We start from the raw sequence: 72,089 nt of genomic DNA, 5'->3' as shown, positions 1-72,089 counted from the left end.
GGCATTGTCGAACATATTTAGGGGTTGTGGAGCATTTTCAGGGGTTGTCAGGCATTGTAGAGTAGATACTTTTAGGCATTGTTGTGAATTTCCAAGCATTGTCTAGGATTTCCAGGCATTGTCTAGGATTTCCAGGCATTGCCGATCATTATCAGTGGTTGACGGGTTTTTTAGGCATTATAGAACATTTTCAGGCATTGTCGAACATTTTCAGGGATTGTCGAGCATTTTCAGGGGTTGTCAAGCATTGTAGAGTAGCTACTTTCAGGCATTGTTTGGAATTTCCAGGCATTGTCTATTCCAGGCATTGTCAATCATTATTAGTGGTTGACGGGTTTGTTAGGCATTATAGAACATTTTCAGGCATTGTCGAACATATTTAGGGGTTGTGGAGCATTTTCAGGGGTTGTCAGGCATTGTAGAGTAGATACTTTTAGGCATTGTTGTGAATTTCCAAGCATTGTCTAGGATTTCCAGGCATTGTCTAGGATTTCCAGGCATTGCCGATCATTATCAGTGGTTGACGGGTTTTTTAGGCATTATAGAACATTTTCAGGCATTGTCGAACATTTTCAGGGATTGTCGAGCATTTTCAGGGGTTGTCAAGCATTGTAGAGTAGCTACTTTCAGGCATTGTTTGGAATTTCCAGGCATTGTCTAGGATTTCCAGGCATTGTCAATCATTATTAGTGGTTGACGGGTTTGTTAGGCATTATAGAACATTTTCAGGCATTGTCGAACATTTTCAGGGCTTGTCGAGCATTTTCAGAGTTTTTCAGGCATTGTAGAGTAGCTACTTTCAGGCACTGTTTGGAATTTCCAAGCATTGTCTAGGATTTCCAGGCATTGTCTAGGATTTCCAGGCATTGTCGATCATTATTAGTGGTTGACGGGCTTGTTAGGCAATATAGAACATTTTCAGGCATTGTCGAACATGTTCAGGGGTTGTGGGGCATTTGCAGGGGTTGTCAGGCATTGTAGAGTAGATACTTTTAGGCACTGTTGTGAATTTCCAGGCATTGTCTAGGATTTCCAGGCATTGTCTAGGATTTCCAGGCATTGTCGATCATTATCAGTGGTTGACGGGTTTATTAGGCATTGTAGAACATTTTCAGGCATTGTCGAACATTTTCAGGCATTGTCGAGCATTTTCAGGGGTTGTCAGGCATTGTAGAGTAGCTACTTTCAGGCATTGTTTGGAACTTCCAGGCATTGTCTAGGATTTCCAGGCATTGTCTAGGATTTCCAGGCATTGTCGATCATTATTAGTGGTTGACGGGTTTGTTAGGCATTATAGAACATTTTAAGGCATTGTCGAACATTTTCAGGCCTTGTAGAGCATTTTCAGGGGTTGTCAGGCATTGTAGAGTACCGTAGCTACTTTCAGGCATTGTTGTGAATTTCCAAGCATTGTCTAGGATTTCCAGGCATTGTCGATCATTATTAGTGGTTGACGGGTTTGTTAGGCATTATAGAACATTTTCAGGCATTGTCGAACATTTTCAGGGCTTGTCGAGCATTTTCAGGAGTTGTCAGGCATTGTAGAGTAGCTACTTTCAGGCATTGTTGGGAATTTCCAAGCATTGTTTTGAATTTCCAGGCATTGTCTTGGATTTCCAGGCATTGTCGCATTGTCGATCATTATTAGTGGTTGACGGGTTTGTTAGGCATTATAGAACATTTTCAGGCATTGTCGAGCATTTTCAGGCGTTGTCGAGCATTTTCAGGGGTTGTCAGGCATTGTAGAGTAGCTACTTTCAGGCATTGTTGTGAATTTCCAGGCATTGTCTAGGATTTCCAGGCATTGTCGATCATTATTAGTGGTTGACGGGTTTGTTAGGCATTATAGAACATTTTCAGGCATTGTCGAGCATTTTCAGGGGTTGTCAGTCATTGTAGAGTAGCTACTTTCAGGCATTGTTTGGAATTTCCAAGCATTGTCTAGGATTTCCAGGCATTGTCGATCACTATTAGTGGTTGACGGGTTTGTTAGGCATTATAGAACATTTTCAGGCATTGTCGAACATTTTTAGGGCTTGTCGAGCATTTTCAGGGGTTGTCAGGCATTGTAGAGTAGCTACTTTCAGGCACTGTTTGGAATTTCCAAGCATTGTCTAGGATTTCCAGGCATTGTCTAGGATTTCCAGGCATTGTCGATCATTATTAGTGGTTGACGGGCTTGTTAGGCAATATAGAACATTTTCAGGCATTGTCGAACATGTTCAGGGGTTGTGGAGCATTTGCAGGGGTTGTCAGGCATTGTAGAGTAGCTACTTTCAAGCATTGTAGGGAATTTCCAAGCATTGTCTAGGATTTCCAAGCATTGAGATCGACGTGAGATCGACAACACGGCGCCAGCCTTCTTCTTAGCCGAGAAGCTGTCCTCAATGTCTTGGGTCATAAGTGTGACCTGATCTACGGTTGATTGTCCGTGTCGGAAGCCAGCTTGTTCACGGGGGAGCTGCGGATCTTTTATTGGTTCGACACGGGCGTAGATGAGTCTCTCGAGGATCTTGAAGGGGATGCAGAGCATTGACTTTGGGCGGTAGCTGTTCGGGTCCCCTGGGGGCTTCTTTGGCTTAGGAACTGCAACCAAAAGGGCTCTTCTCCAGATCCTGGGAAATCTCAGGTGGCGCAAGCAGCAGGAAAGGAAGTTTTTTAACCAGGACTTTGAGGAGGCAGCAGCATGGAGTATCAACTCCGGGCATAGGTGGTCAGGGTCCGGGGCTTTACCTGGCTTTATGTGCTGGAGGGCGGCGGAAAATTCGTCCGTGGTGAACTCACCCGAGATGTTGTCTCCGTCTGGGGTTGTTACCCTCCAGAGGTCCGTCATTTTTTGTAAGACGAATCTGTCTGATTCACGGTCTCTCGGTTTGTATTTCCCGTTCTCCACAAGTTGTGAGGCGATGGAATTTGCTGAAACGGGACGTTGTTGACGAGAGGCATGTGATCTGCCAGTTAGGTTGTTCAATGTACTCCATGCTATGCGACTGGAGTGCGTGAAGTTGATTGATTCAACGGCTTCTGTTCAGCGCTCCTTCCTCTTTGAGTCCAGCTTTGCCAACAGGGCTGTGGCTAAACTGTTGGTGTCATTGCCCTGAGGGGCATGGAGGAAGTCGGAGAAGAGGCTTCGCACTCCTTGTCCCAGCACGGCATGTAGTTCTTTCGTCGGCCGCGGGGGATAGAGTGTTTTGCCGCTGATGTTATTGCATCACAAAAGTCCTAGTTAGCTTCTTCCACGTTCTTGGTGTGTGGTGATGGAAGATACTGCCTGGCTTCGTTGGTGCGGAGGCTATAGTACTCCCAGTTAGCCATTCTGAAGTTCCATCGCTTATCAGGCTTGCTCGGGACAGGCATTGTGAGCGTTGGAGCCGTGATAAGCGAGGGTCGGTGTTGGGACTTGGGGAACTTCTAAGCTAGCACACGTTTGTCCGGTTGGCCATTATCGGGGTCATCACTCACGATGCCAGGTCGGGGTTTGTACCAGTGTTCCAGCGCCCGGAGAAGAAGCTCGCTGCAACCTTGGGATCGTGCAGTAGGGTGAGGTTATTATTGGCTGACCATGAGGCCAGGCTTTTTCCGTCTGTGTTGGTGGTGTTGTAGCCCCAGTGAACGTGGTGGCAATTAAAATCGCCAGCATAGAGGCTGGGTTGGAGGAACTTTGTTTTAATTCTCAATTGATTGATTTTAATGCATTGCCATAGGCTACTTCATTATTACATTGTTATAGGCCTACCCTAAATAGTCGAAGATGAGCTGCCATACTGTATTTTCTGGTTATAGGCTACCATAGAAGCTGACTTTTCTCACCCTGTGGTATTTCACCCCCATCCAAAGTAGGACTTGAGTATGGTATCAGCACCATACGCATGATAATCTAAATAGCCTACTGCAGCGGTCCCCAACCTTTTTGCTCTCACGAACCGTTTTTAAATAAAAATAGCCTTGCGGACCGGCGATAGGAAAAACAAAGTTTGACATCTACGTCTAGCCCAGGTCCAATTTTTTATTGCGGTTTAAACACACTTTGAGCAATATTTGTAAAATATAATAGACAATGTAACAGTTGAGGTCGAAAAATGAAGCTAGTTTAGCAGGGAGTCTGTGAGGATTGCTCCCCAGAAAATTTTGACTAAATTTACGTTGTTTTGATCGCATTTTGATGCACTTTTAGGCCCAATAATGATTTATTTATGAAGTCGCACACCTCGTAATTGATCAACATCATTAAATTAAAAATAGATTTTTAGAAGTTTGAGTGACAAATTTTGATTTAAAATTAAAGTTACTTTTTAAATATATTTTCTTTCTCGACTACAGAAGGATTTCAATAATTTATTTGTTAAAAGTTTGTATAGTAGTATATTGTATGAGCTTAAAGTAAAATTTCGAAAATCCATTTCAGGTGCCCCCACCTTTCGTATATAGCTTATACAATGCACATTTCACCTTATACTTCAATTTTATTGTTGGGTAGTTGATTGATTGATCTTTATCCTCGGACTGGAAAAGCTTCTTTGAGAGCTTAATCCTGACAGTTTCGCGTAGCCTACTTGTAGAGGCTTTGAACCAGCCGGTCACTGAGATTGACGGAGTGGAATTTTCGCTTGTGTTCTTGTCGGTGTTGAAGTGTTCTTGTCGGTGAATTATTCCATCTACTTGGTGCCACTAAATGGAGAGCTAAACTGAAATGCGTTGCTCAGTCAAATACACACCCCGAGAGCCGAACCAGCGCCGCTTGATCTTGTTTAACTGTAATTAGTTTATTCTATGGCTATAAGGACATACTGGGTCGCGACCCGGTTATTGGGAACCCCTGGCCTACTGTACAGCATAGCCTACCCGCGATCTTCATATTTCAAGCTGCATCGAAGAAATAAAAACAAACTGAATCTCACAATGAAGATAGAGTGGAAAGTCTAACTTTTATAAGCTAATGTCTTTCTTATTCCAATTTTGCAGTTCGCAATTTGAAAAAATTGCATCTCGAGTTGGCCCATGTTTAGTCAAAACACCAAGTAAAATGCAGAACTTTTTATGATTAGCCTATATGACGATTCAAGATAATGGAAATAAAAAACACGATAATCGTGGATGCGCAGTGTGAAACATGGCTTTGGAGTCGGAATCTGGCGTATTCAGACAATGCCTGGAAATCCTAGACAATGCTTGGAAATTCCCAACAATGCCTGAAAGTAGCTACTCTACAATGCCTGACAACCCCTGAAAATGCTCGACAATGCCTGAAAATGTTCTATAATGCCTAACAAACCCGTCAACCACTGATAATGATCGACAATGCCTGGAAATCCTAGACAATGCCTAGAAATCCTAGACAATGCCTAGAAATTCCCAACAATGCCTGAAAGTAGCTACTCTACAATGTCTGACAACCCCTGAAAATGCTCGACAATGCCTGAAAATGTTCGACAATGCCTGAAAATGTTCTATAATGCCTAACAAACCCGTCAACTACTGATACAGTATAATGATCGACAATGCCTGGAAATCCTAGACAATGCTTGGAAATTCCCAACAATGCCTGGAAGTAGCTACTCTACAATGCTTGACAACCCCTGAAAATGCTCGACAAGCCCTGAAAATGTTCGACAATGCCTGAAAATGTTCAATAATGCCCAACAAACCCGTCAACCACTGATAATGATCGACAATGCCTGGAAATCCTAGACAATGCCTGGAAATCCTAGACAATGCCTGGAAATCCTAGACAATGCTTGGAAATTCCCAACAATGCCTGAAAGTAGCTACTCTACAATGCCTGACAATCCCTGAAAATGCTCCACAACCCCTGAAAATGTTCGACAATGCCTGAAAATGTTCTATAATGCCTAACAAACCCGTCAACCACTGATAATGATCGACAATGCCTGGAAATCCTAGACAATGCCTGGAAATCCTAGACAATGCCTAGAAATTCCCAACAATGCCTGAAAGTAGCTACTCTACAATGCCTGACAACCCCTGCAAATGCTCGACAACCCCTGAAAATGTTCGGCAATGCCTGAAAATGTTCTATAATGCCTAACAAACCCGTCAACCACTGATCATGATCGACAATGCCTGGAAATCTTAGACAATGCCTGGAAATTCCCAACAATGCCTGAAAGTAGCTACTCTACAATGCCTGACAACCCCTGAAAATGCTCGACAACCCCTAGAAATGCTCCACAACCCCCCGAGAAGCCGACAATGCCTGACAATGCCTGACAATGCCCGACAATGCCCGACAATGCCCGACAATGCCTGACAATGGGTATTTAGAGGTACCCCTTGTTTTGCGCACTTTTAGCGAGGCGAGCAGTTTCCTCAGAATATTCCTCTGCAAGCAAGAGTGGTGTTGTCACTTCGCTTCGCAAAAGATATCTTGCTATTAACAGTTTCAGTAAACAAGAAAATGTTTGACGCATCGTAATACAGCCAACAATAGTGACGTGCAAACACATCAGCGAAAAATAGGTTTGAAAAAGAAACCAGGCACCATGAAACAAACGCTTGTGGAAATCACTGAAAAAACGTTTCTATAATAACTCATGAACAGTCAGAACAGTGTTTCCTCTAAAAAAGCAATGAATTGGTTTTTCATCTTTTTTGTGAGAGTCTATAAAACCGTCTTTCTTTGATTATTAAACAGCTGTCACTTGCGGTGCTTCTCAGCATGGCAGGAATTGTTGATTAACAACATTTTGCAGTAGACTACTAAGCTAAATATTTTCATAATAGGCTACAACCAGAAAAAGTTTTTAAATTTATATATAATATTTTGCCAATTTATTACCGACAACCGACAACAAGCCTTCAACAATCGGAAACTTTACTCTGTCAATCTCGGTGACCGGGCCTGCGTCAGTGATTCAAAGCCTCTACAAGTATGCGAAACTGCCAGGATTAAGCTCTCCAAGAAGCTTTCCCAGTCCGAGGATAAAGATTCAATCAATCAATTATAAATTGAGTTGGCACACCAATCTATTTTGCCAACAAAACTTGCATAAAGGGAACATTGTTCGTGAAACACAATAACGGTGAAACGCACACTAGTGTTTACATGTCATTTACAAACTTAAAATAAGCAACCCTATGCACACAGACAATTTCGAAATTCGAAAACAGACGTTTCAATCAACCACTGGAACAGTGTGGCTGGACATCGCATTGGAAATATTTAAGCGACTCCCACCTAGAACTACAATCTGATTGGTTGGTCGGTGGAATCGCATGCAAATCGAAAACATGCTTCCCAGAAAGTATTTTTTGCCTTCATGCTCTTTAACTTCTCAAGAAAAGTATTTTTGGTTATAGCCTACTTGTATGCTGATAGCCTACCTTCCGCGGGCCGCACATAACAGCGTGGCGGGCCGCATGCAATCCGCGGGCCGCCAGTTGGTGACCCCTGCGCTACACAAACAGTGTTAAATGACTGTTTGATAGAAGTCAGTTTTATGAATGCGATAGCTTAAAAGCATGTTTATGAAAACTGTAAATGGCTCGCAACCATGAATTATGTTAATTGTTGTAATGCTGCAACACATTAATGATTGCTGTTTTCCACTATTTTTGTAATGTTGCACAGATATTAATGTTGCATACCCAGAGATGTACGTATATATACGCCGCAAATTCTACGACGTAGACTTGCGGCGTAGAATTTTTGTTTACGCTAGCGCTTAGGGCCGCATTTTTTTTAATAGTCGCTTGAGGCTACGCCATAAAGTTTTCGCGGTTTTTTTAGCGTATCATAGCGTCAACGTATCCTTTCAAATGTCTTTTTTTCGCTACAACACGTCAATACCTTGCAGCGCTGCAGTTGAAAGAATGTTTTCAATGGGCAAAGACATATTGAAACCAAAACGCAGAAAAATGTCAGATGAACACTTTCAGATGCTTGTGTTTCATCGTGGAAATTCAAAATAAAACTTGTTTGTTTCGAGTGGTTTATACCGTGTGAATGTTTGGCACCTAGCAAAAAAAATGAGTTTACGCTAGTGTATGCTGCTGACGCTGACGCAGCCAACTTTTTTTACAAGTTACGTTGACGCATACGGCGTATGGTTTTTCGAACGTTTGCGTTTACGCTGACGGCGTCAATATTTTTTGTATGCGCGTACATCACTGTACACTTTATCCTATCTTTAGTAGCCTATCCCTATACCTACATCACTGTTGCGGATGATGCTTTTAATAAAAGTTGTGATAATAGTGAATAGATGTTCTGTACCAGGATACAAACTTAGTCACAAATATGCGAAGGAAAAAAATTAGGTATCTGATGCTTAAGTTTCCTAAAAATGTATCTTTAAAAAGAAAATGGGTTCTAGCAGTTCCTCGTCAAGTTTGGACATTTAATGTTATTTTGAAAAGCATTTTCATTGAAATGACATGGAATTAGTTTTTAGTAATTATCAAACAAAGCAACGTGAAGCACTTAAATCTAAGCATAAGAGATTATTGCCAAATGTTGTTTCTTCTATATTTCTTGCTTTACCCAAACACTGGCCGATTGCCCCCTGCCCCCCCCCCCGCGCTTCCGGCGCCCCTGCGTGAAACATAGTTTTAGAACATTTTGGTTGTTGCTTTGATCAAATAATTGCTCATTTTAGTCGTACATTTTGTACTAAAAGTAGGCTACTTTATTGACTGAGTATTACAACTAAGATCTACTAAAAAAAAATTGAATTTACCATAGGGCCATGGCCCATGGGCCTAGCTAACTAGGCTACCACCGACACAGCACTATAGCCTACTTTATAGGGCCACAGAACAAAAAGACCTCGCATTAATAAATTTTATTTTAAAATATTTATCAGGTTTATATTATAAAATATTTATGATGAAAAGAAAATAGATCTTGAAAAGAAATGAAGAATAATTAGAAGAATTAATGAAAAATATTATTATTAGAATTATTGAAAATTATTTATTGTTATTATTGAAAAATATTATTATTAATAATATTTACTAGAATTAATGAAAAATAATAAGATATTCAATCAATCGTTTATTTATCAAAAAACAAAACACAAAAGTGACATAAAACAATAATACATACAATGTTTAGGTTTTGTTATTGATAGGGAGACAACGAAACGACCATACGGTCAACTAGTCAGTTGCCACCTTGAAAAGAATAATTTGGGTTATGAAACTAATCAACAATTTAACCAAATCGGTTACAATCAAAAAAGAAAACACAAACAAGGCTAATACTTCGATTAGTAGCTTACAATTAATTGTCAGCTTCATAAAATTGTATGCGAGATTTTCCAACAAATAGTAATCATGAAAATCAGTGGACACTGGACACCATGACAGTAGACATTGTTGAATGTAAGAGCTTAGGCCAAATGAAGACCCACTTATCAAGTATCATAACTTTGCAAAGCTGATGCTTAGCTATGTTTTTTGAAATCATAAAAATATAACTTTTTGAGATTGCTTGGAACCTCTGACCACACCACTGGTCCAAATAGCCTACTTGTATGGATTTTTTGCCAATTTCTGTATTAGTGCGATTAACAAAATAATTATTGTTTGATTGATATCTAGTGTTATGGTTGTGGATGAGTGAAGAACTTGTGAACAATGCCCAGTAGGCAGAAGGTAGGGATAGTAGAAGTAGGGGATTGCTCACTCAAAAAGGAGGTGGACAACTGGAGGGTCATAGTATTATGACAAAATTTGGTGAAACTGCAGCTTAAGGTCTACCGCCATATGTCGCATACCCAGGTGCAGAGTATGTGATGCCTGCATGTGTACAAAATGTGTATTGCCAAAATAATAATGCAGCAATAGTGTGGTATTCGTGTGTGACGTAACAATGACCCACTGTTGCCGTCTTGTTATCGTATGCGCTATGATCAGCTAGTAGGGTAGTTCTCGCTTAGTGGTTGCTAATTGTAAACTGTTGCTTGATTGTACATAGTATTGATAAGCTGTAGTTCTTTCACAATTCAGATATACAACATGGCGTCGCCGGTATTTTAAAGCCGAGCCAAGAGAAAGCTAGAAGGACATTAAATTTGCTTATAGCCTAGATTTACTGTCAGCTGAGTTTAGCAAAATTTTGGGTTAGCCTAGGCTACCTAGTATTTCTAATCATGCCAAAGTCGCGCAAAGAATTAGAAGCTGAACTTCAAGCAGCTAAAAAGAAATTATCTGAATTAATTGCAGCGCAACCCACAGACACTGAAGCTGATGAAATGGCCGCAAGCTCAGCCACCCCAGCATGGCTTCAACAATTTTTAAAATCGCAATTAGAAATGCAACATCGCGCTCAAGTGCAGACAGCTGAAAGTCAGCAACAAATGCAAAATCTAATTGCCCAAATGCGTCAGCCGCAAACGCCTGCAGAAGATAGCCCACCGACTAGGCACAGTGAGGCCGGGAATCATAGACCCTCAAAAGCAGATGCGCAGAAGCCGCCTGTACTTAATGTAGGAGTCTCGTTAGGCGAATTTTCAAGATGGCGGAAGTCGTACAACGATTACGTCACAGTCTCGCAAGCAGCACAGCTATCTCGGAACAGCCGATTAGCGTTAATGAGAAGTTTTTTCTCTGTAGAAATGCGAGAAGCTCTCGAACATGTCTTACTCATACCTGATGACACCGAGCTTCAACCGGAAGAAGTTCTCGATAAAGTAAAGGGTTACATTCGAAGCCAACGCAACATAGCCTTGGATTGTGTAGCTTTCGAAGAAAGAAGACAGCTCGAAGGGGAATCTTTTGATTCGTTTCTTATTGCTATTAAAACGTTAGCTAGAGAAGCCGATCTTTGTGTGAATTGCTTAGATCGCCGCTTAGTTACAAAAGTTATGTCTGGAATTTCAAACAAGGAACTTCGACAGAAATTGTTAGCTATCACGCCGCTTCCAACTCTTCAGAAAGTAACTGATGTTTGTAGATCAGAAGAAGCTGCAAAATCAGACGAAGCTGCCATGGAAAGGACGCGGAGCAGGTTTATTAACCGAAATAAACTTCCGCGACGTCCATATAGGCCTAAATCTAGAGAGAGAGATGTGAAATCATGCAGACGATGTGGAAAACCGAACTGCCCACCCAGAGGACAAACCCAGTGTCCTGCTAAAGACAAGGTATGTCTAAAATGTCGCAAAAGTGGACATTTTGCTTCTGTATGCCACTCTAAGATGTCAAATTCTGTCAGTCGCGTAACTAACAAGAAACACACAGGTCAAGTTAAACGAAGTGCTATTAATTCATTGCAAAAGGATAGCCTACCAGCTCCGAAAATTTTAGTTACATTGCGATCAGCAAAATCTAGAAGTGTTATTGGTTCCAGTCAAGCCACGCCGGATACCGGTGCTGAAGCCACCCTTATAGGAACAGGCAAGCTTAAACAGTTAGGATACGATCTTAGCATGTTAAAACCACCAACTAACGACCCTTTGATGACCGCGAATGGACAGTCACTTACATGCATTGGCACTTTGCACTGCGAAATAGAGTATGGAGAAATGTCTTCAAAAGAAACCATCTATGTGTGTAACGAAGTTGAAGATTTTCTACTCGCATGGTATGTTTGCAAGCAACTTAGTATTTTGCCACCAGACTATCCTAAGCCTCTAACCTTGCATCAATTGCATACTGCAAAGCAAATTTCAAGTGTAAAAGAAAGCAAGTTTCATATTTCAAATCAACCTACTCTAGAAGAAGTCGATCAGATGAAGCATACACTTTTGAATGAATTTCAAGATGTATTTGCTAACGATGGCGAACTTCGTCAAATGAATGTCAAGCCGATGAAAATCTCTTTGAAGATAGAAGCACAACCATATGCTGTATCTACGCCTCGTCAAATTCCTTTGGCGTACAGAAACCTTCTTAAAGAAGAACTTGAAAAACAAGTTGCAGCTGGTGTTATAGAACCAGTTACAGAAGCAACTGATTGGGTTCATCCTATCGTTGTGGTGCCAAAGCCAAAAGGAGGTATTCGATTATGTGTTGATCTTCAAAAATTAAACCAATACGTTCGACGCCCTTACTATCCATCAAAGACGCCGCATGAAGCAGTCACAAATATCCCATCTGGGACAAAATATTTTACTACATTGGATGCGGCAAAAGGATATTGGCAAGTCCCTTTAGCTTCTGAAAGCCAGGACCTCACTACTTTTATTACTCCACACAGAAGATTTAAGTTTCTAAGAGCACCTATGGGATTAACTTCCTCCCAAGATGAGTACTGTGCCAGAGGTGATGAAGCAATCTACGGCATTGACTTTGTCGAAAAAGTTGTTGATGATATTCTAGTTTACAGCAAAACAGCGCAACAAAGTCTCGACACCGTTGTCGAAGTGCTCAATCGATGCAGAAAGTATGGAATCACACTCAATCCTTGTAAGTTTAACTTCATGTGCACCACCGTTGACTACGTTGGTTATGTGGTGAGTGAGGATGGAATAACAGCAGATCCTAAACAAATACGAGCTATTTCCGATTTTCCCACCCCCAGTAACCTTAAAGGTCTTCGCTCCTTCATGGGTATGGCAAATCAGCTAGGAGGATTCACGTGCAGACTGAGTGAAGTCGCTTCTCCTCTTAGAGATTTGTTGAAACCCAAAAACGCTTTTGTTTGGACCCCAATTCACGATGAAGCATTCAAGAAGACAAAAGCAATCCTTTGCAGTCCTCCCATCCTAGCTTCCTTTGATCCGAAGCTACCTACTATGCTTCAAACTGATGCGTCCCGACTCAAGGGATTAGGGTATGCTCTTTTACAGAAGCATCATGACAAATGGAAACTCACAAAGGCAGGATCTCGTTTTACGACTGAAACAGAATCCAGGTATGCCATGGTTGAACTAGAATTACTCGCAGTGGTATGGGCAATAAATAAATGTCAAATTTACCTCAAAGGTTTGCCTACATTTGACATAGTCGTGGATCATAAGCCATTAGAGTCAATCCTGGACAATCAAACTTTGGATATGGTGGACAATCCCAGAATTCAACGGCTGAAAGAAAAGCTAGGGGGTTACATATTCAAAACTGTCTGGAGAAAAGGCAAAAACCATGAAATCCCTGATGCCCTCTCCCGAGCTCCATGCAGAGACCCAGAAAAAGACGATTTACTTACTGACGAAGTCGTCAGTACGACAATACACAAGGTGTTTGCAATCCTCAGAAATGAAGAAGATGCCATCCGTGCTGATCCTATATTGGAAGAACTCAAAGAAGCCACTCGCACAGATCAACAAAGTCAAGAGCTTATAGCATCAATCCAAAACAATTTTCAAGACAAGCAGCCGAATTCTGCTTCTCAAGTTTTTAATAAACTAAAAGATCAGTTGTCGATCGAAGATGGATTGATTCTCTTGGACAGTCATCGCATCGTTGTGCCTCAGGCTAAAAGAAAAGAAATCCTGACCAAGCTGCATTCTTCACATCAAGGTATTGACAGAACCAAACGTCGTGCCCGACAAACTGTTTATTGGCCAGCTATCAACAATGACATAAAGACTACAGTTGAATCTTGTAGCAAGTGTCAAGAGCACTCATCCAGCCAACAGCAAGAGCCAATGAAGTTTGATCCTCCTCCAACTCGCCCTTTTGAAGAAGTATCAATGGATCTTTTCAGTTACGCGGGAAAGTGTTATCTCGTGTATGTTGATCGTTTGTCTGGATGGATAAAGATTACAGAGTTTAACCACGATCCAACTTCACAACAGGTGATCAGTGTTATCAGGAAATACTTTGTAGATACAGGTGTACCAGTCCGCGTAAGAACAGACGGAGGACCTCAGTTCACTTCCAGTAGATTTCGACAGTTTCTAAAAAGATGGGGTGCTACCTCTGTGCGCAGCACACCTCATTATCCTCAGTCGAACGGACACGCTGAAGCCGCTGTTAAGGCTATGAAGAACCTCCTTGCTAAAACGTCTGAAAGAGGCAGCATTGACAGCGAAGAATTTTGTGAAGGCTTTCTAGAATGGCTAAATACTCCGAAAGCTCATGGTTTATCACCCGCTGAAATTTTATATGGATCTCCCATACGATCGATCGTACCGGCCCGGATCCAGTCGTTTAGTGAAGCGTGGAAAAATAAATTTGAAAATTGGGATAAAGCTGCAGCAAGCATAAAGAAATATGCAGAACAAAATTACAACAAACATTCTAAAGTTCTCAATCCCCTTCTTATCGGTCAAAGTGTACGGATACAAAACCCAGTTTCACATAAATGGGATCGTATCGGTCAAGTTGTTGGCATAGGTAAAAACCGTGATTACAACATCAAACTACCCAGTGGTCGAATCTGCTGGCGTAATCGACGATTTCTGCGACCAGAGATAGATGATGCCACCGCGACTCACAGGACAACCGAAGGAGAGGATGAGATACCTTCGCCGAATCGAAAAGTTTGTTTTAATGACAATGTTAATGTGCGACAGATACCTCCACGACGGAGCAGGCGACGTGCCAAAGGACCGTCAAAGTTAAATGACTATGTTCGTACGTAAAGCTCCGGACGTTGAGAAACAAACTGTTGCTCACAACTTCCTTGTAGAAAAAGGGGGGTTGTGGTATTCGTGTGTGACGTAACAATGACCCACTGTTGCCGTCTTGTTATCGTATGCGCTATGATCAGCTAGTAGGGTAGTTCTCGCTTAGTGGTTGCTAATTGTAAACTGTTGCTTGATTGTACATAGTATTGATAAGCTGTAGTTCTTTCACAATTCAGATATACAACAAATAGATTTCACACTGCAGTAGTAGCAGTAGTTAGCCTCACACTGCAGTAGCAAGGTTCTGCCGATGTTCTAGCATCCTAAACCTCACGCAAAATTTAGCACTTCATTTGATAAAAATGAATTTACCCAAAAGCAAAGAAAACTTTTTGCAGTTCTGCCAATTTTTAAATTTTGCTATGACCCTCCAGTTGTCCATACCGTAAGAAAAATCAATAAAGCGAGTTGTCCCGGTATTCCACTGTCCCTAGCAGAAGGGTACAGGTTCATGCAAACTCTGAACATGTGTTTTTTTATTTCTAGTGTACATATGTCTTCCAGCTTTAAGATATTCGTTTAAAAAAATAATGGACTGGTATGGGCTCTATAATCGCTTTTTGTGATTATTCTTATTATTCTTTTTTGCATTTTTCTGAGAGAGTCTAGAACTTTGTTGCAAGCTTTACCTCAGCTAGTAATGCAATATTGAAGGTGGAAGTAAATTAAAGTATAATAAACGGTTGTCAATGTGTCTGAATTTACATAATCTCTCAGTTTTAATAGTGCCCAAGAACCCTTTGCAACTTTCCCACAGACTTGTTCTATGTGGTGTTTTCACGTTAACTTATTATCAATGTAGACACCAAGGTACTTGATGTGATCTTTTTGCTGAATTGGTTTACTCCCAATCTTAATGTTAACATCTCTTATTTGTTTTTTGTTTGTAATAAGCATGTATTCTGTTTTTGTAAAATTTATTGATGACCTGTTAAGTTTCATCTAAGTGAGAACCTTTTCAAGTTCTGTGTTCACATTTTGTTGTAAGTCATTCTCACATTTGTTTGCCATCACTAGATTTGTGTCGTCAGCAAATAATTTAACAGTCATTTTTGTTGAGTTTGGCAGATCATTTACATACAACAAAAAGAGAAGAGGTCCAAATGTTGAACCCTGGGGTACTCCACAGGTAACTTTTCTAAAAGTGAACGGAACAACACTTACAACTGTGTATTGTTGACGGTTGCTGATGTAACTTTTCAACAACTGTTGGGAATGGCCCGAAATTCATATTTTTCTATTTTTTTTTTATGAGAATGGTTGGTCGACTGTATCAAAAGCCTTAGCGAGATCAAGAAATACTGAACAGGTGTTTTTTTTGTTATTAAAATTTGCTGCAATGTCATCACAAATGTTTGAAAGAGCAAGTGAAGTGGAATACTCTGGCCTAAAACCAAATTGGTGAGGTGTAATAAGGTCTTTTTTTGCTAGATATTTGTGCATTTGTTCAAACAGGCATTTTTCAAGCCTAGGCCTACTTTTGTAAAAGGTGACAGGATTGATTTTGGTCGGTAGTTGCTGCAGCTTTTTTTAGATTCATTTTTATGTATGGGAGTCACTTGAGCAATTTTTAGGATGTTAGGTTACGGTTACAATATTCACCTTTATTAATACATTCATTGAATGTATTAGTGATGATGGGTGTTATTACTAATGAGGATAACTTTATAAATTTCATAGGTATTCCATTGAATCCAGTACTTTTAGAGCATGACAAATTGTTCAGATGTCTAAGCACTTTTTCTTCAGTGATGGGTGACAGAAAAAAGGAATATGAAACACTTCAAAAATTTAGTGGAGACCCAGTGGTTGACAAAGGAATCTTTGATGCCATTGAAGGACCAATTTCAGTGAAATAATCATTGAAACAATTGCTCACTTGTGTTGGTTCAGATAAGATTTCATTATTAAGATTGAATATTTCTTTTGGTATTTTTGCATTTTTCTTTTTGTGTTTATCAATATCATTTATGGTTTCCCATGTCTTTCCAGTGTTGTGTTTGCTCTCTGAAATTAAAAAGTTGTAATGCATCTTTTTTGCTCGTTCCCTTAGGGAACGTTCAAATATTACGTAACGTTTTTTCCAAATTTTTGACCCCCCCCCCCTCCCCCATGTAACGCCAACGTAACGCTTTTTTCAATCCCCTCCTCCCCCATGTAACGCTTTTTCACTACGAATTCAGCACAAAAAACTACCATTCCGTACTCGAAAGCGTTACGTAACGTTTTGCTTGAACCCCCTCCCCCCCGATGTGACGCTAACATAACGCTTTGCATACCCCCCCCCCTCCCCCTCGAAGGCGTTACGTAATATTTGAACGTTCCCTTATATGAGTGAGCAAATTTCTATATTTTTTGTGGGCATCATGAGCAGATTTATCAGTGGTGCTTTTATTTTTAGGGTTTTAGGGTTATTTTTAGGATTTTAGTTTAAGGATATTGAAAAGAAAATAGATCAAATATAATTATTACTATCTGAATCCTTAACAGCCTGTTTCACCTTTAACGGATCATCAGAAGTTTTTATTCAAATGAAAAGAAAATAGATGTATTTTATTGTTATAAAATATTTATCAATTTTATTCATCAATAAAATATTTAAAATATTATCAGGACATCATCATCTACCAGCTCATCCTTTCCATCACCCACCAGGACAAGAAACAATAACTTAAACTGGATCTCAAACCTCCATCGTCGTAGGCTAGCCTACTGTGTGATGTGCAGTCTGACCATAGAAAGAGCTCAACACCGGCTCTCTTGGGCCACATCAAAATGGGCTTTTGCCTGAGAATGGGTTTCTTTTATGTCCGGTTTTCTTTCTCCATTATATTATTATTAGGCCTATTATGGCTGCTCATCCACATTAATATTGGAACTGGCAAATTCAATCCACAACACTTTTCATTAGGCTATCATTAATTACTACATGTGTGCTTCTCTCTGTTTTTATTTTATTTTTGCTATTTTTTTGGGGGGTTTTGTGGCGGTGCTAACTAATAACATAGCCTACTACATGATTTTCCATTCAGGCAACTTTTAAACCATTCAAGGTTTTGCCACTATTTCCCGTTCATTAACGTGCTGGTAGGTCTATAACTAGCCTATATATCGATTTTTGTAGTTATTATCTTTTTCGTCCCGGATGCGTTGATGACGAAAAATAAAATGATTGATGATGATGATGATGAAATTAGTGAATATACCTCCAATGTTGCAAAGCTTATGCATTGTCCTCTAGTGGCAAAAAACATAAACAATCTCAAAAAGTGGGCCTTAAAATGGCCTCGGCGGTGGAGGTAGGCTAAACGTCAATGAAAATTAATGAAACTTCATATTTGTGGTCTACTGATCTAAACATATTTATGGTCTACTGATCTAAACAAAGAAATTAACATTTAAACTAAGAACTAGGCAGAGAGCACATGAACGAATCATGATGGGTTTAACATGGCGAGATAAAAAGACTGCCGAATGAATCAATAATCAAACGAAATTACGAGATATATTAAGCACAATCAAAAAACTAAAATGGTCCTGGGCAGGTCATATAGCAAGATATCAGGACAATAGATGGACTAAAAAATTAACAACATGGACACCACGAGAAACCAAAAAAAAGAAAGGAAGATCAAAAGTGAGATGGAGGGACGACATTGACAAACAATGCAATACAACTAATTGGTACCAACTAGCACATAATCATGTAAATTGGCATGAAAAGGGGAAGGCTTACGCTCTGCAGTGGGCTGTCACAGGCTGAAAATGATGATGATGATCTAAACACAGTACCACAAAAAAGGTAAGCAAAATCCGAGAAGGTCGTACATAGGATGTGTTTCATGTCTGTAGCCAACACGGCCACAAATTTGCCAAAACAAACTTTCAATGTTCTTTGACGTTTTTCTCCAACTTCTTGTTTATGTCAAATAAGCTATGACACCACACGGGTGTGGCAGACTTGATGACCAGTTCGGTCCTTCTACCACTCCCATCATCATCAGCAAACAACCTAACTCACATTGTAATCTTGTATTGTTTTTTTTCACATGTGCTGATGATGCAAAAATAAAAGAATTTCTTCTTCTTCTTGCTAGATAAAACAGATTATTTTTGCTTGGCAACATAGTCGGTCATGCTTCAGATGTTTCGAACGAAATCGACCGCAGCAGCGAGAATGTCCCTTCTGTTATGTCTACATTCACCGGAGTTTCCACGAAACTGAAAACCCCCACTTTGGGAAAAAATATTACGTCATTAGATTAATATAGATACAAGCAAGGTCTAAGGCTGCCATAAAATATGCGAATGGACTACAATGGAAATATAGTTTTACCATAAGTTTAGTGGTTCTTCTACCTTTTTCTAGACCTCTGCTATGTTTGGCATATACCGGTAGGCTATTGTTTTTCGTTTGGTAGCCTAATCAGAAATAAAAACAAACTGAGCAAATATTGGCAGAATTCAGTGTTTGTTTGCTTTAGGAGTTCTCAAACTTGATTTTTATTCAGTTTAGTTGGGCTTCTCAGTTTAAGGTAACAGCTCAACTCAATTTGTGACCATGTCAAAAAAATCAAACTAAAAATGAATTTTCAAATGAAGCGTTTTATCATTTACAAGCTTTACTAACTACAGGCTTCACTAACTACTTAACTTATAGTATGGTACCGGTACGTTAGTTATTTATAAGTGTATTATTGCCTGGATTATCTGTTTGAGTGGCAGCTGACTTTTGTGACTTTTTGGAGTGCAACCTAATTCGTACCGTACGGTAAGTTTGTACCTTGAAAAGATCGAGAGAAAAAATTAAAAAAGCCGAAGTCGCTGATCGCAGTTTCCGCAAACATTTTAAAAGGGTTAGGGTATCGGAGTATTGGTTAGCGGTATCCGTAAACAAACAAACTGAAAAGGTCGAGAAAAAAAATTGAGCATCGCTGATCGCAGTTTCCGTTTTTTGCAGTTTCCGCAAACATTTTTAAATTTTTGGTAATGATCCTAAGAGTTTGCCGATGTCGCTGATCGCAGTTTCCGATGTAAGCATGCGGCGTCTAATTTATTCTAGAGATGTACCGATACCAATATTTTGGCCGATACAGATATCACTTTTGTAGGCCGATACTTTGGTGTTACAAAAAGAAGCAATTTTGGTATTTGCAAGGAATTATATTGAATGCGAAGTTTTACCTTATTTGCATAAAACGGGTGCAACCTAATTCGTACCATGAACAATTCGTACCATCAGTTCGTACCTTGAAAAGATCGAAAGAAAAAATTTAAAAAATCCGAAGTCGCTGATCGCAGTTTCCGCAAACATTTTAAAAGGTTTAGTATTAGGGTATCGGTTAGCGATATTCGCAAACAAACCTACTGCAAAGATTGAGAAAAAAAATAAAACATTGCTGATCGCAGTTTACGTTTTTCCGCAGTTTTTGCAAACACTTTTAAATTTCCGGTAATGATCCTAGAGTTTGCCAAAGTTGCTGATCACAGTTTCCGCAAACATTTTTAAAGTGTTAGGGTTGATCGGAGTTTCCGCAAACATTTTAAAAGGGGTAGGGTTGATTGGAGTTTCCGCAAACATTTTAAAAGGATTAGGGTGTTTCCGCAAATAAACAAACTGAAAAGATCGAGAGAAACACAATAGAACAAAGCCGAAGTCGCTGATCGCAGTTTCCGTTTTTCCGCAGTTTCCGCAAACATTTTTAAACTTTTGGTAATGATCCTAACAGTTTGCCGAAGTCGCTGATCGCAGTTTCCGCAAACATTTTAAAAGAGTTAGGGGTTAGGGTTGATCAGAGTTTCCGCAAACATTTTAAAAGGGTTAGGGTTGATCGGAGTTTTCGCAAACATTTTAAAATTTCTGGTAATGATCTAAGAGTTTTTGTTTGTTTGCGGAAAATTTTTAAAATGTTTGCGGAAACTGCAATCAGCGACTTCGGCTTTTTTAATTTTTTCTCTCGATTTTTTCAAGGTACGAACTAACGGTACAAATTGTTCATGATACGAATTAGGTGCATCCGCATAAAACTATTAAAAAAAGCTTTCAATTGACATAATGTCCAATCTCAACCACATTGTTGTGTCATAATCGGTTTTAGTAATGAAAGTCCACCGTAATTGAGGACTGGGGTATAAGTAGGCTTACCATACGTCCCGTTTTAGGCGGGACAGTCCCGCTTTTTAACGTCTTGTCCCGGCGTCCTGACCGGTCAGCCAAACGTCCCGCTTGGGCGTTCAGCCAGCCAGCATAATACACGAACATTACCAATTAGCATGTTCTCGTTACTGTTGTTGCTGTGTAGCGTACCCGTAGCCTACTTGCTGAAGGGTGAATGCGTGATTTTGTTTGTTTCGTTGTTTTCGATAAAAATGTTATGTCATTGTTAGCGGATAATTGGTACAATTTGTTACATGTCAGCCCTGTCGTGCAATTGGGAGTTACTTATCGAGTTGAAAACCGCAGGCTATTTTATTATTCTTTCTTCCTTTTGCTTTACAGAAAAAATCTAAATTCGAATTATTTTGTATCGTTAACGTCAATTCCTTTCCATTTTTCAAACTGAAACCGATATTTAGACCAAGAATGTGCGCATGAACTCTCGGTGACAATACGGTCAATGAATACAGCCGGGATGGCTTTAAATGTAGGCCTATGTAATAATATCAGAAAACGTAAAGTTAAAAAATCACAGCTAAGTGGTCTTGGTTTTTGGAGGCGTCCCGTTTTGAAGTCACAAAAATATGGTAAGCCTAGGTATAAGTGAAGAAACATTACATCATAATTGGGGTTTCTGAAAAATTAATAAAGTGTTTGCGCAAACTCTCCAAATAAGCTATCATTTTTGATAATAAGATGTAAAATGTAAACCAAGTAATTTGTGTAGTCGTACAAAAACTATTCGACAAGCAATGTGCAAGTGCAACCTAAGAGCGCTTGTCGTTTGGTTGAAAAGTTTTTGCTCTGCTGAGAGTAAAAAAGAAACACACATGATAAATATTGGAGAAATTGAGTCTCCTTCACAACTTAAGAATCAAACTCCTTCACAACTAAGAATCAACACTGCTGAAACAAAACGTTTTGTTTGAGTGAAAGAATCACTGTAAGCAAACAATGCCAAAAAGTGCGCGCATGAAGTCATGGGAGTGTGAGGTATCAAAAACTTAAACAGGTTGTTATTTTTCTACATCAATGTGACGTTAGTTACCGTACTACTTTAAAAAATCTATATCTTTGCTTCTGCAGAAAATCCACAGCAAACGCCTTTTTTGCATGTTTAGTATCAGCCAAATTTTGTCGATACCAATACTCAAAAAATGGCCGATATCGCCGATACCGATATATCGGTACACCTCTATATTAAGCCTATTGTTGTTCCAATTTATTCTGATCAAAGTGGACACATCAGGCACAAACAGTGCGCCATGTCTGCTTACAAATAAAATACGATATCGATACTGTTTATTGGATCTATGAAGCTAAAGATGGCTGTCTATAGTATATTTTTTTACGTGAGGCTTTTCGCCGGAAAACTGTAAATGGTGTAATTATGAGGTCATTATTGTGATTGTAGGCCTCGAAAAAATTTTTCGTTAAAAACAGATTTCCAAAAAGCTAAAAAAAATTTCCAGCTCTGCTTAGAATGTGTTGCTCAAGCTCAAGCACACACCTCGAAAGTCGAACTAGCGCCGCTTGATCTTTTAGATTCTATTTGAATAAGACCTTCTGATGATCCGTTAGGTGAAACAGGCTGTTAAGGATTCAGATAGTAATAACTATATTTGATTTAATTCGCTCTGCTTTGCCTTTTTGCTTAGCATTGAGCACTTTTTGTAGTATTAATGGTTTTCATTGTTTTATATATATATATACGTTAATCAAGGCAATGTTCTCGCAGGGAGCTATCAATTTGTTACCGGTACCTGGTTGAGCAATTAACGTTATTTTATGATAATTCAACATCGATAGATGTGGAATTAATGTAAAACAAACGTAAAATTCTTATTGGGCATTATTGTTACGCATTATAACCCGCCTGGAAAATTAAATCGATTTGTGCTGACTCGAACATTGAATCAACCAAAAAATTAACTTACTTCCCCCCATGAGTTATTTAACGTAAATTATCGTAACAGCATGCGTATCACGTTGCTCGCTACTTTTGGTATTACTACATCACAACAAATCAAACGATGCGGTCGTGATAGACTACTCTAGTATATTTTTCACTTCTCGTTTTGCATGTTTTGGTACAATTTTTTCATAATAAACGTTCACAGTAAATTGCCGAGGCAGTTTCAACTTTTGTCGTCTGGCCTCGGCAACGTTTTTGGCAAAGTAAAAATATGCTTTATTTCGAAGACTGCATGAGTGTTCACAGCAAGTAAAATAGTCCGAGTTGAGGTCTTGGTGCAATGTTTCTGCTGATTAAACTCCCGCTGCGAGTAAATAACACTGGAAGAAATTTTGAACAATTTTTGTCCTAATTGAGTGCTCATTTTGCGACGGCATTTTTATTGTCGTAGCAGAATGGCCATTATGACGTTTGCGGCAGCATTTACCATGGCTATAATGCAGAAACAGTTGAAAGGATATGTTTGTTATATAGACTAGCAATTTGTGATTTAAGCAAAATATCATATAAATTTTGCATTTGGTTGCAAATAAGACACACAGTTTTGAATACCAAATCCGAATCGAAACACATCCTAAACTATTTGAATCCAAAAATATAATTATGTTTATATCTCCTCTTGAAATCTCTTTTTTTAAGTCACATTGAAGTGATTTATCACTGATGAACTGCACGCAGTAGATCAAGAAATATGACACAAGCGCACTCATGCTGATTGGCATCGCATTGGCCAGTTTTGAGGTTTTCCAAACAGAACAGTGATAATCTTGTTTAGGAGCTGGAGCGTTTGGCCAATTACTGCGGTTCATTGCGGTATATGACCTAGAGTTATTGCGATTGGCAGTTTGTTGCTTTTAGTTGATTTAATTTGGAATATTTTGATGAATTTTTTGGATCAATCCTTGACAACAGACAGGCCTCGAAACTGAAGGCAGGCATCGGGGCCATGGCCGTGATTAACCTAAAAAATCGACATTTTGTTTGAACTTGCAAGAAAACCCTAAAAAAGCAAGTGACTTTAGACAACACGTGCCTTTTGCCAATCAATATAATGTTGTTGATCTAATCTCTTAAAGGCACCTATGAGAAGAATGTACATAACCTATTGCATTAGTCTATCAACACCATGTGACCATCGTTTGTATCATTAACACTTTAACACCAAGATTAATCTCCATTTTTTCTTGCTAGGTTTACAAGATTCTTAACAATTGGTGTTTGTTTGGTGCCATAGCACAAATTCTATTTCCATCCTTTACTATCATACGGAAATCTATGCTTGACATCCTCCTGTGCTCACAATTATTTTTGGAGTTTTGATTTGAAGATCATGTCTATTTTGTACGGTAACCATTACAACATCTTACGGAATTAGAGATAATATATGTTTCAAGCTTTAATATTTAAAATATTATAGCAAGAAATTGTAGTTTTGTGGAGGCATTATGAATAGAGGAATTGCTCGCTTAGAAATAGTGGAGCAGCCTCAGCAGCGAGGAATGCGGTTTCGTTATGAGTGCGAGGGACGATCAGCTGGGAGTATTCCAGGACAAAGCGCAACACCAGATAGGAAGACATGGCCTTCATGCCAGGTAAATTTTTTTCAGTTTTAAAAGTGCATATGGTATTAGGGCGGAATGGCTCGTTTTGGAGAATCTGATTCCGAGACAACCTGTTTCGGAAAAATACGATTCGATAATTTCTTGAAAATGCAGTGACGGCTTCTATTTATTCAGAGAATTTGCGTATGTTATCGTTTCACTGTAAAGTAGATGTAAATTAGCTGATATCTTATGGGTATAGGCCAGGGGTGATGAACCTTTTTGCGGTTGCGGGCCACTTTGTCAATTACACATTTGTTATCGGGCCACACAACTTTTTAATCGTAACCTACTATGAAATCTTTTAGGAGCGACTCAAGATATTATTCATGAAAAGTAACAAACAGCAAATGAAAGTAATAAAACCCACACAGTTGAAATTATCTTATGCAAAATCGAAACATACACCTGTAAAAATAAAAACTTGTCTTCTGTAACAGACCCGTCTTCTGTAACAGTCTCCAACACAGTAGTGATTCTCTGCTTCAGTTCTACTAGGTTTGCGGGCAGAGAGGGTACGTTCACTAAACTTTTCATATATCCCCAAACAAAGAAATTATGAAGTCAGCTCGGGTGAGCACCGGGACCATTTTAACAGCACACTGTCATCATTACTGGCATGTCCAATCCATCTTCCTAGTAGATTCTCATTCAAGTAAGCTCATACCGAAAGCTTCCAGTGAGGTGGAGCACCGTCCTGCGGGAAAATGAAGTCCTCAGCTTCATTTGCAATTAGTTCATCCATAAGGTATGCAGCATGTACTGATAGTCGTCAGCATTCACATTAGCCTCGAAGAAAAACAGGCCATGAACAATGAGCATGTTTCTTGGAAATTGCACAAAAGCATTCACTTTTAGAGAATCCCTCACATGCTCCACTGTGGCATGGGGGTTCTCTTCACCCCAATTTCGAATATTGTGCCTGATCACTTTACCACTGTGAAAAGTGGCCTCATCACTGAAAAGCAGTTTTTCATCAAACTGGTCTTCTTCCGGTTTCTGTTGCATCTCAGTACAGAACTGCTTACGTTTTACCTTGTCGTCTGCTTTTAACGCTTGGACGAGTTGCAGCTTGTAGGGTCTCATGTGTAATCGTTTCCTTGGAACACGCTAAACTGTTGTAGCAGGAATTTGAACTTCAAAACTCGCTCTGATCGACTTTGTTGGACTGTTCTCAAGTTTCTGCAAATCTCTACCTTTGCTACTGGCGTTGACTTTCACCCAAATCCTTTTACTGTGTACAAGCAACCTTTTTGTTCGAACTTTTTATACCATGTCCAAATCTGCTTTCCATCTGGCCCTTCCAAATTGTTGCCTAAATGCATGCTGCCCAGTGTCGTATTCGCCTGTGCTCTAGCATACTTCAGTACCGTACACAAAATGCTTTTTCTACGCTATTGTATGGCATTTTTACATCTAAAAAGAAAAACGCCTGAAAATTAAAAGATAAAATTTTATGTTGTATCTGTATAATATACAGTATATACAGTGTATATATACATACTGTTAAAATTTGAGATCGTATACAATTAAACGATAATTGGCAAAGTTACAACCAGGGATATCTAAAGAAGGGGATACGAAGGCTTTTATTACGTCTGACAATAGAAGGGCTTTTGTTTATCGTAAATAATCTGTGTTTATGGTAAAAAGACCATTGGCACCGATAGTAGTTTAATAAATCTTGTTATGATAACTTGCATCGCGCTATTAGCATCAAGCCTGGATATTCACAACATGCTCATGGTTGCTTGTTAATTCAACTACCCATTGCTTTATATCTAGCCTACTGCAAAGGCTTTGTTTAAAAAAAAAACAGCTTACTGGTAACTTTTCAACTGTCTTTGTAAACAAGTATTCTTTAAATATGCTCTACGTAACATTTGCTAACTGTCTTGTGTAGCTCATTGTACCAGCTGCACTACAAAAATTTCTACGATTTTAAAAAGAACCGCATGTTTAACGCGCTATAAACTACCGCCCTGGTAGTGTCATGAGAATAAGGCAATCGCTGCGAGCCTTCATATCCCCTTGGTTACAACACTGTACGGGAATGCTGTAATAATGAAGTGCTAATTGAATTAGTAAGGTCAACAAAAAGTCTAAACGATGCTTGAAATATCTGCTCAATGCAAGAATAAAGTAGAGTTCGTACCAAATAGTCTCCTTGTGAGATGTCCCTTGTGGTAAGATGTCTCTGCGACAACTCAGCCGCAGTAAGTTGTTTGAAGCAAAGCAATTGATGAAGATACATATAAGGGACATTTTCGTAAAGATATGTCACAGCTACAATCTTTAATCACATTGTGGCAAATGTAGGTTCGAACTTTGAACGCTTTCACTATGCTTTGTTTTTACAAATCCTTTGATTTGAAAGAGCAGTGATCTAGGACATCTTTTATTCAAGTAACTAACATTGCATGATTGAAGGTAGGTAACTCTTTCAAGAACATATGGATATATACCCAACATTGACTCAGTATTTGCTTCAGGTCACTAATTGCTCAAGCGTGGCGATAATCAGAGTTTCTCTTGTATCAAAAGATGAACCTTATCATCCGCATCCTCATAGTTTAGTTGGGAAAGACTGCAAAAATGGAGTTTGTGAGATTCTGATTGACCCAAAATGCCAAATGCAGGGAGTGTACGTAGCTTATATTTTTGTTTTGTCTTATTTAAGTCAGGAGTTATAACATTTTCACAATGTTAGAAACGAGCCATGTTAGTTCACTGTTAAAGTTGTTGTTGGTTATTAAATGTTCTGGACAGATTTTGTGGCAATATTTCAAAATCAATGTTTTGGGTATATCATGAAAACTGTAAAAATCAGAAAGTTTAAATCTACAATATTGTTTAGTTTGCATACTTTGTTATTTGTTGTCTTTTGAGATAACAATGCAGTTTCCTTTTTATCTGAAGATTCCACATACGTTTGAAGCATACTTTTAACACATTGCGTATCATGACATTATGCTAACAATATTTTCCACTGGATAAACTAGATAAAACACAGCCTATGACATAGTTATGTTTGATGTATTTTTAAGCAGGTAGCAGCAAGAACTAAAATGCATTTTTTTTAGATTATCTTATGTTATATACCTATACTTTTTTAATTGAAATTTTTGGATGGTGTTTACTAGATTCCCAAACCTAGGAATTCAATGTGTTCGGAAAAAAGAAGTCAGCAAAGCTATATACGAGAGGCTGAACAGGGGAGTGAATCCTTTTGATGTGTCGATGGATGCTGATGAACGATCTGCTGCTGATGTAGATCTTAGTATCGTCCGACTTTGTTTTGAAGCCTTCCTTCGTGATCAACACGGCGACTTCACTCACAGGTTGAAGCCAGTTGTATCAAATCCCATATATGATAAAAGTGAGTCGGAAATTTGAGTAAATGGTCAAACGCAAATTACCGTACCTATATTTTAAAAGAAATTTTGCTCAAAATTTAATTTTTATTTCTCTGTGTTTATAGCATTTGTCATCTAAATGCTGAAATTTTGAGCAACGAGCTAGCGTTCTAAATAACTTTTTAACCTTTGACTAGCGGGCCATGTGAGTATATGAAATAGACAAGAGTGTTAAGTTACAGTTTATTAACAACATGATCTACATTATTTAACAGGTTTATGAAATAAAGATGAAGCGATAAACAAAACTTTAAAAAAATAGAAAATGGTTTAAACAAAGTTTCAGCAATTGTTTAAAACTGTGACGGAACAATAAACCAAGATAACAATGCTTAGTTGTGAACAATAAAACAGACACCCTACATAATAAAATTTCAATAAGATAGAATGATTGGGTCCATGTCTTTTATGCGAAGACAGTTGGGCGCTGGTCAAATAGGCGTGCACACTGTGGCGTCCGGATATTTAGGCGCAGAGCACTGTGGCGCCCGTTCATTTAGGTGCTATTCCTAGTAAAGTCTGCAGATTGTATCAGCTCAGCTTTGGCAAAACCCAGTTGGGGGTTTGACGGAAGACTAAGTTACTCTTCACTCAAGCCCACCACCCGCTTGAATATAGGCTACGGTATATATATGTTTTACTTATATTTAGTGGTAGTTATTATTTGACTTATATGACTAAAAGTGAACTCAGTCATGTTCGGAAACTTGAATAATTTATTGATAAAGCTTTCGCCGACGCAAACCTGGACTAACAACAAATAAATGCCGAACACGCCCATTAAAAAAACAATATATTTTGCTGTTCAATATAACATTTTGTGTGAAAAGCATTGGCGGTTTGAGCAGCTTCACTTTCCGAAGCCATGACATATTTTTCTGTTCAATACAACATTTTGTGTGAAAAGCTGTGCTGGATAAAGCAGCTTCCCTCACTGAAGCCATGACTAACAACAAATAAATGCACGCGAATTAACAAAACAACATATTTTTTTGTTCAATATAACATTTTGTGTGAAAAGCATTGGCCTACCTGCCAAGCTGATACAATCTGCATACTGTACTAGGAATAGCACCTAAACGAACGGGCGCCACAGTGCTCCGCACCCCGCACCTAAATATCCAGGCGGTGCCTAACTGTCTGCGTCTAAAAGACTTGCTCCCAGAATGATTATGTGTGCATTAGAAGAAATAGTAATAAATTGGGTTAAAGCATTCGTTTTCACCAATATCAGGCGGGCCAGATTAAATAACCCAATGGGCCGGATTTAACCCGCCGGCCGTAGTTTGCCCATGTCTGCCCCAGACCCATTTCTTTAAAACAAACTTTTTCATGAAAATTACGTTTTCCAATAAATTTTCTTTGCTCTCCTTCTTACTTGTATTTTCATTTGAACTGTTAATTTATTTTTTGGATTTATGAAACAACTTATATATTTGATATTATAACTCATAAGTCATAGGGGAGACCGGGGCAATATGAACCACAAAAATTCGAGATGCTCTCATTCGCCCCCTAATTGATGTAGAATTATGCAATTTTCAGGTTGCATAGTCTTTAACATTATCTATAACATATCACAAGCACAATTCACTAACTTCTCCAAAATTTGAATTATTACAGTTTTTCATGAAAAAATGGCCTGAGGTATTATGAACCTTGCCAGGGCATTATGCACCAATATAAACAACTTTCCATAAAATGCTTCAAAGCAGTGATTGTCAACTCGGAAATTAGTAGAGTGGGGTTAAGAAGATTTTTAGGAAGTTTTTGCTTTTCAGGTCTGACTATTTGAATAGGAAAAGCTGAAGTTATGAGGTTCCAATGCAGTCAGCAAGTCTTCACTTGCATAGTAATCTACACAACTGGTCTCCTAACAACAATAGTTGTGTGGTTGCATGCAAAAACTTAGCAATGGATTCAGACAAAAAACTCATGACCAACCACTGGTAAAGAAAGCTAGCACACAAAATTTATTTTTACATTTTTTAAAGACATGCAGATTATGAAATCACAACAGTTCACTTAGTCACATAGGTTAATGTTCGGTTTACTTAATCAGTTAACTTCATGTTCAGTGTTGAAGTGGCATTCAAATCGGATTGAGCCAAATGTTCTGGTTGTCTGCTCTGTGTAGGTGGGTTAAGGGAGAACCTGCTTAATTTGGCTAGTTTCTACATATTTCACATCACCAGATGGGGGCTTTTTGAAAGTGAATTTTCACTTTTGCGGTAGAAACCATCTGGTTCATAATACCCCAGCTAGAGTGTTCTTATTCAAGCTATTGCCTAACAAAACGAAATCAACATAAAGCTTAAAATCAGTTTGCATCAGTATTTCATACATATAACCTAACCATGCCAGGCCTACCAAAATGGAAAACTGAATTTACTTTTGACCTCTAAAACTACATTTTTCCAGTTCTACTGAGAACAAAGAAGTGCTGACCAAAAATGATAGTACCAAAAAAAGCATGGTGATCCTGTGACTAAAATATGCAAATGAGATCTTAGGATTTCCAACAGTTTTCCAGAAAATGGCCTGGTTCATAATACCCCGTGGTTCGTAATACCCCGGTCTCCCCTACTCATCCTGTTGTATTTAATTCATGACTGTAGTCGGTCACATGGGGTTGTTGTACTGTCTTTTTGCATAATTCACCAAGAGAACATTTTCGCACGTATTATTTTCCAGATCCCTTCAAAAACCAAACTATAATTTTACAAATTTTCAGCTGTCCTTTTATTGATAGCTCAGACTCGTCCCTGTTCTGTGGTTTGAGTTGGATTGAAACAGTGAGAGCTACAGGTTGAAGAACATCGTCGAAATGACACTTGTCATTTCGATTTTTTCATCATAGTATTTTTTCAGAGGCGCCAACCTCAGCACTTTTAAGAATATGCCGGTTAGACAGGACGCACGGCAGCGTACTGGGCAACGAGGAGGTTTTTCTTCTTTGTGACAAAGTTCAGAAAGGTGAGCGATGTAGTTTAGTTTTTTGGACACTGCTTCTGATCTCTACGACTTGGTTCTTGAAATCATTTTAAGCGTCCTAAGTATTACACTGAATTATTTTGAGTTTTTTACTGCATTTTCTGAGCTGTGTTAGTTGTCCTCAGTCTTTTAGTCTTGCAGGCTTGTTATGGCTTGAACTCAATGTTGCGGGCTGGCGAACGAATTACAAGCTTTGAAATGCTTGAAAATAGGAAGGCGTTTAAGCCAGGTTTTGTTGTGAATAGAAAGTAGGTATTGAAATGGTTATTTGTGTGTGTGTTTGTCAAGTTTTAAAGCACTTTTGACATATATTACCCGCCTTATAGTTCATTAGCACTTCAATCTAATTGGGACCTATTTTGCACAATTTTTCACCAAAAGACATGCTTGGTAAGCCGAAAGCATCTGAAAAAAAGTATGTTGCTATTGCCACTTTTGAGATCAAACACCAAGACTGTGCGACAGCGATAATAGACAATCTTAGCTCAATGCTTTCATCTTACGATGTTGTTCTGGAGTTCTGCCCATATTCATCTAACGGACTCAGCCTTTCTTTAAACTTAATTTTTATGCATTCGGTGCACCTCATTTGCCAGTCACTTTCAGACTCAATGTCCTTTTCAGTAAAATGAACATCGTTCGCACTTGTTTTTTTGCTTTGCAGAGGATATTCAAGTGGTGTTCTCGTATGATGGTTGGGAAGCACTTGGGGATTTCACAGCTACTGATGTTCACAGACAGGTAGCCCGAATAATGAATGTCGTGGATATCACTTATTCTGTTTAATCTTTCTTCACTGCTGACATATGATAATGCCACGCACAGTTTGTGTACTAGATACTGCAATGGTCCAGTACAGTGTTTGAGACACTGTATGCAAACACTGCTTTTGATTGATGCTCACTCAACAGCTGGTTCAATATCTCTGACCCGTTTCCAAAATAACACGTTTTGCTTGTCAAGTTCACTTTTTATCATGGTACCTCCTTGTAATGTTTGGCATTTTTGAATTGTGTCTTAGTGTAAGTATGTGAAAGTTTAATTGTTCATCGTAGTCTCTTGATTTGACTTTTATAATTCAAATATTTTAGACTAGAGATGTGAGTCGTTTTTTGTGCTTGTTTAAAAAAAAACGCAAATAAAAAAACGATTGTTTTTTTGGATTGTTGGAACAAGATTTGTTTTTGCTTCCATGAAATATTTCTTTTGAAATAATCAAAACATCGATGCGGTAAGTTAGGTACCAAAATAAAACTTTGTCACTAAACTTTTATTAAAATCTTCTTTTGACTTCACCGATGATTCATGAGGATTTGCAGTGATAAAATAATCAAAAAAAGTAGAGATACCGTACCACAAATACCACGCTAAATTGGCAAAATCAAATTTATGAAATTTAAATTATAAGAACTTGAATTTGCCAATTTAGTGTGGTTTCTCTAATTTTTTTGTGGATAAGTTAAATTGTATCAGTCAACTAGAATCCAAATTCACCAATTAGATTTTAATAAACATCTTTTAGATTTTTTTTTTGAAATTTTCGTCCAAACCTCCCCCACCCTGAAAATTACTTTTCGTATCGTAATCTTAAAATTGCCTTGTAAAGCATTGACGTCACTTTTGTTTATGGCATTGAAAGTTCAAATATTGTTTGCTGCTGTACCAAAAAAACGGTAATAATGTGGTAATACAAGTCAGCCGCAAACAGTTTTTCTAGTCTTAGTTCATTATAAAACACTGGAAAATAATCATTTCGATTTGTGTGCATAATGATGACTATGCGCAAAAGCGTACCAAAAATACAGATATTCTGTATTGAAGAAATAGAGAATAGGTTGCCACATTCAGTTGATCCAAAGGTATAAATACGTTGTTTTGTTAATGCACGTAACACGTGTGGAGATGAGGTGCGAGACAACGCTCTACTACTCTTGATATTAGCACATCTCCACAGAACATTTGCTATGCATCCTGAACACAGGTTGCTGCCAAATGGAACCTTACTTAATCTGTTATCTTTCTCAATTACTTCTACTCGGGATGGTTTTGGCGAGTACGTATGAGACAACGCTTTACTACATAAATACGTTTCTATAGGGCGGGTCTGCTACTATTCGGTGAGTCTGATTCGGTGAGTTCCTAACCTCTAACCCCTAACCGTGAAACGGCAATAATAATTAGGCTACAGTACCCAATAATTTAAAAAAAAAAATTGAAAAAATCTCCTGTTAAGGGATCGGACTTACCGAAACGGGCCATTTTGCTATAGGGCATATCAACCCTGGCTACAAGTTGCAAGCATAATGGTGCGACTTTGCTCGTTATTAAACCTAGTCGGGGTTTTGACGAAAAACTAAGTTACTCTTCACTCAAGCCTACCACCCGCTTGAACGGAATGGCCCGTTTCGGTGAGTCCAATTCGGTGAGTCGGATTTGGTGAGTCCGATCCCTTAACGGGGGATTTTTTCAATTTTTTTTTTAAATTATCGGGTACCGTAGCCTAATTATCATTGCCGTTTTAGGGTTAGGGGTTAGGAGTTAGGGTTAAGGGTTAGAGGTTAGGAACTCACCGAATCAGACTCACCGAATCAGACTCACCGAATCGGACTCACCGAATACTAGCAGACCAAGCTTGAATGTAGGCTACGGTATATGTTTTACTGATGTTTAGTGTAGTTATTATTTGACTTACTAAAAGTGAACTCAATCATGTTTGGAAACTTGAATAATTTATTGATAAAGCTTTCGTCGATGCAAACCTGGACTAACAATAATTAAATGCCGAACACGCTCATTAAAATACAATTTATTTTTCTGTTCAATATAACATTTTGTATGAAAAGCATATCCGGATAAAGCAGCTTCACTCACGAAAGCCATGACATTTTTTCTGTTTAATATAACATTTTGTGTGAAAAGCATTGCCGGTTTAAGCAGCTTCACGCACGGAAGCCATGACATATTTTTCTGTTCAATACAGCATTTTGTGTGAAAAGCATTGCCCTACCAGCCAAGCTGATACAATCTGCAGACTTTACTAGGAATAGCACCTAAATGAACAAGCGCCGCAGTGCTCCGCACCTAAATATTCGGATGCCACAGTGTGTGCGCCAATTTGACCGGTGCCTGACTGTCTGCATGCCTAAAAGACTTGCTCCCCACTGACAAAGTCACATTTGTGTGGCAAAAGCTTCACAATACACTTGAATTTATCAATTTAAGGCTGTAGCCTGCTCAGTGCTCTCTAGTTTTTTGATTAGTATTGATCGCAGATCGCATCTATTTGGATCAGTGATATATAAATTCAACAGATTATTTAAAAGTTCATTCACAAAGTTTCATTTCCGAATTTGTATTGAGCTGGCCAAATTAACAAATGAAATAAATATAACCATATTCACTTAAAATCCATTTTGAAACTTTCACAAGCTTTTTGCTCTTTTGTATAGTGCATGAATATTTCTGTAGGCTTTTATTATTTTTTGTGCGAATAGTAGGGTGGTTCCAAAAAAGTTAAATTTTAAAGTCTCACCCTTTCAAAACTTTCCATTTACTACAAAAACACCTTGTGTAAAATATTTTGAAAAATATTAATGTTTAGAGGTAGTTCAAGGCTTTCAAAATTTGGGGGTATTTAACGAAATGGGTCAAACTATAAATAGATGTATTTTGTAAACCCTTAAAGCGAACATATATACATCTGTTTGGGTTCATTTTCATCAGGTTGGAGAGTACTATAACTTGGTAAAGTCAAACAATACTTCATATGCACTTTATGAATATTGCAATTTTAAAATTTTTGTGTATTTTTTAGAAATAAGCAGGGCTTGAAATTTCCGGCGGACATGTCCAACTCAAATCGTACAAATGTCTGCTAGAGGTAGTGTTCTGCTCGGACATTTATGTCTGCCCGCTATCACCTTTTTTATTTATTTTTTTATTTTCTGAGCAGTATAATTGATGTGTTCGAGTTTGACACTGTTTTATAGCGAGCAATTAAAACAAAATAGCACAAGCAGATGTCGTGATCAATGCCTTAAAGGAATGGGGTATCGATGAGAGTGTTCGAGCATAGCGTTTTGATACAAGTGCTAACACAGGTAGACTTGGGAGAGCATGTGTTCTAATTGAACAAGAACTTGGTACCGATCTTTTGTTTCGTACATGTCGTCACCTCATTATGGAAATTGTGATTGGAGCAGTGTTCATGACCTGCATGGGATCCTCTGCTAGACCAGAGGTCATAATTTTTGAACGATTTGAGACTCATTGAGAATTTCTAGATCTAAAAAACTTTGAAGATGCATCCACGGATGAATATGTCAGTGAATTCCTTTCTGACTTCAGGATGATATCCTGAGTTTCATTGAGAATCAGCTAGCCGAAAACCACCCAAGAGATGATTACCTAGAAATGTTGAAATTGTTTGATCTTTCTTGGTGGAGTTCCTGCCAATGAAGTTAAGTTCCCATGCACTATGCCCATAGCATAAAGTGTGGCTGTTCAGAAGTCAGTTTAAGCTCGTTGGACTGGCCTTGTTGGACAAGAATGTGCCTGCAGCAGTGAAACAAAAAATGGTTCTCTCATTGGATAATTAGGGACATACAGATGCTTCGAAGCGAATTCATGTGAATCTAGAAAAAAATTAAAGAAGTTGTTTGGACGACTTTGTCACACAAAGATTCCAAATGCTTTTTGAGAGAATGAACCTTCCTGATGGTTTTCTCAAAGCAGATCCAGAGACATGGAAAGTACGAGAAGATATTCAAGCAGCGTGTGACATTGTGCAGGGCTGCAGACCATAAAAGTTGTCAACAACCACGCAGAACAAGGTGTAGCTCTAATTCAGGAGTTAACAAGTGGCCTATTAACATGTGATGAGGAACAACTTCACTATCTGTTACTGTTACAGGTTGTGCAGTTGTGCACGAACACAAAAAAGCTTTGCCTGATAGCAACAAAAAGACACTCACTGGGAAAGTCTTAATGGTTCATGGTTATCAATTGTTTGGAACTTGACTTTGTATGTGCATTGTGCTGTGTATCACATACATCAATTGCAACAATTCCAGATTTTACTGAAATTTCAACGTGTTTCAGCTACCACTAAATGTTTAAAAGAATGTATAAAACTTCACATCAAATGTTATTGTTTTCATTTTGTAAAATTTTTTAAATTGCAATTTCCAAAAGTACATATTTACCATTCTTTGACTTTACGAAGTTATAGTACTCTCCAACCTGATGAAAATGAACCCAAACAGATGTATGTTTGCTTAAACTAAAGGGTTTACAAAAACATCTATTTATAGTTTGACCCATTTCGTCAAATACCCCCAAATTTCGAAAGCCTTGAGCTACCCCAAAACATTATTTTTTTTCAAAAATATTTTATACAAGGTGTTTTTGTAGTAAATGGAAAGTTTTGAAAGGGTGAGACTTTAAAATTTCAAAATTTTACTTTTTTTGAACCACCCTAGTGAATAGGCTTTATATAATACATGTAAAAATCTACTTCCGAGAAAAGTTCCTTCGTACAACATACGTCGGATTTTCCATGGAAATATTTACCTGGACATTTTTATAAAAACTACAGCCGTTTAACCATGTTAAATGTTGTATTATAAAACTACTTTTTAGACACTGTGAAAAGTTTAATAACAAGATCTTGTAGTCTGGTTCATGTCCAGGAGTAGGCCTAATGTACAGTACGGTATGTAAATTAGTGATGGTTGCTACTATTGCTAGAACAGATAATGATGGCAATCGCCACTCGTCACTATAAAATAAGTCAAATGTGCATCTGTGAATGTAGGGTCAACGTAGTCAACATCCATGGCTAGCAGAGCTATGGATATAACGACGGGGTCAAGCTGGCTGGGCTTCCACCAGTGCACAAGTTAACCAAAATCCGTAGTGTCAATTTGTCAAAGCTCTCCATATTTGGTTTGTGAGTCAAAAAACAATCAGGGAGCAAGGTAAGTTTCAAAAAACAGTTCATTCATTAATGTTGACAAGTAAACGGAGAGGGATTGAGCGGAGAATCTCAGAATGAGAGCTTGAATCGAAAATGTAAAGTAACTTTTTGCAGACAAAAGACAAAGACGTTTTATTAATATCAAAACAAGCTAAAAGCGACTTTATTTTTTAAAAAGTAGTTTTTAGAGATAGGTTTTGTTCAATTCACGGCGGATCAACTACAACCAGCTTCATACAAGCTGTTTGGATTAATGCCACGCTGTTGTGCATGCGCGTAGTCATGCGCACAAATCGAAATGACCGCTTTTTCCATGTTTTACAATGAAACCAAGACCTGAAAAATGTTTACCGCAGTCTTGCAACATATTTAATGTGTTTCAGTACATTAGCAAATAATATTTGAACTTTAAATGCCATAAACAAAAGTGATTTCCAGACAATATCAGCAAATAAAATGTTAAAGTAATTTTCAGGGTAGGGGGGGGTTTGGACGGAAATTTCCAAAGGTCTTGGAATGTTGTGTTGCATTCTAAAACCAGGGCTACAGTTGGATTTAAAAAAAGCCGATTAACCCCCCTCTCCTAATATAAAAGGCCTACTCATCGTAATAGGCTACTGTGCAATGACAGGAATCAAACAAACTAATAAAGAAATTAAGACAAGTAACAAAGCGGGTGACTGTTACCATGTCCACCACTGGGACCGAACAGTTTTCATTCCCCTCATCGGTAGCAAATGAAATTAGGTGGTTTATTGGTACCACTTGCTGAGCATGCTACCACACTTCTGACTCCTAGAACTTAGTAAAAACTGCAGCAAACTAATTTCTAATAAGATATTCAGTAGCTATAATTTAAGACTTTTTTTGCAGTTCTTTGTTACGATAATGAAAACAGTTATTACTTGAAAAAAATTTATGAAACTATTGGAAATAGTATAAAAAATAGATATAGCGTAAAAAAACGACGAATAAAAACCGTTTTTAACCATCTGACATTAGATCAAAATCTTCAAATTTTCTTCCAGGTTGCCATAGTCTTTCGGACACCAGCTTACAGAGACAAGCACATTCAGACAAGCGTCAAAGTTGAAATGAGGTTGCGCCGTCTCTCGGACAAGGAAACCAGCGCCCCTATTGAGTTCACATACCATCCACTTCATCATGGTATGTTTATATGTGTGTTGCTAGCCGTGGTGGAATCAACTTTGTTGCCAGCTTCGGCCAGATTCCGGCCATTGTTTTTAACTCTGGGTCATAGATATGTGTGCTGGAGATGTAGAAGCTTTTCCTAAACATTTTTCTTTGAAAAGCCTTGTTTCTATTAATTTTAAAGCTGGTAGTAATTGGAGATTGAGCCTACTCAGTACCATCTTGTTTTGACCAATCACAGTTAATTTTTCCCTTCCTGGCCTGTGATTAGCCAGTCAAACACTACCCAGTTTTAAACTTTACCACTAAATTGATCCTTTTGAAGGACACTAAACGTTGCAATAAAGCACCATTTCTATTCTCCACTACTGCTTCGTTAGCGCCTCATTGCTTGATTAGACTGCATGGGTGCCAGGTTGGCGGTTTTACCGCCAAATTGGGCTCCTTTAACTTTGTCTGGCGTTTTGTTTTTCTTTTTGACAAATGGCGTTTTTTTGAGCTTCTTTTGAATATGTTATTTTTTAAGTAATGTTGTTGCATTTTCATCCACAACAAGCTTTCAAAATATCTGCTTTGTCAGCATGGTTAATTTTGATTCAAATGCCTTTGAAACATAGTTTTTACCGTCAGTCTGAGTGAAATATTGTGTGCTGAGGGTTGAAACTTATATATACAGTGTATGATAATCACGTTGCCTGGTATCAGTAGTATAGACTCTGGCAACTCTGTTAGAGTGGTGCACCTACAACGTCACTGTGGAACATTATATAAGGACTGCGGTGGATATTACCCAATACCCAGTTAAAAGTGAGAGCGCCAGTCTCGCAAAATATTGCATTCAGTGCATTACTAATTTATAGTTAATGCTTTCTAGTTGTGTTGGAGAAGTAGCATTTCATGATAAATAGTCAGATTTGTTGCTACTTTTCGGTATCTTTTCTGTCATCTTTGATTTAATTGATTGTAATGCGAACTGTACTTCTATAGTTTGGAGTTGAACCTATTTTGGCCATTTTAGTAAAATGTAAAATTTCCAGTCTTAATGTTGAAGTTACTGAAACATTGTTGCCAAGGGTTGAAAGGATTGTCCGGCAAGGAATCTAACCTATCAATCAAGGAAATTATCTGGGGCGTGTTTAGTAGCAATAATCTATATGGACATTTTGTACATAGTTCTATTGAATTTATAACTTGCAATTGACGTCCTTTGTTGTTGTGTCACACTTTGAATGCCAATGCAAATATCTCTTACTTTGAACCTTTATTTTAGCTTATTTGTTAATTTAGCCAGCTCAATACAAAATTTGAAAACAAAACTCGTGAATGAACGTTCTTTTTTTGAATTTATCAGGGATCCAAGTGATTTGAACAGAAATTTAAAACTTTTTTCAAGGGTCTTGAATATGCTACTGTATCCTAAAATCAGAGGTAAAGTTGAATTTGAAAAGATAAAGCCAATTGACCCCTCCCCCACCATTAGGAGATTATGGAAGGTAGATGCACCCTTAAAAAGGAAAGAAGCAGACTCATTTTACCATAGATATTGCAACAAATGTGCATAATACATGTAAAATCGAGATTAAAATAACAATAAATAATTATGACTGGGAACGTTGTTATTTTGATATTAACAAACTTATTTTGACTTTTATTTTTATCAAATTGTGACCTTGTGATACACCAAGTGAGTAAAATAACGTTTTGACGTACCAATTTTAGTTCAAATTCTGCAGAAAGGGCAATTTACACAAGTTTAGAAAAGATCTTATCAGCGATCTTATTTGTACTTTGTCGTCAAAATTGTCATAAAAGATTTCCATTTAACTAGTCACCCAAAAATTATTATATATCCATTTATGCATCAACAATGAAATTGGAGTCAATTTTGCAAGAAACGCACAATATTTGGTACATTTCTAGTTTATTTGTGCATTGTAGTCAAGTGGGGTAAAAAAATAGTGGGGGTAAAAAAAGGTGAGCCCCATACTTGATCCAAGCATCAGGGGATGAGAAGATAAAGTTCTCATTATACTAAGCCTTCAGCACTAACAAGAGCAGGGTGGCCAGTTCCTTTCTCTCGGCCGCCTTTACTTCAGCGACTACGCCCACCCAATTTATTACACCCTGGGTTGAGGTGAGTGGTGTTTGTCAACAACCAGCATAAGCCGGGGCCCGGGAGTCGAACCAGGATTGAATAATTGGAAAGCGAGCGCCTTATCCACTGCGCTATCCCACTGGGGGTATTGAGGTAAAAAAACACTTACCATTTTACATCTAAAATGAGTAGATATTCACTCAACTAAATTTTTAGTTTCTGTGTAAGTGGTCTCTGGTGAATACTTTGAGGGGTAGAGGAAAAAGATTGGATTTGACTAAGAAGAGATATGTTAAATAGAGTAAATATGGCCAGCAAAGGGTGCAAAACAAGGTTCGGAGGAATTTATTAAAGGTTTTAGTCATAGGTAGTATTAATGTTTAAATGTTATATTGTGAGTGCTATGTTGCTCATTCATTCATAGCTTGACACGCCAGTGTTGGAGCCAGGTAAGAGCATTGTTTGTGATGTTTTTGAGGTCGTTGTCATCACATGAAGGGCTAAGGGGGCAGTTGGTGAGGATGTGCTTCATCGTCTGATTGTCTAGGCCGCAATCACACGTTGGGTCAGGAGTCATCTTCCATCGAAAAAGGTTGCTTTTATTTCTCCCGACTCCGCAGCGGCCCCCCATTTAGGCAGCACCACTCTCTTCTCTCAACTATGTTGTGAGGCTACTTGATGCAACAAAGACTGGGGCCTCCAAATGTTTGTGTAGATTATTATTGAGGAGTTTTTTTTTACCCCAATAAATTTTGTTGATTCTGGGTAAAAAAATGGTGCATTTTATGGAATGTTTTGGCTTCGTACTGGTGTTACATCAACTGCAAAGCAGTATATCACCAAAAGGATACAAAAACAAACTTCTGGATGCATCAGTGCCAATGTATGCATGTGTTATGCACAATCAACTGGTGCAGTTGGAATTGGGGGTCTGAGGTTAAGTTTAGTGTTGCGAGTTAGTCAATCAATAGCGCAGATTGAGAGCATCGATCAATAGTGCAGTGATTGTGCATAACACATACAATCATATATATTATATACAAACTGAACTTGTTTAATTTCCTATTTGTTGTTTTTTGGTTGTATGTTCATTCACAAACTGCTGATTGATTTTTTAGGATTCACAATCCGCGAAATTTAATCGCACGCCCACACGTTCAAACTAAAGATGCAGTTAAAATTCGGAATGGCGTGCATAAGTACAGTATACTAGACACAATTTTTTGTCTTGCTTTTGTTTTTATTACAGAAATGAGACTTTGCGATTTCACAACGTGTATTTTAGTCAAAAGTGCATACAAGAATTGGGGGCAAAATCGTTCACATCATCATGGCCCATCCCGTCGGTTTCAACTATGGGTTCAGGATCTCTCACAGTCCTTTATATATGAGTTACACAAAGCTTCTTTCCTCTGGTGAAGAATCATTTACACTAAATATGAAATCATTAGCAAAACGTATGAAATCAATATTGATAATAAAGAACTATAGGCTACTAACAGGTGTTTTTTTTACTCCATGAAAAGTTTTTTTTACCCCAAAGCTGGGGGTAAAAAAAATTCAGATATTTTGTGCATAATTTTCAAACCAGTTAATGGATTTAAAAAATCTCATTGTGGGATGATAGACAATTAGACATACATGCTCTCTATGTTGTGACCAACTTTAGTGGTCATACTTGATAAGCTAAAAAATCTAGCACAACCTTTCTGAAAAATTTTTTTTTACCCCACTTGACTATACTGTAATGCATTAAACAGTATTAATCGAAATTTGAATAGAAAGACTTTAACATTATACAAATGTCATTCACACTCACAGCATTTGTAATTGATCTAGAATTCACATAAAGTGCAAGATGCTAGCTCTTTTAGAAGTGCATTTTGATGAGACAAAATTTGGACTTCGTTTGAATTTGGACAAAACTTGGACCTGTGAAACTTTTAAGAGAGCTCTTAACAACTCTAGACAACTTTGTTACACATTTGATGACCTAACAAAGCCCTAAAAATGTTCAAATTTATTTGCTTTAACAGGCCCTAAATGACACATTAACTGGATATTGCTCTACGTACTTAAATTAGTTAAAACCTACTCATTTGTCTATAAAGCCACGTTTGTGTTAGGCTAGTTAATGTTTAGCAAACACAGTATATGTTTTGAAAACACAGTTTTAATCGATAAATGAAGGCAATGTCATTTGACGTCCGTGCGTACTTTATTCGTTCGATGCCCTTTTATTACTCCAAGCTAATGATAATTATTTATTTTGTTTGGACTAGCTTGTGTTCTTGAGAAATTTCACTTTGATTTGCTTGTGCTTGAAGCAGCCAGTAAATATCAATTGAAGTTGTTAATTTTGCAACAATTTGTTTGTCTTTGTGGTACACACTACTCACTGTACTCAGGTGTTTCATCTTGTATTTGTATGGGATCTAAGCTCTTAAATTGGCGATCGTGTGGCATAGCGGTTTCATTGCTTAAGTGTAGTGCACTGTGCCGTAGCATAAAACGTACTACGTTCTGCTTGACTTGTCTGGAAACCTTGAAATGCAAACCAGACCAGCGGCTGCCTTAAATAGCAACATGCTTAAAAATATGCACTTTGTGACTGGGCTTGGTAATCTGCGCGGAATTTCAATTTACAACTAAGCGTGTGCTTGACTCAGTGATTCTGATTAGGTTGTGCTCTCAACACTCACGCACATCCAATCATCCCTTGACTTGTCCACTTGCTGTAGGGTCGCTTTGACCACAGATCATCACACGTTCTTGGGTTTGAAAATCCGAGAGATATAATCGACTCAGGTTAACTTCCACGATTTATTTTTCAATTGACTCCATTTCTCCTGACTTGATGTTAATGATTTCATTTATTCATTTTTCGCTTTTGTGTTCAGTCAGTGAACATTTACATAACAATACATTATTATTGTTATCAATGCACTAAGGGCGATTGGCAGTACTAGTAGGTTAAGACGTCATCATTGCCAAGCGCTGGCCCGCAATTTATGTGAGTAGTTTCTTCGCTATAGCTATTTTCCAACTAAACTTTTTTGCAGTGGATCCTCAAAACAAAACGTTCTCTTCCACGATGGCATCAACATTTGGACCAAGCGATCCCAAAAGAAAGAATATCAGACGAGCTGTGGAAGAGCGGGCTAAGAAATCACAAGCTTTCAACGCAACTAAAGGTTTGCATTTCAGTAGCTTATAGGCTAAGTATCAAATTTTAAATTCAAGTTTACAAATCTACTTGCTACAAACTTAGCGGCTGCTTTTTACATAACCACATCAGAAAGAGAGAGATGAAGAGATGTTTTATTTGGCTTTCAAGCAGGAAACAAAACTGGATACAATACAAATAAATATATAAACAGGAGAAAGGACTGGCAGCAGCCAATAACCTTGCAGTTCCCTATTATCCCTAATCTATGTACTGTCTGCCACCAAGCTACGGCAATTGTATTTTTACTTCAAATTGACAACAGTTAACGTACATTTAGCTGCTGTTACATGTAATACAAACAAAACTTAACAGTCATTAGAACATGTAAATATTAACTTTTATTCAACTACGCCAGCGTTTCTTAACCTTTTCTGACTCTAGCACCCCTGTAAACAGGCCTCAACAGTCTAGCACCCCCTAACTATCGTTGGCATACGACTAGGCTACTACAGTGCCGACCAAAAGTTTAGTAGAGGCCGAAATTTTGACATGCCTTTAGATCGCTGGCGATATATTTTGTAATGAAGTCTCTTGTTGTTTAACAAACTATGCAGTTGTTTTAACCAAGTTGATTCAGGATTTGGTTTTACTATTTGGCTTTCATTCACCAACAAAAATTCAATTATAAGTTTATAACCATATGTAAGCGAATCAACTCTCTTAAAACAACAGCACAGTTAGTTAGGCGACAAAAAATACAAAAGATACCGCCAGTGATCAAGAAGCATGTCTAAATTTCGGCGCCGCCATTAAACTTTGGTCTGCATTATTGAAAGGAAAGCGATGTACAAATTGATCATTTTGTTTATTCTTCAAAACTACTGTCGTCATTGGTGATAAAAGAAATAGGAAAACCCGAAAATAGTGAAAGAACATGGAAAAACTTAAGCATACTTAAGTTACTCAGCTGGGTAACTAGTTACACATGTATCAATGTGATTTCTGTTGTTGCTTATGTGTGACCAATTGCTCTATTCGAGGCTCAGTGTTGGTCAAAGCCACTCTCATATCGTGGAGCAACCCATGTTGAAGGCGGTTCCTGTCAATTATTTTGATTTGGAGTATGGTGGAGAACGCCTTTTCACACAGTTAGATAGTCAGAAATGGAAAGATCGATTCCAATGCTGCTCGTGCCAATGCAGGATATGCTGTCAACTGATCACACTAGAAATCAGCAAGCGGAAGGACGAAATTTTGTCCGACAACTCTGATTCACCTGCATGTCAATCAGCTCCTCCTTTAGTCTGTTATCATCACTCATGTCTGCCAAGAAGGGCTGCTGTATCCACTCTGGATATGAGTGATTTGTGGGAACGTATTTTGCCATGGTGGCTGCTAGAAGCGAACAGTAATATTACAACAAAGCACCCACCAGGTAAGTTCGCACAAACTACTCAGGATCAATTTGCATACTTGACTGGGAGATGACTACAATAACAACAAACCATGTAGGCTACTTCGAAGGAGCAATCATTGATATGACAACTGCTGATACTGGCAAAAAGACGAAACAATGCAGAAAAGTAAAATGGAATTTTTTGCTATTATACTGCATGCATTTAGCACCCCCTACAGTCTACTCCAGCACCCCCAAGGGGTGCTAGCACCCCCGGTTAAGAAACGCTGAACTACGCCATCAATCAAGCACACATTATCGTATCCAATAAAAATTTGTCATCAGCAGCCTTCGAAATGAGCATGTCTTTACTGCGGCAAAATGATTGTCGACGTAAAATCACGAATTGTGAAAAGACGTCGGCAATTGCCGTAGTAAAAATTTTGAACACGTTCATTTGCCCTGATTGAAACTACAATTTCAAATTTAATGCTTTCTTGTCGATTCCAAACTGCCGTGCGCTGCGGTATGCAAACCTCACAACACAAAACAACTGCTTTTCGAAAATTAGTATTTAATGCTCTGTAAGCAAAAAGAGGTGTTTTAGGCAATCAGTTTTTGTGTGTGTAACTTTCTTATTACATAACATTCTATGATCGTTGCAGTCGATCTCAAACTTTAACGGGGCCCATAAAACAAAGATGTAAGATTGGCCAGGTGATAATATCTTTAATGAAGGCAACTGATCTCACAAAAAAAACAATTCTAACAGGCTGAAAACACGAAAAAATAAAGTCAAAATGCTCAAAAAGTTGAAAGCGATACAATACAGTAGAGTGAATGAAATACGAAGCCTTTTTTTTTGTCGAATCCAGTGGTAGTTGAAGATTTAGGTTAAGTGGATAGTAAGCCAATCTTCGTGTCCACCTTCAGGCATGTCATGAAGTATGTTGCCGAAGGCAGAGTCGCTCTTGTGCAGTTTCGAACCATTGAGCGTTGTGCAAGAGCTTTCACCTCTGACAAGTTCTATTCGACTATGTAGCTGACAGTTCCATTTGATAATTAGTGGTTTGGTTGCAACGTGCTTTTAAACTTATAATTAATTCAACATCGGTTTTGTCTTATTTCAGTGGCTCGTGTCATAAAGCGTCCTTTCACGAAGTCTTCAGCTCAAGCATTTGAACATGCGCCATCCCAGCCTCCTCCCATGTCTTACAGCCAGTCTTATCAGCATACTACGCAATACCCTTCGATGTCGTCCACGAATCATCCGAATATGAATGCAATCCCTGGACCCAGTGGGATGCAAATGCCCATCAAGCCGGAACCCCCTCATTTTAGTTATCAGTCGAACATACATTGGGGTCAGCAGGAATCTCCTTTCCCTAGCTCGCAGCTTCAACAACCAGCTCCCAATTACCCAGCGGAGGATTTCATAAACTCGACCCGCCTTTTTGTGAACAACATACCGGATCTCAGCCATTCGCAAATTAATTCACAGCAGTGCGATAGTTTACCTAGTCTTGGTGCTGAAGGAACATTACAATTTTTGGAGCATGCTACTGTTGCCCCAATTACCCTTGATAACTCAACACTGCGGAATGACAACATTGAGGAGTTGACAAATCTTATGGATCGGCACTGCAGTGTCGAAAAAGATAATCCTCCTCCTTTACAACGCGTCACTCAACCTCATGATGTCACATTGTCTGCTTTGACAAATCGTCCACATCCTCCTCCAAGCGCTGACCTTCATCATGTTGCCTCTCCCCATCCATCTGTCATAATGTCACCAAATTCAGTCCCCTCTCCTGCGCACTATCCGCCACCCAACATTGCGTCTCCATCGCAACAATACCCCCAAACTCCGATGTCTTTCCATGATCAAACAACTTCTGCACTATCATCCCCGCAAGTCGACCCCAGTCAAGCCGGGATGCTTGTGCCGATGGATAACTTTTCCTTTGCGCTCACACCCCAGCAAAGTTACAATTTTCCAGGAAACAGCAATAATAACAACCAGCAACAAACCACCTCAGATATGAACGCACAGCAAGAACCATGCGACGATTTGCGATGGGAAGACTATCTCTAGTGAAAGGTTACGACACGAGCACCCATCAACAGCCAGATGGCGTTTCAAACGCCTGAGCGACTCATTGATGTTGACAAGCTTGCCGACTCGGTGATCGAGCACCCCGTAGGTTGTAGAATTAAGATTTTGATTTTGTCAGACTGGATTTGAGATGTAGAGACGAACTTGCATTTATCGTGGGGTTTTGTATATCTCGCTGTCGGAAGAGAAGCCTGCAAACTACAGACATTTTATTGGACGTGCATGTTGGCGCGGTGTTGTCATCTTATCAAAGTTTGTGTAATTTTCTTTATTGAAACTTCAAGTTTCTTCAAGATTGTGTTGTGAAAATGTGTTCTACGCTGGCTGTTACGAAATGTACCAACAATGCATTCGTTGCGTTCCCATTTGCCAATCGCTTGAAACTTATTGATGTGTCGTGTTTTATGTTGTTGTTTTTTTATCTTGCGTTCCAATCAACAAAGTTCAACTTATTCAGCCTTAAGATTGATCAACTATTCATGTTTGTTAATTTTACGAAATAGTTCGCTTATGACGCCCGTCGTCGGTTTAAACAATCTCCGGTACTTGTGTTACTTTGTCTGAGGCTTAGGTTTCTAACGCCCGATCTAATCGTCTTGGTTAGTTTTACTTAGCTCTGCTAGGTAGCGACTTCGTTGTTCCGCACCTGTTGTCTTAGTGTTTTTTTTTTTTGCTAATCTTGTATCAGCAAAACAGTTTCATTGTGCTCGTATAATCTGCTAATGCATTGCAACACTTGTTGATACTTTTTCAAACCAAACGTTTTTATACCAACTGGTGAAAAATAGGTGTAAAGCTCAGCGACGTCAACATAAACGTATAATTGTGTTACCTGCAAAATTGTTCACATATTAAGCATATCCCCATCTTGAAAAAGAAATTTTATTTCGAATATTTCAACAAACTAACACTCTTTCCTTGGCTGGTTTGTTTGTTTTTTACCATTCTGTTATGTGAGTACTGAGTGAACGCCAACGTTTCAAAACCAGTGGGGTTGTTTTCGTGATTTATCTGAAATCTACTCAAACAAAATAGACATATATTTTACAGGTAATGGCGCCTTTGCTGCATATACACTTTCCAGGGGCCCATCTCCGCCATTCTAAACACGCTGTAGCTCTTAATGAATTGCTTGATTTATCGCCTATTTAAACTTCCACAACTGCGGTGAAATTATAGTTGGATATTTCACTAGAATTCGCCTGTATCGACATCTCTAGGGATGGCAGAAAACGTCGGAACTGGCTTACCGGTCGCCGCTAAGCACATCCGAATCGAATCATTACACGTAGAGTGTGCTGAATTCCTATTTCGGCAACAAAAGTAGTTGTTCAATGCAAGAGGCTGATTAAAGTTGAAGGTGTAGTTTACGTTGCATTAAATGTCGTGTATACCATAATGGGATATTGCATCTTATGCTTGTCCTTTTGGTTGAACCATGGCGATCTATAGCCACAGGCCAACGTGCGAGCTTCAAGTTTGCCAGGAGGCCGATCTAATACGCTTGATATCAGAATTGCTGGTATAAATTGATAGTCTGAGCAGCAGTTGATAAACATAGCCTATGTGTAATGTTGGGCTACTTTGTGCTATTTTTACCACACAAATATTGGATTAGATTTTGGCACGTTTTGGAAATCCAACGAACATTTCTGGCAACAAGGATTTTTCTGTTTTTTTACTTGAAACTGGGAGTTTTTCAGTGATTTGAGATTCAATGATCACATTTTTGAAATTTGGATTCTCAAAACTATCATTTCAAAAGGATGCCCTTTAGTTCAAAAGTTCAAAGGCATGTGTCGCTATAGCTTCAACTGTGCTTGCCCCTGGTATATTTTACTTCACAGTATAGACATGTGTTTCGAAGGGAAGATAAGGCTTGTGTCAAAAGTGTAATGCTTTTTAAAGTAGATAAAAGAGTTGCCGCAGAGCGTGACTACGTAAGGTTACAGTTATTGGTTCGTTTTCTTTAATCGTTGCTATTTGTCCCACAGCCCAAAAGAAAAACAAGTCCAGTGACGTATGCGGTGAAAACACCGAAGCCCGCATGTCCAAAACTGTGTTTTTTTCAAACATCACTGAACTACTGATAACATTTTTGCAACTTGATTCTTTTCTGTGCATATCCTTATACTATCCACGTGTTCTTGAACTTTTCTGCACATCTTGATGACTTGCATATTTCTTCTGAGGTTATAATGATGGGTTTTGTCATTTCTCTTCATTGAATTTGCTCTGATTGAGTTGACAAAAACTCACATTTACAGCAATGCTTTGTAGCGCAATAATCAAACACAGGTTTATTTTCTATATTCTGTAAGTCAACCAGCCACTGACACGTTCCAGTTTTGTCGTTACAATCACAGGCGTTCAAAAATATTTTTCTGCAAAACATTCGTTCCATCTTACTTGTACCGTACGTCAGCTCGAATATGGGATCATTGCCATTGCAAATAAAGGTTGTGTTTCCAGAAGATCAAGCAATTGTCGATATTGGGAGCTCTACTGTGGGTTATATAACATGCTCTTTTGTCCATTATTTACTGATTTCTTCAAGATAAAACGTTATTACTACTGGGAAAGACACTGGCAAGACCAGCTTTGTATAAGTAAAATTTTTTAAGCTCAGCAGTTTATTAGCTGTTCAGAGTACAACCGATGTTGTCAAAAGATTAAATTATCGATCGTAAAAAGCCTATGAAGTAGTTACGTGGTATGAGAAAGATTTATAAACATTCCGAAGAGAAAAATTCCTCAGTTAGAAAACCTTTTTTAAGGAACAAGTCAGACTGCAGTGTTTGGGCACAAATGGGACCAAGTTTTATTGTTTGGCAGTGTGTCGCCTATTTTTTAATTCAAGGGTGATTTGAGCGTTTTGTTTTTTGTAGCAGCAACCGATTACTCAACTCGTAATGTGCTTTAGATTCGAGTGTACTTTCTTTACTGAGAAATCGTGTTAACAGCACGACGTTTGTAACATGCAAGTTATTATTCATGTTGTCATCTGTTAGCATACATTGGTTTGATGTGTAAGGGATACAATTTTAATCCTTTCTGCTTTTTCTGTTTATGTGCCGATATTATTACTTCCTTTTATCGTAATTTTTATATGAAATGAACTGTATGCAAGGGCCACTTAACCAACAGTTGAGATTTTGTTTGATTGCAGTTGTAGCTTTATGGTTTTGTTTGTGATGTTCGCAAAGTCGCAAGTTTCAAAGAAAAGGGAACATGCTGTCTGAGGTTGGTTGCAGCAAAGGGTCTTTCAAGATAATAGAATAGTTTGCATTTCTTGTATTCTGCCATTGTTAGGTATTCAAACTAGTTCCATTGGCTTCCTCTCGCAAAAGTGCTCCACCACCATCAATCTCTGAAGCCTGAAGGGCTTTGACGATGTAGCGTTGGAATTGTCTCTAAAACTGAAGATTTTTGCGACTGTGCAAACAGTATAGAATGTGAAATGTTAGTTTGCTTGAGTATGTTTTGTTCAAATGGTGAAAAGCTTTGTCTTACATGCTGGCTAGACAAACGTAGCGCGAATAAACAATGTGTGAAAACTCTATCTTTGTTTCTTTGTATAAATTCCCAGACAACAAAATCCGTATTTTTTCCTCTGCAGACGTCAATGTAAAAATGATTCAATTTTGCTGGCTGGGAGCTACATTGTTCCCGTCCTTTCATTCAATTTTTTTTTTGGTTTTATTACGCTAAGTGCTCCAGTAGTTCAACACACTTTTTAGCAGTCACTGAACCTTGTTGCACTTTTCGACAAATAGTAGTTTACTACAAATTTTGCTTTTAAATCATGTTTTTGAAAGCAGAAGAAATGATAAAAGATACTTCACTTTCCAACTGTTTAATCGTTGTTATGCAAATAATCTGCCCCGAAAACAGCTCAACTCTCTTGCGTTCCATGTTCTGGTGTATTTTGTCTGTTTTTGATTTGTCTGCTTTGTGTATCATCACTAAATCGTTCACTTTCTGAGGATTGCCACCTTTTTCGAAAACAAGCTTGCGTACAGAGTCAATCAATAGGTGTTGCTTCTCTCTGGATGTGCATTGTGCAAGCTCATGTTTACAGTTTGACAATTGGAATTTGTTGTTTCCATTGATCAATGCAGAAACAACCACACATCAGTCACATCATATTCTTTATTCATGTCGAGAGAATATCTTTGAATATGCTGACAAAATGGAATATTTGATGCTAAAAACTCGTTTAACAGAATGGAATCTTTCTATGTACTTGTTGTCTTTAATCGCTTGGTTGCGTTATTCTTCAAGTGTAAAAGACAACTTGGGTTGTGTGATGCTTTCAACCCTGGCCTTTATAAAAAGATTTTAAATAAGAAACTGCTTTAAGTTAACAACAGCATTGAATAGATGCCCAGCTGTAGCAGTTGCGACTTCCGTGACACCCGCTTCACATCCAAGCGTGGATGAAGCTTGTGTCTGGATGCAAGTATTGCTGAAACACTCATTGATCACATTGTTTGGTAGATGCAAACGTCGTATTTTCACATAAAGTGAAGAGTCCTGGTTTATAGTTATCGTGCCAAGGACGCCATCTGGAAGTTATCTCTCGTAATCTTCATAGTTTTTTATCGATTGTTTTGGAACAAATAATAGTTGGCCTATTACGTAAAAAATCATACAAGGCCACTTCCAGAAAACTTTAAGCATAAAATCTTTGCGTGTAGGACTTGTTTCGGCTCCCTGAAATGGAATGTTTAAATGAATTTCAGTTGAAAGGTTTTTGCTTAAAGATTTCTGGAGGTAGTCACCAAGCTAAAACGTGTTTGATTGTTGTGAAAACTTAATCAATTAACTCAAAAGTACATTTGTTTACTTAAATTATGATTTGTAAACTAAAAATTATAATGACGAACTAAATAAAAATGGTGAATCGGCTGTGCCACTATCTCCTCAATTTATGTGCTTAGTTTGCATCAGTGGGAATCGCTAAAACTTAATCGCGGTTACAAGCGACTAAGCAACTCTTTGTAGCAAATTACTTGGAAATTAATCGACAATTTTATATTAATTTCAATGTGTAGATTTGCTGATTTTGTTTGAAGTTACGTATAGCGTTGAATATTAACATGACGCGATGATAACAATGCTGCACCTGTGTGATGTTTGCTCTGTCTTTGAAGATTTTGAGGAAATAAATCATCATCATAGCCACAGAGTTTAGACAGAATTCCGGTAAACCAATCCAACTCTTGAAATTTAAAGTAATAATAATGTTTTCATATAGCGCTGCATCCATCTCAGAGAGAGATGTTTGTTTTATTTGCCTTCCTAATACGAGTCGAGAAAAACAAACACAATCACATAAAAATCAAAATATAGCAATGGAAAGGTCTGGCAGCACCTAACAAATAGCCCATGCTTCTTTACAAAGCAGTGTTAGTGGAGGCGCAACCAATCCAAATCTATTGCTGAGTGCCAAGCAGAAATAAGATTCAGCACCACTTTTAAAGATCTTTATTATGACCCGACAGAGCATCGAACCATGACTACCGATTAAGAGGCGGACACGCTAAGCCGGTTTTACTAAACTAAACTGTGGTACCGGTGCTGCTACACAAGCACTTGACTGCCGGTACTCGATTAGTTTAAAAATAATTTATTGAGTATTGATCGGAATGTGTTTTTTCCTATTCTCAAGTTGTTGTTTTTTCGGCTGAATTTCTGTAGGTTACTTATGCTAAGTGATATGTAAACTAATTTTTCAAAAAGCAAAGCGTGGTCGTATGGATATGTAGCCCAGTGGTGTGCAGGAACCGGAGTTTGGAAGTATTTAGGAACTAGAGTCAGAATGGAGCCTGAAATTCTTGACAAAACAAGAGCCGGAGTCCACTTTTTTGTGTAAATTTATAGCCTACTTTTAGCGTAGACTAAGTTAACTACAAATATGACTGGTTGGTTTTGAATGTTCATCCTCGGACTGGCAAAGCCTTGATAGGCTATTCCTGGTAGTTTTGCATACTTGTTGAGGTATTTGACGCAGGGCCAGTCACCGAGATTGACAGAGTGAAGTTTCCGGTTGTTGCCGGAGAATTATTCCATTCACTAATTGCCGCTGAATGGTGAGCAGTGCCTGAAATGCGTTGCTCAAGCGCACACCCCGAGAGCCGAAAAAGCGCTGCGTGATCTTGAGTCAGGAGCTTAACCACTGAACTAACGGGGCGGGCGCTGCATTTGACAAAGCTGTTATTTTTGTATAGGGCTGTAGGCAGGGGCTCCGAGAGGGAAAAGTCGGTCAAATTTCCCCCTAGCATAGCATTGTAAAGAAAAAACGAGTACCGGTAGTTGTTCGTTTTTTCACGTTTGAAGGGGGCCCATTTATGCCACTAAAATAACAGTGTCATCATCATTATTTGTTCCTTCCTCGTATGGAGGGTTGGATACAAAGCGCCATTGTTCTCGACCATGAGCTGTGCGTACCGGTAGGCTACTGCACTTTCATAAGTTAATTTTGTCCATTTTGTGATGTTTGTTGTCCAATAATAGTGTACGGTACCATAAAAAATAAACAAATTTTTGAATGAAATAGACAGTTCCAAGCATTTTTCGATCATGGTAGATGCTATTTCAGATGTTTCTCATCAAGAACAAATCATTCTAATATTAAGATAGGCGATGTTAAACTGCTTCAAGATGTAAAATTTGATGCTTTTAAGCCTACCGGTGCTGATTTCTGCATAAAGGGTTTCTATTGATTGAACTTGAAAACTGGTGCTGCTGCGTTTGGCTAAGTGCGTAGCTTTCTATTTTTGCTTGACCAACTGAACCTTGACTTAAAAAACTGCGTTGGCCAGGCATATTGATCCCACATGTCTGGAAAGATTAAAAATGTTCAAGCAAGATTTAATTTAAGGGAATAGAAGAGACATAGCTTTATTTTCGAAAAATGCCAAAAAAACCATGATCTTATCCTTTTGCTATGCCACCGGACAGCACCATTTTACAATAATATTCATACCCAAATTTTTGTTGAACATGCTCTCAGAATGCCCCAAATTTAAAGTAATTTTCCAAAATTTTCTGGGGGAAGCCCCCCAGACCCCCCCGCAACTGGGTGTCGCTTTCGGTGATCACGCCGTCAGGCTTCGCCCGCCGATCGTCAAACCACCCTCCTCTCCTTTCAAAATGCTAGTTACGCTACTGAATTGGATCATTGTCATTGGGAGCCGCAAAGCATATTCCGCCACAGGCCCCGAATATAGGCTACCCTAAGACCGGCACTGGTCACGTCTATTTAAGAGCGTAGTCAACAAAATAGTTAGGTGGGAGATCAAATAAGTATTTTTGCACATGGCGCATAACAATTTGTTTCGTATTTTATATGGCCTACTACATTTGAGGCATTGGTGAGAAAGGCTCTTTTTAAAAAAAGGCTTTTTTTAACATAAGCTCCTCGGAATTCAGACTTGCCATTGTAAACAATGCGCTTTTTTAATTGTGACGTCACAAAGTATGGTAAATACCACTCAAATCCCTTTACATTTCCTGCTTCACCAGCACGCTCAATATAACCATAGAACCAATGTAAAATTGGGTTAAAGAAAGCAAACATTTCTATAAAGTTCACACATGGAAATTGTGAACAATGTTAAATCATTTTTTATTATACGTCAACATAAAGTACACGGAAGTAGACTTCTTTATTATGACCAACACAGAAAACTTTTTCAATTTTGAAATGGCAACACTGACCAGATTAGATTGCAACTTTAAATCGTCTTTTGTTTGGACTTTTGTCTGTCTGCGGTGGCCGACCTTTGTCTGAGCTCAGAACAGTCGGTTATTATCGCAACCATTGTATATAGCAGTGGTTCTCAAACGCCGGTCCGCGGACCGATGCCGGTCCGTGTACTTTTTTTGCTGGTCCGCAGAAGATCTTACTTTTTGCAAAGCTTATTTTAATGTGGAGTCATTAGCATATTATAAAATTGTGATCGCACTGTGAACCATGCACAGCTGTAAAACTGACATATCTCCACGAAAAATTGTTTGATAATAAAAGTGAACTTTTTGATGACCTAATTCTGTGCCGTTAATAATGTTTTTGTGACAAATTGCGTGTAGTTTTCAAAAAGTTTTGAAACACAGTGGTTACAACGGTAAACCATAATCTCTTCGTTGGAAAATTGTAACATAAACTTCCCGGATCCGTTCGTCTGTATGCAATGACCGAAAGAAACACTCTTCTGAAAACGTCTATTCAAGAATTATATTTCTGTAAAAATAGCCCCAAGGCTGTCGAAGAATGGAGGAAACACCGTACCTACTAAAGCTTGTCACTACAATACAAATTACTGAGATAAAGACGGAAATTTCGTCTAATTGGTAAACTCAAGCAAAACCGTTTTAATATGCGACCAACTTTTCAAGCAACAATTTTAAGAATGAGAGAATAGATTACGATATTTCAAACGCACGTAACCATCTTCTGTGACGTAATAATGATAAGCATGATGAAGCTATTCAAGCATCTGTTAAAGTTGGCTTACACCATATCTCGTAATTTAAAATTTAACGATTATGTAATGTTTCACAGGTGTGACAAAGATGATGCAATCTTTGCTTATTTCTAGCAACAGTCCGTGGTTTAGTAGACACCGGTTCTATGTGACGTTTGATTTGAAGATTGTCCGTAACACACAGAAATGCATAACCAAATGGGGAATTTTGTTCTTGATTTTGGAAAATTTTAAAGTCGTTGGAGTAGAAAATTTGGAATTAGATAAATTTGAAGTTCCGGGATAAAGTCAAACCAGCAATGGAAATTTGCCAGAACTGGAGTTTGAGAAAGCAAAGATCTTGTTTTTCAAAGACTATGCGGAAAATAGCGCTTCGGAATGGAATGAAGACAAGCCGATTTGCTGTGGAAAATTGTGGTAAAATGGAGTGGTGAAAAAAGTAAAAAGAGGTGCTGAGCATAGTGAGTCAACACTTGAAAGAGTTGGCTAACAATTTTGACGTTCATTTTGCGTAACATGAAGATCCTCGACATGGAAACTTTTGGATAAACAATCCATGCATTGACGATGTCAACACATGCGACCTTAATCTTCATAAAAAAGATAGTTTGATTGAATTACAATAAGTTGTGCTTCTACTTTGCAGTCCAGATTCGAAAAACATCATTGTCACACTTCTGGTTATGTCTTGCAAACGAACTCGTGCTAACTTTCAAAACAATCGATTTGATGGTAATTGTTTCAACTAGCTATTTAGAAACGACAATTCTTTTTCATCTCTAGCTTTAATAACAAAGTAAAGAAATCGCTTGGATGCCGAATCAGAGCTACGTGTTTTAGAAACTTCTTTGATATCTCGTTTTTCTCACACAGTAACAGTAGCAAATTTCCCACTGGCATTGATTTTGTAGGCCTATGCAAATGGATTGACATTTTTCTGTTTGAGTTGATTTGATTGCCGTTTTATTCCAATTTTTGTCCTGAATACAAATCATATGCTAAAACCTTGCATTATGGTGCGCAACGACAACTTTGGTTAACAAAACGTTTCAAATATTCATTCTATTCACTACGATCTTTGGTTGCCGGTCCGCGAACATTTTTAAAAAATTTTGCCCGTCCCCCACTGTTAAAAGATTGATAACCACTGGTATATAGCGTGTAGCCTACCTATATGGTACCAATTTCAAGTATTGTCGTGTATCATTCTTATTGCTGTTCATTCTTTGCATGCCCTTTGTATTTGCGTATTAACCTAACCGTGAGTGATTCAAACAATTTGTGTATCTCGTGTCTTTCATTTATTGGCTCATTAATTAGATTTAAGATCTTTTATGGTGTCAGTAAGGAAATCACGAAGTTCAGGTTGTTTTAAAGCCTTCTTTCTTAAAGCAGCAGCTCTATCTAACGCCAACACATAATTGTTAGCTAGATCAATATCTTCCTTCAACGGTACAGGTATCTCAAATCGACCATCTTTCAACTCAATATTCGGTTCAACAAGTTCTCTAGCCACAATGTCATTGCGAGACAATTCACAGCTTTCATTTTGCAATGTCAAATCCTGAATGACTTTATTCAGGTCTGCTATTTCTATATCACGAGACTCAATTTTATGCTGAAAGCTAGAGATGACATCGGACTCTGAAGACGTCTGTACTCTGCACACGTTAGCAACGCTTTCATCTAGGGGTGACTTACCACCACAAGCCAATCAACCAAGCGGAATAAGTAAAGCATGTGGTTCATTACGATTTTCACCAACACATTCTTCTTTAGCCTACATCAAATAAGCGTTATCGTTGCCAATCAGTAAGCTTACATCTACAGTAGCCTACTACATTCACTCAAATGAAACATATTCACGTCATGAAAATGACGGAAACCACTAAAATCCTGCTTATGCGGTAAAGTTTTAACATCGTCAGCCCAAGCTGGGTTAACCACCGAAGTTATATCACAAAACAGTTCATCCGTCTCTAACGACTTGATGTTGAGTTTAACAAGGTCAGCACAAGTAGGTTTCTGACCAGCTAGGGTATCCATTTTAAACGCTTTATCCATTTTAAACTATTTTTCATACGTATCCATTTTAAACGCTTTATCATACGGCTCAAGCCAAGTTCGCACACAAAATCACTCGAAACAAATGTCAACTGCGAACCAGGATCATGCTGACAATACACCAACTTCGATTTACCAGCTATTGGATTCAAAACACGAGCAGCAGTAATGCGGTTAAAGGCTGCTTTAACATTTCCAATCTTATCATTAGGCTACGCACAAGAACTCTGGCACAAGCATCATCTTTGCCGATCGAATCCAGAGAATCACGTGGCGTCATATAAAAACCATGCAAGAGAAAAAAGTGTTTCCTATCGTGATTAGGCCAACACTTATGACAGTTGTTCACATGATCACAGTCCCTAACCATATGCTGGCGCAAACAATTCAAGCATTTTCCAGCTTTCACAATAACATCTCTCCGATCTTTAGGTGTCAAGAGCAAAAATTCCTTACAATTAGACAAAAAATGATGTTCAACTTGACGAACAATAAATACATGCCGGTAATTCTCTATATTTGGCATCACCACCGCGTGGTGCGCCAACAGCAGTCAAGTACTGCGAACTCCCTGACATAATAATAATAATAATAATGTTAGTTTTTATATAGCGCTGTATCCATCGCAGAATGCGTTGCTCTACAGCGCTTTACAAAGCAGACAGTGTCAATGCAGCCGTATAGAGGCGCAACTGAGTACATTATTACCCGAATCCATTCCATTGCTCAGTGCCAAGCAGAAATTAGATTCAGTACCATTTTTAAAAAGTCTTTGGTATGACCCGACAAGGTATCGAACCCATGCCTACCGCTTCAGAGGCGAGCGCACTAACCACTAAGCCACCGAGCCGGTGTTGAGCCATGATAATGACATCACATTATCATGGGGTTTTATCGACGTCTGCCTAACCGGACATGAAGGCAATTTTCCTTTGCCAAACTTTTTAAATTGCTGCGACTCACCAGAATCGCCCATTAGCATAATGCTAAATTTAGTCGACTTGCGCGTTTCCTCCCGTACAACAAAATCGACTCTGAAAAGTAGGCTCATTGGTGCTACCATATAGCCTATACTGATCACCTAAAAAGTCAAAATAGCGTTGTTTAGCATTAAACGGGAGTCGCTTGCCAAGTCCAAAACAAAACGTCCTTCCAACTCATCGCGTTGACCATAAGCTTGCGCGTAAAGCAGACACTGCGACTATTCATCTTTAAACTCTTTCAAATCACTAGAAGAGATCGAAGTCAATTTGCCACCATAGCGGTAGCCTACTTCCTAATTTCCGGTTCGGCAAAAAGACCTCCACGAACTCCAAAATGTTGGGACAAGCGAGCTAACGACATTTCTATTCTGTCTTTCTCTGACAAGCCAGGAGTGTCGGAAACCAAATTAGCAATCGTTTGAGCAGCTGTTTTAACACAAGCTGCTTGTAACAAAGTAAAACGAGTTCCTTTAAAGAGCGAAGCTTCCATCAAGGCCGTAATACGATTTTTAAAGAAGATAAATGGCATATTATTACCGTCGTATCCAATCAAGGCCGCCTTATCGAAAAACGTCCTACTATTTTGGTATTTAAAAAAGCAATCCTGTTCATGAGAACTCGATTTAGCGGGAGAAGACAAGCTAGCCTATATCCCTTAAGGGGCGGATGGGGCTCAGTCACATGCACAGCCCGATCACGATCCTCACACACGTTAAAATCAATAGACGCGACACGCCTCTCACAACCATTCAACTTACGTGTAGCTGGGCGATCAAAAACTAACGGCGCAGAAAACTGAGAAGGGGCAAAACATTACTTCTGATAGCGGCCCCGTGACCTGCACGCTCTGGGGGAGGAGTTCGGCTAAAATTCGCAGGCCTTGGCTTTAGATCCTTCGGAAGACCCTTAGCCGCGGCCCCGAGACCTCCAGAAAAGGCTTGAAAACATGTGGATTGTACTGGTCCACTTACAGATTGAACAGGCGTCTGGAAAAGGTTAGCCTACCATATATAAATTTAACTGCGATTGATGTTCACTTCTGAAATGGCTTGAAGAGCCCTTCTTTGAGCTACGACGGGAGCCTACCTCTGATCGATACTTATTCAGCTAAAGCTACCTCCTTACGTTGTTCAGCCCTCAACTGGGCGTCTTTGAGTGCAAACTCAGCAGCTCTCGTTTCGGCTCTCGCGGCGGCCTCAGCAGCTCTCGCTTCGGCCGTAGCGGCGGCCTCAGCAGCTCTCGCTTTCGCTCGTATGGCCTCAGCTCTCGCAGTAGCCTCAGCAGCTCTTGCTTCAGCCTCGGCTTGTATCTGGAGCTCCTCTCGTCTTAGCTGTAGGTTAATTTGTGCAAATATCCGTCACGAGCTCCTAGACATCCTTATAGTGCTTACATTTGAGGCGCTATCCTCAGGATGTATGTTAGCATCAAACTTTTCTGAGTAGACTACTCACTTTCCTTTTGTTCAAAGTTATTTTTTAACAAGTTAAATTCGGGATCTACTCTATCACGAAGTTCTGCCAAAATTTCAGAGTTAAAAATTTTACTCAAAAGTGCATGGAAATGCCGTAAATCCTATTCCAAAGTAGAGAACTTAGATCTAAAAATTAACATTTTCCGCTTATCACCTAAAGAACCTAGGGCTACAGAAAGTTCTCCAATTTGAGTCAAAATATCCTTTCTAAAATACCGGCTCCCTAACTAACTTAGTCTCATCGTTACTGGGTCCCTTCCCGGAATGGCCTGCCCGACCGCAAAGAACATCATCGGGTTTAAACCCAATCGAGTCGACGGCGGTCGAGTCCTTGTCGACACCGAGTGTAAACATATTAAATACTGGGCTTAACAATTAAAATTAAATTACACATACACAAACAATTACAGTAGGGTAGTTATAAAAACTTAACTGCAAGACCCTAAAAAATAGAAAAAAGAATTTAATTGCACAGTACGGTACTTTTATAGTTGTAGGGGTATATTAAGTCCAACCCCTTCTGGAGTCTTCCAATCTCAACTATTGAAAGCTCCACACAACTTGCTTAGATTCGTCCAATTGAATCTTCAAGCACGGATCGATAGTCTTTAATTTTCTTTTTTGCCAAGAACCGACAATGAGACGTCTTTAATTTTTAGCTTGAAGTTCTTCAATCCCAACTGACCAGAACACGTCTTTGATTTTTCTTTCTTGATGTGCTTCTGTCCCAACTGACAACAACACGTCTTCTTTTTTTTTTGTGCCCAACACTAGCCAGAGGACCGTCTTTTATTTCTTATGGTCACAGCGGTAGGCTAAGTCATAATATCTTCTTGGGAACGTTGTAACATAAAATTCCCGGATCCGTTCGTCTGTATGCGATGACACCGAATAAATACTCTTCTGAAAACGTCTTTTTTCAAGAATTGTATTTCAGCAAAGTATAGCCACAGGCTGTCGAAAATTTGTGCAACGCGTATGCACTACGCAGTAGAAAACTTGTCACCACAATACAAATTACTTGGATAAAAGACGGAAATTTCGTCTAATTGGTAAGCACAAACAAAACAGTTAAATATTCGACCAACCTTTCCCAACGACAATTTTAAATGACAAGACTGACTTGAGATATTTCAAATGCACGTAACCATCTTCTGTGACGTAACAGTGACAAACATTGTGAAGCAATTCTCCACAGATGTTTAAAGAGATTGTGCAATGTTTTACAGGTCTTACGAAGTAATGTTGCAATCTTTGCTCATTTTTTAAAATATTTCATGACGTAAGAGACCTTAACGGTTTTATGTGACGTTTCATTTGGAGAAGGAATTGTTCGTAACATAACCTTTCATTTGGGGAACGATTGTCCGTAACAATGGGTTCTAAAAAAATGTCTCTATCTAGTAAGTAAACTTCAATTTTAAAGTGATTTTGATCTTATTGTTATTCAAGATCAAGATAACCAAAAAAAAGCGATCTTGAAGATCAAGATATTGATCTCAGTAGCGTATCCAGAAGTGGAAACCCGCTACTTTTAAAGTAACGCGCTACCCGCTACAGCTACTTGGACCAAAATAACGCTTGCTACCGCTACCAATTTACAAAAGTAGCGCGCCGCTACTTGGACCAAAGTAGCTCGCGCTACCACTACTTTTGTCTAAAATGACGCTAGGAAACACTCAAGTCCCTAGTGACGCAAAAATGACCTTAAAAACGAATGTTATCATTTGTTTACAGCGCTGTCATTTTAACATCGTTGTAGAAAACACATTCTAAGGGGAATTTATTGTTACGCATCTTTCAAAAATACGAGCATTTCAAAATGAAAGTCACTTAGTCCTGCCTGCTTTCGCTTAAAAGCTCCTGATACCCATTCACAACTTTTAGGTGACTTACAACTTCGTAGTATAAATTCTTAAAAATAACCCCTTTTTTGGCCCAGCCTAATAAGAGGATATTGCAAAACACAATGCAAAATAACAAGCATAATTCATCAGTATGAACATATATAAATACTCAGGTACATAGGCGTCGATTTTTTATTAGAAGAGAGGAATTCTGGGTGGGCGAGAGTTTGCAAACAGATTTCATTGAATGTGTTATTGTGTATGTTCGCAATGGTTAGTCTTTCTCACAAAGACTGCGTTTAGCGTCGCTGCAGCAATTAAGCTTTAATAGGTTTGATGTTTGCTTTCTTGCGCCTTGCGATGTTATTGGCGCTGCTAAACTAAACAAACTTCTTATGTTTTCCTTTGCGACCTATAAATCGCGTGACTCGTGACCTGTTATCTTTAAAGTGGCACCTTTGGATTTGCCGCAAAATGTTCGGACAGGTGACTGTTGACTGTGCGGATATTGCTGCTGTATAATTTCCAGCAGCTACAGTAACATGTGCCATCAGGGTTAAGACGCATCCACTGGAATTCGGAAAAATCTTCCTTTGCAACAACGACCTTCCCGAGCCGGAAGCTAATCCGGCATCATGCTAACGTCAAATGAAGCAGGTAGAGATCCATGGCTCATGCTGTCTTCTATAACTACCACCGTGCATTGCCTGAGGCATTGACTTCACCACTGTCCATCCTTGAAGCACTGCTTTCTTCATCAATGTCATCTCTACGTTCATTCGTGCTGGACGTGGCTTCTTCAGCGTTACCATCTCGGCGACTTTTGGAAGCTGGTTTTAAGAATGCGCGAATAGATGACGTTTGACTTTGCTTCATGTTTAACTTTTCAATAATGAAATGACAACATCGCGCGGTGCCCCAATTTATACCCAGCAAAAAGTTTGTGAGGAAAGATTTGTAAAAAGCGATTGTTTTAGTACGTCTTTAGTTTGTATTGGTTATTTTATTGTCATGTTCATTATGATGTCATATTCATATTCCCTTACGCTGACCCGGAACTGAAGTTTGATTGTGACGTAACGAAAGTGAGACCATTCGGAGAAAAGATCAAACGTGGCTTTCTCTCACCAGGAATTGCCAGCGTGTGGCAGTTGGCGTAGCAACAACAATGCAGTGCAGGCCTCGAAATTCACGGCAGACATGTCCGCCGTCACAGCATGTGATGTCCGCGAGAAGTACCCTCCAGATCGGTCATATTTGTCCGCCGAGAAATAACACAGGAACCAACTATACAAATCGTCATTGCATAGCACGAACAATATTGTTGCGAGAATATAATTTCCCGCGCTTTCTAGCGCGCATCTAAACAATGTGAATAGGCCTACTGTATCCTTTAACTTCCACTCAAGCAGGAAAATGTTCGATTTTTACGTTGCTTTGCAACGATTGATGAGATTGAATCAGCGTAACAAAGGTGATTTTTTCGCCAAGAATCGATGCGATTACCGGTACTTCTACACTAATCACGCGCAACTTATGTCACAATGTCTGGCTTTGATCTCCGATTATTTTTGACAAGGCAAGGTTGGTTACAAAATTTTTGAAGTTTAGGTATTACGGTAAGAAAGAAAAGGCCCAAGGAAAATTCACTTTCGATCACATGACACGCAAAAATAAACTTAAAGAAAAAAGTCTGTGAAACTTTGCACAGCAGAAAATAGTAGCGTTAGTGTGGAAGTTTTCCGACTCGTGCCCAGAGCATTGTGACGCAAGAAGCCACACGACCTCGTTCGGTGGCTCCAAGTTAATCAGATATGCGGCGCTTTGACTCCAAGCGCAGGTCGTTGGTCTGATGAAAGCCTTTCAGAGTAACTTTGCTGAAATTTTAAAAAGTCTTCTAAACCGTAGCTAACTAGCTATAGTTCTCAAATGGTGAAGAATTATCAAGATAAAGTGATTAAACATGACGATCGACGCTAAATCTGGTGTGTCCATCGTGAGACTTAATTTGTCCGCCGAGATAACTGCTCAGACCGGACACGTTTGTCCGCCGTCAACAAAAACGAATTTCGAGGCCTGCAGTGAGTAGCGCCTTTTTTCAACGCAGCGTTGTTGCGGAATTGCTTTGTTCTGTCGGATAGCGAGAGACATAGCGTAAAACAAGAAGTTGTGCTGCATTTGGTTGGATAATTCAGCGTTTAACAAAAACGGAAATAATTGTAACGAACACTTCATAAGTGTCATGAAAACAGGGTGGGCGAAACATATTTCGCCCACTCTCGTTTCACGGCAGGGTGGGCGCCGCCCACCCGGCCCACCCTATTTCGACGCCTATGCTCAGGTATATTCATTGCGCATGCCAGGAAAGAATAAGCCTACTTTTGGAATCAAATTTGTATTCTACGCCCTCGAAAACTTATAATTCGACATATCACACAACTATGTTTGGTCAAAATTTACAAAAGTACCCATTCCAAGCCTCATTTTGGCCGCCATATTGAAATACCGCCATATTGAAAATTCTTAGGAATTTTCTAATGTCATATTTGAACACACAGACCCCGAAAAGCCACATATGAGTAAGATAAATACCACCAAAACGCAAGTATAGTGGGTGAAAAGGCCAACAATCTCATATTTTTCTGAAAATAGAGGTACCTTTTATTCAGGGGGCATGTACATGGGGGTTAGGGGGATCGTATGTCGAATTTTCATAAATATTCTAGATTTTGATACTGCTCCACAAATTTTTAGCAGCGTACGGTATGAATCGACAATTAACACACCCCCCTACTTAAAGCAGCCTGCGGCCATGGCCGCTAAGTAGTGCTTAAATGACCGCCGGTGCTACCTCTTCAATCGGCCAAGTTTGGCCGCCGGTCTCTTCTAACCAATTATTTAATTTTGCAATAGAATGGTCGTGGATTAACTGTCGAAAATATGTAGTATCAAAGAGTGACGCAAAATTAGGTCAGCGAGTCATAATCGCCACTGTTGCATTGTGCGGGGATATTTGTTATTGATGGAATATATCCAGCTGCAATCACCAGCGCTGTAAGTCTTGTTTGTAATTCTCGACGTTTATCTTAACAAAGTCTTAATCCGAAGTGCTAATTTACATCGGCTGGCAATATTGTCGTTTTTATGTCGATTCGATGTTGTCGGACATTGAATCGTTGTTAAAAAGGAGAACTAGGTTAGTTGACATCCAAGGGGAAAACATTTTTTGATCATATTTTGCAAAAATTATGCTTCTTTTAGTAATGTCCTTCACATCATTGAAATACTTATTTTATTACCTTGCCGTCATCGTCAACACAATCATGTCGAGCGTTGTTTTTCGTTGCTAAAAAGAATTCTAGGGGAATGGCGAACTTCTTTAAAATCAGCCACATTGGAGACACTCGTGCGAGTGTCGTTAGATGGTCCCGCAGTACTGGATTACAATCCCGATAAAGCAGTTATTGCGCGGTGCGACGATTCTATTGTAGGACGTCGCCCAGGCCCAGACTTCAACAACGCTAAGTGATCATTTTAATATTGTTGCAAGTTTAATTCTATTTACTTGTGCTATCGTTATTTTGTATTTTGGCCTCCAAGCACACAGATTTGGCCGCCGAGAAGGAGCTTCCGAAAAAAAACGAGTTTTAAGGCCTGTACTGTGTTGCAAAATTTTCTGCCGTAAATATTATTTTGAGGCAAAAATGAAAGATTATTATTAGGCTAAAAGCGAATAGCAGAACTTGTTATATTGCAAAATGTGCAGTTGCTTACATGACTTTAAAAGGGCACCATTGCCCCCCCTGCCCCTCCATCTGCAGAAAATTTGAGGGCAGGGGGGGCATCCGCTAAGCTTGATATATTCTAAGCTTGCATACAGACGGTGACGTAGGATTCAAAGAACCCAAGTAGCCTATATATATTAGCTTAGAATATAGCTTAGATATATTCTAAGCTAAGCTAAGCTAATAACTAAGCTTGATATATTCTAAGTTTGCATACAGACGGTGACGTAGGATTCAAAGAACCCAAGTAGCCTAGCAGTACGTATTTACATTGATTCAATGTCTGAATATTGAATAATATTCAATCATCGGATTTGCAGAAGGCGTCGTTGCATTTTCAAAAAATCGCCGAATAGGGAACTCGCCGAAAAAGGCTCTCGCCGAATAGGGAACTCGCCGAATAGTAGCAGAACCTTTTATAAAAGTAACCAAACAAAGCTAAGCAACACCTTAACATTACTTTTAACAGGTATAACATGTTTTTGTTAAATGTTGTGGTGTTGCTTAGCTATGTTCGTTTATGGTTGAAAAAGTACTGTGACCTCCCCACCCGAATTGTTTTATAAAAGTATTTACCAGATTTATACAAATTCATATTTTGTAGTTGCCCAAATCAAGATGATGCATTTATGGATATTATGAAAAAAATTAAAAAGTTTGAAAATGTTGATGCCGAGGCAACTGCATCATGCCAATTTGGACAGTTTTATAAATAGACTATGATCAGATACTGCAATTTCATATTTTTTTGTTGCCCAAATCTAAACGATATAGTTATGTAAATGGGAAAATTAATGAATTTGTTCATTTTGGGGAAACTGCCTCACGGTAATTTGGGCAGTTGCATAAACAGACTAATCAGTTTCATCAAATAATTTCATGTTTTCAGCTGCCCAAATCAACACGATGCATTTGTGAAAATTAATAAAATTAGCTATATAGCAAATTTTGCGTTTTGATTTGGGCAGTTTCACAAAAGTATAAGAGACATATTTTGGTGGTTGCCCAAATTGGCATGATGCAGTTGGTTAAATGCATTTCGTACTGCAGTTTGATCACCATGCAATACAATATATCAATATGGGTGTGCCAAATGAAAATTTTGCGGCACATTTCTTGTGCAAATAAGGGGTCTGCTACTATTCGGCTAGTCCGATTCGGCTGATCCGATTCGGCTAGTCCGATTCGGCTATTACCCTTTTCGGCTACAGCCCGATTCGGCTAGTCCGATTTGGCTGATCCGATTCGGCTAGTTCCCTATTGGGCTACAGTCTTTATCGGTTAGTTCCCTATTCGGCAATTTTTTGAAAATCCAACGATAATCCTTCTGTAATCCAACATCGTTTCTTTTGCATTCCGACAAAGAAAAACAAATTGAAATGAAATTTAGCGAAAAATGTTTGAACTATTAAATTGAACTGTTTGCTCACATAAAATGGACAACAACGTCTTCTGTTTATTTAGAGAATGTTGTAATATCGCTTCTTTTATAGTTGAAATCATCGAAGCTTTAGATGAGTGGGGTTTAGACCTAACCATTGAGATCTTAAAACTAAAAAGCGAATTAAATTTATTTTTGAACTATCAATGTTTGCTCAGATAAAATTGACATGTATCATGCGTCGCCGTCTGCATGCAAACTTAGAATATATTAGAATCCTCAACTATTACAAAATTCTAAATCCAACGACGCTTTCTGTTTATTTACTGTAGAGAATTTTGTATTTTGATCTCGAAGCTTTAGATGAGTGGAGTTTAGACCTAACCACTGAGATCATAAATCATATTTATGACACCGGTTACATCCCTAGTGATATGGTACGTTCCATATTCATAACTTTACCAAAGAAAACCGGAGCAACAGAATGGTCACTCCACAGAACAATTAGCCTTGTGAATTACGTAACAAACAGCTTACTCCGAATCATGTTGATGAGATTGAGACCAAAACTACAATCGGAAATTTCAACAGCACAGTTTTTATTTGTTCCAGACAAAGGGACCACAAAAGGAATTTTTTACATTAAAAATGATGACAGAGAAATGTATGTCCGGTTCTTCTGTTTATTTAGAGAATTTTGTATTTTAATTCGACAATATGGTATCTTTTGCATTCTTGCATTTTTCCAGTGTTTACCTTTGAGTGCCTTCCCAGACGGCAAAATCTGTCATTTTTACATTCATTCAACGTCTGCAGACGTTGAATCAATGTAAAAATGACGAGTTTTGATGTCTGGGTTCGTTCAAAATATGTGTTTTACATGAAAACAACAGTTTTCATGATTACCAATAGGGGTTAATGAGATAAAGTCTCAGCGAAAACGTGTCAACGAAAAAAAGACAGTTGCCAAATAGCGTTTGCAATAAAAGATGAAGTTAAAACCTAAGTGGCAGTTTAGAGTAAACCTGGGTTTCGGCGTTACATGACCTGAAATTCCTTTGGTTAGTTCCTTCGTTAGACTCTCAGTTGATGTTACTTGATCATGGCAGAGGAATCGATTAGTACGCAGCGCAAAGGTGAGGTTTTTCTACATGATGGCTACATGTTTCAACTAGCTCAATATAGTCCAGACGGGCTTAAGAAATACTGGCGTTGTTCCCGACGTGATGAGAAATGCAAGGCTCGCATCCACACTTGTGTGGCAACAAATCAGGTAATAATGTGTGTTATGATGACTATATTTTGATCATTTGAGAAAATGTGCCAAGAAATGTCAAGTACTTGAATTGTAATAATCGCAACCATTGTTCACCTGCATTGACGTTGGACCTGGGAATGCACCACGGACTGGCCTACCCTAATAATAACAACTGCTTTGATAGTGACGTTGTGCTATTACTTATTACTAGGGCCATTTTTTTACCTAAAAAATTGAAAAATATGACTTTATTTTTTGAAATATATGATAATATATGACTTTGTTTTAAGCATCAAATTTATGCTAATCTCTAATTAATAACTCGTATGTAAGTTTTTACATGTATTTTGAACAATAACACACTCGAACAACTAACAAAACACTTCTATTTCACTTGAAAATCACTACAAAAATTCAAATGTCTAATGCATCCACTGGCGCCGACTTGCGGGGTGGCCAGCCACGCCACCCCTTAACCTCTATGGCATGATGGCAGCCACCCCGTTTAGGTTACATTACTTACTGCAAATAAATGTAATTTGAACGGACGTTTAAATCTTTTTTTGATCATTGGTTTTCGCTTCAAGTCAACGTAAAGCAAGAGGTGAACCAATACAGTATTGCGAAGAAAATGATTGTTTTTGTCACAAGCATGATACTTGCGTAACATCAAGCAAGCTACGTGAAGATTACGCAACACGTGGCTACGATTTGTTTCCTTGTTGTTGGGATCGTTTTATTTGTTACTTTTCATAAGTCATTGTTACATTTGTTAGGTTTACAATGGGATTTATTAATCAAATAAAATACGATCTTTCCATTGCCTCTCCCAAAAATCTTTTTTGAAAAATTTTAAACTGCTCAATATCGCTATAAATTATGACAGCTATAAAATACTCGGAAATAAAATTATCTCGATAATTGATAGCTCCACCCCCTAAATGAATATCTATTTTCAAATTAAAAAAATGCAATTTTCGAATGCTTAGTAAAAATCAAACAAAAACATGCAGTTTGAAAGTTTATAGGTTGCCATATTGTGCTATCTGCCACCCCGTGCAAAAATAAAAGTCGGCGCCTATGTGTAGGCCTACCTACCAAACAAGCTACTTAGTAGTAAGAGTCAAAGCTCTGTACTCGAAAAGTACCCTTGACTCTTGAGGTCTCAGCACTGGTTGACTTAGTCGCCGTTAAGCTGAACTATCGTAAGTCCAAATTTTTCAAAATTGCGTTTTTGATTGATTTGATATCTTTATAAACTACAGTTTATTTTGTTAAAGCATCGTAAGTCCATCTGCTTTAGTTTTGATGATACAGAACGATGAACTATCGCAAATTGGAGTTACGATAGTTTTGCAAAAAAATAAAATAATAAAATGGGACTTACGATACTCTGCTCTGAAAGTAATTTTACACGTTTCACGTTAAGACTCCCTTTTCTTTTAGTTAATTTTTCTTTCAATCGTTTTTTGCATGTTGATATTCAAGGCTTACTTATATTTCAAAACAAAGCTTCGTTCCTAAACTTTTCATCAAATTCATTAAATTCATTCATTAAATAAACCGATTCTTCTGATTTGGTGTGATATTGTTTACTTTACTTATATTTCTTTCTATTTCGCATAACAATTTTGCTGTTTTATTGCAGGCCTCGAAATTTATACTTTTGTCCGGCGGTCAAGCACGTCCTACCAGACTGGCCCTTTCAGCGGACATTTAATATCTCAACCGGACATATTTTTTGCATGTAGATTTTGCACAAAATCACACCACAGTAGTCGTGTTTGTAGAAGATTTTCTACAACAGAATAACTCTGCAATGGTTGATGGCTTAATTAACCGACCCTGAAGTGTACTGGAGCAGTTTGCTTGCAAATAAATCAGTGCGTTAATGACAGTCGTGTAATGACGCAATAAACACAATTGAAATCAGCGTAAATAAGGTCGCCACATTCACCTAAGCACGTGCGAAACCCGGCTGAGACTTGCTTCTCTGTGACGTTTCTTTTTAACAAACGATCAATGTAACGCAATAATCCGCATTGTTAAAATTATAATACAATATATCCTGCCGAAAAGTTCAGACAACTTTATTTCAAGGCAACATTGCAAGGCATTGAAATGATGTAAAAATGGCTACTTTTGACATCAGCTCGTTAACCAGGCCACTTTAATGTGATCTTTAAAGCAATTGCCTGTACTATTATTTAAGGATGTGTCGATTAATCGGTATCGGCAATTTTTGGAGAATCGGCATCGGAAAAAATTGCCGATTCTTTATCAAAGTTTCCTAATCAAAAGTAGCGCGAGCGCGTGGAAATACCGATCAAAGAACGGCTTCTTTGAACAACCGCATCAGCGTCAACTAGCATTCGGAGAGCGGTAGTCTAAAACTCTAAATTATGACGATTGTCCGCCATTTTGTAAACTCTTGTTTAGTAGGCACGAGATCAAAATACTTTCTTTCTTTGAAATGACGAAAAACGTTCAAAGAGAAAGTCAGACCAGATAAAATATAAAAGTTGAATGATTACACAACGGTTAGAAGTTAAAGGAGAAATGGATTATTACGTAATAGTTATTAGCTTGCAGTATGCAAGGCGCTAAAAGCAAGTTAAAAGCGAGGGGGTATAAACTGCAAAGAAAATGAGAACAACAGTCTGAAAGATTCAAAACGCTTTTAGAAAAAAAACAAAGGGCGTCAATGGAAAACAACGTGTGAAGTTGCAAGTTATATCTTTTCAGACGCTGAATTGCAGTGAATTAATCTTGTCACTTAGTAAACACGTGAAAAAAGATTACCTCGTTTGCGCAATAATCACTTGATTGTTTGTTCAACCCATGAAACGGACTATGTTACAGCCAAATGCTGTCCCAGCTCTAGTCGGGGTTCGTCAAAATTAGGGAGTTTTCTTTGTTCTGTAGAATATACCTTAATGCAGACATTTTTAGCGCAGCAAGAAGAGAAGTGATTTGGTGGAAAGCAAATAATACTATGTTTCCTGAGCTGAGCAAAATTGCAAATAAATTGCTTTCGTCACCACCATCGTCGATCGAAAGCGAACGAATTTTTAGCACAGGTGGCAATATTTTTACGCCTCAACGGAACAGAATTACTCCAGCAACTGGAGAAAAGTTGATGATATTGCATTTTAATTTACGTGCCTTTAATTTTGAATATTAAAAAGCGGAAATGTTCTTTGTAATTATTGTTTAATCGTTGTAAAATTCGTAGTCACTGAAAGTTGCTTAATGTTAATTTACTAAGCAGAGAGAAGTAACTTCCAAGTATTGGCCTATTACGCTTAATGCGTTCAACAAACGATCGTGAGATTGCGCAAACGTAATCAAACCAGCTACCCGGTAATCTTCACGTGTTTGCTAAGCAACAAGATTGGCTGCAACTCTGCGTTCGAAAACAATACTAATTTCTTCACAAGATGTTTTTCTTTTTTCGCCTATTGGTGCACTTTGAATGCAAGGCTGGTGTGTTACTTTTTTAAAGGTTTTTGTATATTCAATACCGCTGCGTTCATTTTCTTTTACATTCTAGTCTTTTTCTCTTCTTGTTTCAGGCACCTTCTTGAATTCTGCGAGAAAAATACTGCAAACCGCACAAGATAATATTTTGCACACTGCATTAAGCTACGTTGATTTTGCACTCTGTGAGCAATGGCGATTTTTCTCTTTTCACTGATTTCCACAACAAATAAAACGTGTCTATCACCACTTTGTAGCGCGCAAGAAGCGAAGAACTACCGTAAAAAATCACGCTGTCTAGAGCAGGCGACAAAGTGAACGCTTTTAGACATTTCAAAGGCAGCAACTTGTAACAAAATCGCAACCACTTGTAGAGCGCCAACTAAAAGCAGCTTTAATCATTTAACCAAAGAATCGGAATCGGCAAATATTTAAGAATCGGTATCGGCAAAAATTCTGTAATCGGCACATCCCTACTATTATTGCTTCAGCTCCGTATTTGTTCGCGTTAAACAAACAATTGTTACAATTCAAATTTAAAATATATTTTTGCTGCATTAGCTCTATTTTTGTCATGAATTTTGCGGCGGTCATTTATGACCGACCAATGAGCCGGCTTCGGCAGACATTCAAGGTCATTCCGGAGATCATGTCCGCCATGACCGCCGGATATTTCGAGGCCTGTATTGTAACTACATTTCGACAATTTTTTATTGTTAAACTATCGTATGTCCATACTCATTTTT

The 72,089-nt window shown here is 38.5% G+C and overlaps 1 protein-coding gene across 1 annotated transcript; it reads left to right on the top strand.

Annotated features, from left to right (window-relative positions):
• The first annotated feature begins 24,111 nt into the window (after window positions 1–24,111).
• Window positions 24,112–47,564, top strand: LOC145772450 (uncharacterized). The gene is made up of 8 exons (XM_082584329.1): window positions 24,112–24,258; window positions 26,760–26,911; window positions 27,411–27,646; window positions 30,555–30,659; window positions 31,342–31,418; window positions 37,683–37,821; window positions 42,964–43,095; window positions 45,597–47,564. The coding sequence occupies exons 1-8, from the start codon at window positions 24,112–24,114 to the stop codon at window positions 46,559–46,561; spliced, it is 1,953 nt and encodes a 650-aa protein (XP_082440455.1). The 3' UTR covers window positions 46,562–47,564.
• Window positions 47,565–72,089: the final 24,525 nt, after the last annotated feature.

Source organism: Aplidium turbinatum, chromosome 1, assembly GCF_918807975.1.
Source record: "Aplidium turbinatum chromosome 1, kaAplTurb1.1, whole genome shotgun sequence".
NCBI lineage: Eukaryota > Metazoa > Chordata > Ascidiacea > Aplousobranchia > Polyclinidae > Aplidium > Aplidium turbinatum.
The sequence above is the reverse complement of the archived record's forward strand: the minus strand, read 5'-3'. Positions and strand labels throughout refer to the sequence as shown.

Excerpts from the sequence above, each read along its gene's own strand:
- LOC145772450 (XM_082584329.1), top strand. The coding sequence starts at position 24,112 with ATGAATAGAGGAATTGCTCGCTTAGAAATAGTGGAGCAGCCTCAGCAG. Across the intron at positions 27,647-30,554 it reads AAATCCCATATATGATAAAA|AGGCGCCAACCTCAGCACTT; the intron begins GTGAGTCGGAAA and ends GTATTTTTTCAG. Across the intron at positions 31,419-37,682 it reads CTACTGATGTTCACAGACAG|GTTGCCATAGTCTTTCGGAC; the intron begins GTAGCCCGAATA and ends ATTTTCTTCCAG.